The sequence below is a fragment of the Urocampus carinirostris genome, chromosome 1 (genome assembly GCF_059441175.1).
Source record: "Urocampus carinirostris isolate Australia breed hairy pipefish chromosome 1, RoL_Ucar_1.0, whole genome shotgun sequence".
NCBI classification, from domain to species: domain Eukaryota; kingdom Metazoa; phylum Chordata; class Actinopteri; order Syngnathiformes; family Syngnathidae; genus Urocampus; species Urocampus carinirostris.
The window spans coordinates 63,323-130,327 of record NC_142349.1 but is presented as its reverse complement, the minus strand read 5'-3'; the positions used below and the strand labels follow the sequence as shown (position 1 = coordinate 130,327).

Sequence of the window (67,005 nt, the reverse complement as noted above, 5' to 3'; positions counted from 1 at the left end):
CACCCAAATTAGTGTGCCAATAAGAGCATTGAGAGGGTTCCAAGAAGCATGGTACTCTTCAGCATGGGTAGCAATGTCTGAAGTAACGCTGAATATGTTTTCACGATATTGGTGGTATTTGACAGGACATGTGACAAAATTTGGTTGGGATGCGCTAATAACAACACAGGTAGGCGATTACTGGAGTCCCCCTCAAAGTGAGATAAGTAAGTATTATAGGCATAAAGTGACTTTGAGTAAAGAGGGGGAAGTGTTGAAACTAATGGTAGCAATGGGGAATACATCTATTGCATATCCACAGCAGGAGCTAACTATTGTAAATACGTCACGCTGGGGATTCTTGTTATGGGCGTACTCATCAGGAAAGGATCCATATATTCCCATCATAATTTGTGAAAACAGTACTATGAGTAAAGGAGATGCCCCACTGCCGAGTAAGTATACTGAAACAGTGGGAGTGACTGCAAAGACTATGGTGACTATAGACGACTGGTTTAGGATTCACACAGGTATTTCTATGGTAACTAATAATTGGCTCCTCATGGCTGAACAGGCAGCAAACAATACTAACGAAAATTGTCTGGTATGTTTAGGTGCGAGAACGGTATTGAGGATCATGGCAGCAACGGCCATATCCAAAATGTGCCTAATGGGTTTCCTGTATAATAAGGCTCTCCAAGGAGAGTGTAGCCAATTGGATGTGGCCTTTCCACTGACGGTAATGGAGAAAAACAAGCCTATTTTTGACACCCAAGTTGCAAAACAAAATTTCACCTGCTTAAAGTTGAATGTAACCGGCCCTGGGATCGGAAATATCCAGGAATCGTGGTGTACTGAAAATGTGTCTTTGTCAGCAGGAACCCCTCTCGCTCGTGCAGATGTTTGGCTGTGGTGTGGAGCAAAAGTATTGTACGACAGGCTTCCCACCAATGCCTCAGGAAAGTGCGCCCTGGTAACGCTGATCATGCCAGTTCGTGTGACAGCGTTAAATTTGGATAAAATGAATTGGGAAAGCGTTGGACAGTGGGGAAAAATCCCCTTCCACACAAGTAAGAAAAGAGATATGCAAGAATAGTTGAATGCAGAAGACCCCACATATATTGATGCAATTGGAGTTCCAAGAGGGTTCCCTGATGAATATAAATTGGTAATCAAGTGGCAGCAGGATGGGAGAGTATCTTCCTGTTTATTACAGTAAATAAGAATGTGGATCGAATCAATTATATCCATTACAATGTCCAAAGAATCTTTGGGCGAATTTTATCACTTCAATTGGCTGCTACAGCACTAATGGCGTTCCAAAACAGAATGGGCTTGGACATGGTTTTGGCTGAGAGAGGGGGAGTGTGTGGAATTTTTGGGGATTCACGATATTGGTGGTATTTGACAGGACATGTGACAAAATTTGGTTGGGATGCGCTAATAACAACACTTTGATTCCCAATAATACCTCCCCTGACGGACGCCTTACTAAGGCATTGGAAGGGCTGTAAACATTAAGCAACAAAATGAAGGAGCACTCTGGCGTAGACACCAGTTGGTATTCTGACTGGTTAAACGTCTTTGGTAAATATAAAAGTTTGATTGCATCTTGATTGAGTGGAAATTTTCACTGTTGTTAGCGTATAGTTATTGCTTTTAACAATAAAATAAAGAGTTGGGGTGATGACCTCAAGTTGTCTGAGGTCATGAGAGAGATAAAGGAAAATCAAAATACAAGCATTAAAGGGAATCAAAATACAAGCATAGAGTGTTTTGTTAGATGATGCTGCGTATTGTATGAAAGTGTGAGGATATCTGCATGAGCGCGTTATGGGGGGAACAGGATGTGTGGTGCGAAAAAGTGCAAGAAGGGAATGTTCTAGAACAGACGTTAACTACCACAAACAGGGTTATGACTCAGAGGCAGTTGATAAACAACTCCCAGGAAAACCACAACCAGGAGGGGCCAACACGTGATCCTGCAGGGGAGGAAAGACCAATCAGAGCAAGCTAAGGATAACTGCAATATACACATAGCCAATAGAATTATGCTAGGATGTTTTTTTGCTGTGCTATTTGCATGTTGTATAGTATAAATTAATGCTGGGCTACTCGGATGGTGTGCGCCTGCTGGTGGGAACAGAGACGCACAAGATTGTATTGAGAGGGACCCGAGACCCAGTTGCTTGTATTAGATTTGTGTGTTAGGAATAAATCCACCCATGTGTGAAATGCCGGCTTCCTGATACCTTTCTATTGCAAAACGAGCGCGCCTATTGTTGGATGAGTGGCGTTTGGGGAAGGTCAGAAATTGGAGTCAGATTACTAATGTAAATGTGTATTGATAAAGTAATAATTCCAACAAATCCCAGTTGAAATGTTTAAATCTAAGCTTAAAACACACATCTATTCTATAGCATATTAATAACCTATATTTTATGTTGTGATTAATTTATGTTATGATAATATGTGATTTTATTATGTTAATGTTATGATAATATGTTTATTATTTCCCCTCATGTAGGTTTTAGATGAGGGGATGGTGTCGTCATAGTCTGTAGTTTGCAATAGTCTTTGATCTCTGCAGCACTTTGAAACTCTCTGTGATTAAGGGCTATACAAATAAACATGACTTGACTTGACTCAGTGTCTCCAAGCACTACTTTGTTAATATTTTTTTACTTATCCATCCTGACAGTCTTTTCATCTTTTTTTCATTTTAAAGACTTAATTTCCCGTTTACCCAGGAGTTCCATGCTTAATCTGATTGCATGCAATGTTTTCTTTCTTTTTTTTTTTTTTTTTAACTTTTTATTTCTCACACCAATTTTGACAGAGGTTTGATTCCACCATCTTACATCAACACAAAATATATACACTTGACACACTCATAAATAACAGAAGGAACAACAAAGAAGAAAAAATACTATTAATAGAAAAGAAGAATAAATGTTCATACAATACATCCATACAAAAAGAAATAGATATGTATATAAAAATAATAAATAAAAATATACACCCAAAAAAAACAAACAAAAAAAAAACATAATAACTAGGGGGAGGTGTTTAGACATCAAGTAAAATTTGTATGATAGGCTTCCATCTTTTCTCGAATTGGTCAAGTTTCAGTTGAAGTCTTGCAGTGATTTTTTCCATAATGTACATTTGCTTTAATTTGTCTTAATTTGTTGTGGTTTCAGCCAGGACACTGTGATCATTTTCTTTGCTACCAGAAGCATTACCCTTAGTATATATTTCTGTTGACCAGATAGTAATTCTTCTGGCAAAATTCCTATTATGTAAGCCTTTGGGTCCAACCGCAACTCCCAGCCAGTAATTAATTTTATTTCTCTCTGGATACTTCTCCAAAAATTTAATATTACAGGGCAATTCCAGAAAATATGCGTAAAGTCTCCGACCCCCCCCCACAGTTACGCCAACATAGATTTGAGGTATTTTTATATTTTGAAGTGATAGAGGGTGTATAGAAGAATCACATTTTTACTTTCCATTCAAACTCCCTCCATGTCGGGCTGTTGGTTATTTTGTGTCCCTCTTTCAATGTTTTTTCCCATTCGTTGTCTTTTATCGCTACATTAGTTTCTTGTTCCCATTTTTCCTTAACTGCCATGTCCTCATTACTGAGATCCATTCTCAGGGCTTTATATAGTTTTGATATAACCCCCTTTATTGATTGTCCTTTTGTATATGATATTAATAATTCCTCTACCTTTGTTGGCTCCTCACATACTTTCCCCCATTCCTCGTGTTTCTGGAGGTAATGCCTTAGTTGCAAATATTTGTAAAAATCATTTCTGGGTAGGTCAAATTCTTGTTGGAGTTGTTCGAATGATTTCATTGCCTGTACTTCCAATACTTGGGTAATCAACAGCAGTCCTTTTTGGGCCCATTTTTGAAACCCTACCTCCATAACCGCAGGTTTAAAGTCTGTTTTTTTCGCTATTTTGGTAGCCCTATTCACAGATCTTGATATTTTTAATTTTTTTTGTATTGTTGACCAAGTTTTAATAGTTCCCTTAATCCATTCATTCTGGATTTTTAATTTCTTCCACCTCGTGACTGATATGTATGGTAACGATTCCACAGGCATATTTGGACAAGATCGCTGCTCATATTGTATCTTTGTCTGTAGTAATCCACAAGATGAGTGCTTTAATTTGAGCTGCCCAATAGTAATATTTAATATTGGGTAGGTCTAGGCCCCCTTTTTCTTTAGGAGCTAACAGGGTTTTGTATTTTATTCTAGGTTTCTTGTTTTGCCAAAGGAATTTTGTTATCAATTTATTTAACATTTTAAATGTGGATGCCGGGATCAGAATTGGAAGGGATTGAAACAGAAATAATAGTCTTGGTAATATGTTCATTCTAATTGTTTCTATCCTTCCGATAAGACTTAAGGGCAAAATTTCCCATTTTTCCAAATCTTTCCTTATTTCTTTTATCAACATTCCATAATTTGCATCAAACAGCTGTGTAGAATGTGGTGTAATGGTCACCCCCAAATATTTAAACCCTTTATTTGTCCATTTAAAATCAAATCTGTTGGACATTTTCCTGATATCATCATTGCTATTGATTTGCTCTCATTATTTGAATACCCAGCTACTTCTCCATATATTTTAAGGCTCTCCAACAGTGGTGGTATTGATAACGAAGGTTCCTTCAGCATTACCAACAGGTCGTCTGCAAACAATGATATTTTATGTTCTGTTCCTCCTTCATCAAATATCCCCCTTATTTGCTCATTTTGTCTAATTGATTCTGCGAGTAGTTCTATGCTTATTGCAAACAAGAGTGGGCTTAAACAATCTCCTTGCCGGACTCCTCTTTTGATATCAAAGAAATCTGAACAGTGACCATTTACTCTAAAACGAGATTTAGGATTTTTATAGATTATTTTCACCCATTCAACAAATATTTGAGGGAAGCCAAAAGCTATAAGTGATTGATGTAAGAACCTCCATTTCACCCCATCGAAAGCTTTTTGTGCATCCAAGCTCAGTAACATCGAGGGTTGGGTCTTAGATTTTGTGCTCGTAATTATGTTTAGTATCCTCCTAATATTGTTTGCACCCTGCCTTCCCGGAATAAACCCTGTTTGATCATTTCTAATTAATTTCGCTATAAATTTCTCCATTCTTTTTGCCAGTATGCTTGTAAGAATTTTTAGATCATTACAAAGTAAACTAACTGGTCTATAGCTTTCACACAATATTGGGTATTTTCCTTCTTTGTGCAAGACTGTTATGATGGCTTCCGACCATGATTTGGGGGGGATCTCCTTTTGTAAGAGCATAGTTAAATACTTTATGCAGTACTGGTGTTAATTCTTCCTTAAAGCTTTTGTAGAACACCCCCGGGAATCCATCCGTTCCTGGTGATTTATTTATTTTTAAGTTATTTATTGTATCTTGTATTTCCTGTTTTGTAATGGGGCGAATAATTTCTAATGTATCCCCCCCTGTTAGTGTTGGTAAATGTAGTTTTCCTAAAAAGTTTTGTGCCGTGTAGTTATCTAAGTCATTTTCTGAGTCCTTGTATAATTCTTTATAATAATCTGCAAATGCTTCTGCTATACCTTTGGGTTTTACTAAACATTGTTTAGAAATAGGATGTTTTATTTGTGATATAATTCTATCTGTTTGGGCCTTTTTAAGTTGGAAGGCTAGCAGTCGACTGGCTCTATTGCCCTTTTCATAGTATCTCTGGTTCACAAAGCGCAGAGCCCCTTCTGCTTTATTTGTCAAAAGTTCATCTAATTTGGTTCTGGTTGTTTTTAATACCTGTAATCTGGATTCATTTCGTGTTTTTTTATGTTCTTCTTCTAGTTCCTTAATCTTATCCTCCAATTCCTTCTGATTCTTTAAGCGTATTCGTTTCAGTCGGGACGATATTTCAATTAATTTCCCCCTTATTACAGCTTTCCCTCCTTCCCATAATATTGATGGAGAGACCTCATTGTGGTCATTGATTTGGAAATATTCTTTTATACACCGTTTTATTTCCTGTACTACGTTTTTATCTGAGAGGAGAGATACATTCATCCTCCAATACCTAAAATGGGGTTCATTGTCTAAACTTAGTTTCAAAGTAATTGGAGAATGGTCACTTATCGTAATATTCTCTATACCACACTCTACTACTGTATGCATATGTTGTCTTGAAATGTAAAAGTAATCAATTCTCGAATAGCTGCCATGCGGGTTTGAATAGAAAGTATAGTCTTTAGTTTGGGGATTCTTCTCTCTCCATGGATCTATCAATCCCAATTCTTTAGTTATGTTATTCAACATCCTCGACCTCTTTGTATTTGTTCCATGTACTGAAGGATACTTGTCCACTTTGCAATTCTGTACAGTGTTAAAGTCACCTCCTATAAGTAACATTCCCTTCGCACAGTTGGTTATTACTTTAGCTAATACTTGAAAAAATGTCCCCTTTTCCTCAATTGGTGCATAAACATTCATTATTGATATTTCCCAACCGGCCATTGACCCTATAATCATTATATATCGCCCCAGATTGTCCTTCACTTCTTTTTCGACTTTAAACGAAACCCCTTTTCCAAGTAAAATTGCTACTCCCCTCCTTTTACCATAGGATGCGTAGAACACCTGGTTCACCCATTCTCTTTTTAGCTTCTTATGTTCAATCTCTGTCAAATGTGTCTCTTGTAATAAGGCTATTGAGCTCTGCAATGTCTTGAGTTGATTCAATATCTTCTTTCTCTTGATGGGGTGGTTTAGCCCATGTACATTATATGAAACAATATTTAGATTGCTCATGATTTGTATTGAGTCTCACTGATTTTTGAAGCATACAAAAACACTACATTAATTACTAACACCTCCATTGACAAAACAAACCAAATTACTAACAAACATATTGACAAGCACACATAATTCCCCACCAAAAACAAAAAAAACACACCCAAAAAACAAAAACCCATGTCTTCCAAGAGTCCAATTGGAGAGTTTTGGCTACCCTCCTGGAAATATGCACTCAGTGCGTGAACAACTTTTGTACCGTCGTCCATAGTTATAACTAACTAAATATTTTAGCGTAGCTCTATGCCAATATATATATATATATATATATATATATATATATATATATATACACATACATATATTGTTTTAATTTAAAGATAACAATTTTACTTGGTATTTTACTTACTTCTAACTTATTGAATTTATAATAGAAAGGGCAGATATGGTCCTTACTCTTTCACCCCAAATCCGAATTTGGCTTTGTTTTGCTCCATGAGAGCTTGTAAGTCACCTTCTATGATGGGGGTGTTCCTTTGTCTTCCTCTCAATTCCGGTCACTGTGGTCCAAATGTTCTTTGACAACATCTTTTGCAGTGTCTCCGTGTTGTCCTCTTCCACTTCGATCCCCATTTCTTTTAGCAATGTTGCTGCCTCCATCAGTGTAGAGAATGTTCTTATTCCTGAGTCCAAAAACATCTTCAGCTGGGCGGGATATGGGGATTGTGCCTTTACGTTCTTTTCCTTTAACTTTTTGATAACGTCCCTTACTTGTTTCCTCTTTTTTTGGATTTCTGTGGTGTAATCTTGGTTGAAGTAAACGGTCTTGCCTTCGTACGTTGTCTTCCGCTTCCATGCTTCTTTCATTACGGATTCTTTCACTATGTAGTCGGTGAAACGTACGATAATTGCCCGTGGCAGTGCTTTACCTTGAGACTTGTTCACCAGTGAGCGGTGTGCCCTCTCAATGCGCAAATCCATATGTCCTGTTGTCGGAATGTTCGATTTAATAAAGTTTGTTATGAAGCCGATTGTGTCGTTCCTCTCGGCACCCTCCGGAATGCCATGTATTCTAATGTTGTTCCGTCGTGATCTCGACTCCAAGTCCTCACACTTTGTTGCTAGTTTGGCGGTTTGTTGGAGCAAGGAGACTGTTAATTGTTCTATGCAATGTTTTCTAACATTGATATCAAGGACAATAAAGACAGTTGAAATGAAAATTAGCACCCTATATTGGTCATGTGAGTATTTTATAATTATCATGTAAATGTTTAGTACCTTTATTAATTTAATCAAAGTCAAAGATATATCCTCCTATTTTATGTTTCCTATTGATCGCATCAATGCTACTATATCTGCCAAATATGTGAATTCCTCTTAAATGATGTGTTTATTATATTAAACAAGACGAACACATTTCCCCAAAAATTTCAATGGAGAGAAAATTATGAAGAACAAATTCAGAATACAAGGGTTCCTGTCAAAATATCTCCTTAAGGTAATTTAAAAACAATCTCTTTAACCAGTAGAAGATGCTTAACATATAAATATGATCCTCTTTTTATCTCTAATTTCCCAATACTTCACTCAAACGTGTGGAGTGACATAAGTGCATTTATAACAACTAAATGAGTCATGTGATTAGCCAAGTAATGCTGCGATCATAAAATAGTACATCATATAGCTGGAAGACTCTTGTTTTATGGTGACAACATACTCAGTGACCTATTTTCAAAATCTAACACTAGTTACCAATAAGATGCTGTTTTATAGCATCAATGAAAAAATATCTGCTCCAACCATTACCTGATCATTGTGCTATTTACATGATCACTAACAAAATGAAATACTGGGAAATGTACTCAAGTCTACTTAGAAACATTTTTTTTTATGTGAACCCATCAGATTAATTTTGAAGATTTATTAAGAGAAAGGATATTACAACACCAGTCAAACATAGAAAATCCTGAAATATAAAATCCTTCAATCTACTATCTAATTTAGTAAAAATCCCCAAAAAGGCCTATTGAGGGAAAGGAGTTTTTAATTATCAAACAACTAAACATGTGTGATATTGCATATTAGGGAAAAATCTCAATGATATCCTAACACAAAAAGCAACGAGAACATTTATTAGATTAAGAGCGAAATGGATAAAGGAGAAACATAATTCAGCCTACCTTTGTGGTCTTGAAAAGAAAAGACAGGAAAATAATTTGTGTCAAATAATTGTTATTAAGAACAATTTTGAGTGTGCAGATGAAAAGCAAATCTCCTTGGAATTCTTAATGTTTTTTGCAATTAATGTACTTCAAAATTGGTCATTTGGCCAAATCCCTATCTTGTCAGAGATAAGGGCAAAAACAAGAAACATCGTGGCCTGTTTCCGAACCTCAGCAACAGCACAAGAACGCCTTGGCCCCATGAGTCGATGGGTAGACCAAAACACAAGTTGCCGATGGAGGTAGAAACACGCGGGAAACCATGGGGGCTGCCCTTGCGTCTTTGTCGGTCGACCTTCCTTAACTTACTTCTAGTGACTTTAAAACTATTGAAGAAATCATTAAAGTGCTTGGCCCATTCCAACAGGCAGCTGTTGAATTTTCAGAGAAAAAACGGGTCTCTGGGTTTTAAAGTAATACCTCTAATGAAAATGCTTATACCATCAGTTGATTGTGAAGCATCAAATTTGACAACAGAAACTCCAAAAATGTTGGCTGACCTTTTAAAGGGAAGGCTGAAAGATCAATTTTGTTTTTTCTCATTTTATTACTGATATATGTGTGCAGTGTGTGTATGTAAATAAATGTATGTGTGCTGTGCATATATATGTAGATGTATATGTATATGTATCCATGCGTGTGTTTGTGTGTGTGTGTGTGTGTGTGTGTGTGTGTGTGTATGTGTGTGTGTGTGTGTGTATGTGTGTGGGTGTGTTCATGTTTATCTATATGTGTGTCGATGTGTATTTATGTATAAATGCATACATATCAGATTCAGATTCAGATTTAGATCTACTTTATTGTCATTCTAGTACACGTGTATACAGAACGAAATGTCGATACATCTGACCCACACAGTTTCCTTGAATGTACAGATATAAGTAAAAGTTGTATTGTATTATGGCTACGTATAGTATTTTACCATAGTGCCGATAGTGCAAGAGGAGTAGCTAACCAGATGTGCAAAATGGGCAGACAGGTTAACAAGTCAGGTAAACAGTAACATTAACACTGTAACAATAACGCTGTAAGTACAATAGTGCAGAGAGCAAATGTGCAAGGAGCGGCAAGCTATAAAGAACTGCCAGTAGTGCAAAAAGTCAGATTAGCAGCCGTTTAGATTTAGGTTAACTGTATGTTAGATTGACCATTTAACAGTCTAATGGCCAGGGGGACTAGACTACTGCGGAACCTGGTGGTCCTGCACCGCACACTGCAGTACCTCTTCCCAGAGGCTAGCAGAGTGAACAGTCCATGATGGGGGTGAGAGGGGTCCCCGATAATGTTCTTAGCATGGGATAGGCAGCGCTTCTGGCCAATGTCCTGAGTGGAGGGAAGTGTAGTCCCGATTATTTTCTCTGCTGTCCTTGTTACCCTCCTTACACTACCCCAGTCGGTAGCGCTGCAGCCTCCACACCACACAGAGATACAGCTGGACAGGATACGCTCTATGGTGCCCCTGTAGAATGCGATGAGGGAAGGTCGGGGCAGGTGGGCTCTCCTCATCCTCCGCAGGAAGTACAGGCGCTGCTGTGCCCTCTTAACCAGTGATGCAGTGTTCACGGACCAGGTGAGTTTGTTTGTAATGTGCACCCCTAGGAACTTGATACTGCTGACAACCTCCACAGCCTTGTTGTTGATGCAAAGTGGGGCATGGTTGGGCTGGTTTTTCCTGAAGTCGACAATGATCTCTTTAGTTTTGTCAACATTCAGGACCAGGCTGTTGTCCCTGCTCCAGCCCACAAACTGCTCCACCTCCTCTCTGTAGGCCAGGTCATTGTCGTCCCTGATGAGGCCCACCACTGTTGTGTCGTCAGCATACTTCACGATGTGGTTTGTGGCGGACCTAGGGACGCAGTCGTGTGTCATCAAGGTGAACAGCAAGGGGCTCAGGACACAGCCTTGGGGGGAGCCCGTGCTGAAGTAGATGACATCTGAGATGTTCTGACCTATCCGCACTGATTGGGGTCTGTCACTGAGGAAGTCCAGCAGCCAGTTCCGCAGGGGGGTGTTGAAACCCAGGAGTCTCATTTTGTCTACCAGATGTTGTGGGATGATGGTGTTGAATGCTGAACTGAAGTCCAGGAACAGCATCCGCACATGGGTGTTCTTCTCCTCTAGGTGTGTCAGGCTCAGGTGAAGCGCAGAGGAGATGGCATCCCTGGTGGAGCGGTTTGTCCGGTAGGCAAACTGAAAGGGGTCGAATGAGGAGGGGAGACTGGAGGTGATGTGCTCTTTAACCAGTCTCTCAAAGCACTTCATTATGATAGGAGTCAGTGCAACGGGCCGGTAATCGTTGAATGATAAGATCTGGGGTTTCTTTGGCACTGGGATGATGTTGGCAATTTTGAAGCATGATGGTACTTTGGCTTGGTCTAGCGAGGTGTTGAAAATGTCTGTTAGTACACAAGCCAGCTGATCGGCGCACTCCCTAAGTATCCGCCCCGGAATGTTGTCCGGGCCTGGAGCCTTCCTTGTGTTGACCCCTCTCAGGGTCTTTCTCACGTCAGTTGAGTCCAGGTGGAGTGCTCTTTCGTCCTGATTTGGAGCCGCTTTCGCTGCAGGGGTGCCGTTTTGTGCCTCGAACCTTCCAAAGAATTTGTTGAGGTCATTCAGAAAGTCCATGCTAGTGTCCTGCACTGGGGCGGTGGTTGGCTTGTATTTGGTGATGGCTGAATGCCTTTCCACATATCCCTGGTGTTGGTTGTACTGAGGAAACGTTCCTGGATTTTTTGACTGTGCGTTCGCTTTGCTAGTCTGATAGCACGGTTCAGGTTAGCCCTCGCTGATCTCAGTGCCTCCTTGTCACCAGATTTAAAGGCAAGGTTCCGTACTTTTAGTTGTTTGCGTATCTCAGCAGTCATCCAGGGCTTCTGATTGGCACGGGTGCATATAGTTTTGGTATTGCTGACGTCTTCTGCGCATTTACTGATGTAGGCTGACACAGAAATGGCGTACTCATCTATATTTATTTTGTTGTTGTAAGTAGCAGCCGATTTAAACATGTCCCAATCAGTGCAATCAAAGCAGTGTATTTATTTATGTGTGTGTCTGTGTATATATTTATGCATACACTATCCATATTGTGATAGTTATTATTATTATTTCTACTTAAGTCCTCCCCTCTTGTAATTAATATTAGTATGATTATTATTATTTTATTTATTCTCCCATGGATGGTATAAATGTGTGACTGAGTGTGTTGTTTAGGTGGGAAATGTCATACTTACAAAAACATTTTAAACAGAGACCCCTATGTTTATGGTCCACCTCAATTTTCTGTACCACCATTAAATAGAAAATGTAAATAACATTATTTGAAAGATCATTTGTCTAATTGGAAACGGCCAGTGTAATGACACTGGCAACACAGCTAGATCCATGTTTCAAGTACTGGGATTCCACAGTATACCAAGGGCAAAGCAATTGGCCCAAAATACTCGATACATTCACGGGGCTTCATCCTGCCAACACTACCTATTCCTCTACCTGGCACTGCCACCCCAAAACCTGTTATCCCCGTTTCTAGGTCCTTTGCCCCATCTGTAAACACCTGCACCCAATCGCGATAGTCCTGACCCATGAAGTACCCGAAGGACCCTAGCTGATTGGCTGTACCCTTCCCCATTCCTTTTAATATCATAGAGAGACAAGCAAATATGCTGAAAAACAAGAGTGGTTAAATAGTAAGCAGGAGAGGTAATTAGGGTGGAATCAGGGCAGGTGACACCAGGTACTGTATGAGTCTAAATCAGAGCCAAGAGGAAGTCCCCGCTCCCCCCAAAAAAGGAAAGGTGGAGAGAGAGAAAACCAAATATGACAGTAGACTGTGACACTAAGAAACTCCGACTACAAACTCTTAACTTCTATTTCTGTCTCTCATCTCTGTTCCGGTCAATCCGATATTATTGACCAATCGCAATCAGGATTCTTAAAAGGAAGATTAATTCATAATAACGTAATAATGGACATTATAGTTTAAGGGCACTTATTGAAAATGATGGCTATCTTCTATGTCTGGACTTGATTCAATGGAGCATGGTTTTTAGCCCATCTACGTTTGAATCATTTCGTTTTGGTTTAAAGTTTAATAAAATGATCGAAGGTTTTTGTCAAAATATTAATAGCTGTGTTTTTTTTACTTCGAGGTACAATTCCAAGCTTTAAGATAAATGTTGATGTTCCACAGGGATGCCCAATATCTTCTTACTTATTTAATTCAGTTGCAGAGACGCTAGTCATCTACATTATACATTGCCAGCCCATTTAAAAACTTAATGGTCTAGAAACCGGAATGATTATGTGCCAACTGGCTGATGACACGGCTCTTTTCTTGAAAGATTGCCATCAAGTTCAGATTGCTGTAGGAAAAAATATCTGACAAACGAAATTATACTAATTTAGGGCAGCACGGCGGCGCAGTGGTTAGCGCGTGTGCAGGCACAGTTCTATGGTCTTGGGAACCTACTGTGTGGGTTCAAATCCAGCTACCGGACTCCCTGTGCGGAGTTTGTATGTTCTCCCCGTGCTTGCGTGGGTTTCCTCCGGGCACTCCGGTTTCCTCCTACATTCCAAAGACGTGCATTTCAGGTGGACTGGCCCGGTCCAAATTGTGAGCAAGTGGTCTGTCCCTGTGTGCCCTGTGATTGGCTGGCAAACAGTTCAGGGTGTCCCCTGCCCACTGCCCGATGATTGCTGGGATGGGCTCCAGCACCTCCGCGACCCTACTTGAGGATAAGCGGTGCAGCTAATGAGATGAGATGAGATACTAATTTAAAATACATTGATAACATACCTATAAATTCTACTGGGAAATATTTTTTGGGTTTATCTAACAAAATATACCAAACAAAATCAAACTCCGAATTCAGAAAATTAAATAAAACAATGTAAATCTCAACTGGATTTACGTCTCCAATGGGACATATCTTTTATCCATTATCCGAATCCATTTGACTGAAATGGAAAGTTTATCTAGATTTATCTAACCAGCATACTCTCAAGCAATTCCAAACAATATAAACAAAACTACCAACCAAATGCACTTTAACTTTATTTGGACTAATAAACTATATTACATGAAAACGGTCACATGGTCAAAGAAGCTAACACTTCAATTGTCTGATTTTCACAAATTTTGATCTGCATCCATTGCTGCCTAGTCATCCTGGAAGAGGCATTACCTAATGTGCGATCCCTTCTCAAGGTTTCTTCATTTTACTCATGCTGAGGTTTTGAGTTTCTCCTTGCCCTCATGTACCGTAGGTTTTAGACCAGGGGTTGGTGTAATGTTAGTCTGTAGTCATTAATAGTTTGTGGTTTGTACAGCCCTTTGAGACTTCTTATGACTAAGAGCTATACAAATAAACATGACCTGATTTTTGTACTGGAAATTATTTTATGTGCACAACTATTCACCACACTCCATCCATCTGGAATAATGGCTATGTATCACACAGAACAAATCATTATTTCTTTAACATTGGTCTAAGAAGAACATGTGGTTATTATTACATCTGATGGATGACAACAGTGGAATAATAAGTAAAGAAAATTGTAAAAGTCAATTGGACTTCTATCCCTCCAAGTCCGAATTAAACAAATTGTTCAAAGCTATTCCTATCTATAATTTTGAAATGTTGCTAAATGAAAATTAATTTTCTTCAATTTCTTAATCTGAATGAATCATTGGATAGATTCATATTATTCGTTATTTTAAAGTGAGTTTCTTTAACTTCAGGGGGCTATAGGTATTTTTAAATTTCTAATAAATTCCAATTTGGTTTTATTTTCCTGGAAGTTATGTTTGTTAAGTATTGTCTTATGGGGTTATTTTTACATTTACTGTCCAGAATTGACACTGTACAGGAGGTGGAGCTACATGGGGGTTTATTTGTTGATATTTCAGAATTTCAGCTGTTATCAAGACAAATTGCTTTGGAATGGCAATCACCAATTTGTTAAAATCAAATTTGGGTGGATTGAAGTCCCGTTTGGTTTTAAAATTTTCACAAGTCAATATTCCACTATTATCTTCCATCAGAATTTCAAATGATCTTATGTTCTTCACATTGGACTATGTTAGCATACGTTTTGCAGTCGTTTCAGACTTTCATGTCGAAAAACTGTTCCAAAAATCAGTATACTGTTGTCGGAAGATGCTTCATAAAATATCCCAAAATAATACTGTAATGGGGAAAAAAATAAAGCTCTTTTGTGACCCGGAAGTTATATTCTTGAAGCTCCGACCATTTTCTCCGATCTTCCGAGTAACTCTTTGGTTGTATTCGGTAAAGCGGCTTTCCGATCCATCCGTGCGGAAAAAGCTCCGTTTATTTCGTTGGAAGTCAAACAATTACATCAAACCGTCTAAAATGTACACCCGAGGGAAAGGACACTTCAAAGACCAGCTTCGAGAAGAAACCGAGCGAGAACATCGATGGCTAAACCAAGTTAGCATTAGCAAGCATCAACAAGGAGCAGGTTGGTCACTCTATTTTCCATAACACCTTTGGCATCTTGTTTTACCATTCCGTAGTCCATTTACTATACATGTTGTTACTTTTTTCATATTGTTGGTGCGGCCTGCTAGGTTGTGGTGTCCATTTGGTTGGCCACGAGACGAAATCTAACATACGCTCGTGCAGCCAAAATAATATTCATCCTTGCAGTCTAATCAAACTAAACGGCAAATTAAGACTTGAGTTTGTTTTTTTTAAATAAATTGAGGCAAGGCACTTTACTCTAATTGAAAAAAATCCAGTGAAACACCACGAGCTAAAATGTGGGGGGTGGGGGGAAGCTTCTTTTAACAATGTTAGTGCTTTTTAAAATTAAAGAATAAGGGTTTTTTTTAGTAACTGGAGAACCTTCCTTTAACAATGGTAGTGCTTTTTAAAATTAAAGAATAAGGTTTTTTTAAATAACGTCTTCAATATGAACAAAAACAAACACAAAAAAATAATGTATTTTATTCTCCATATTTATACTCTCTCAGTGTGAAATCTGGGCCTGTTTGGAGACAGTACCGTTGCATCCCTCATAAAAGTAAATCTAAATGAAAGAAAGCAGACATTCTTCTCTTAGATTTCCATGCATAGTTGGGCCTTCATCTGTGTACAGATTTTGTCCAGAGTCCAGTTCACAGTCAGCATTTTCCTTCTCAAAAACGTATCAATCACGTTCTGTGTCGTCCTGGTATCCACCTGTCGCTGCTTGGTTCACACTGCATTCACACGACTTGAATCTGATCTGTTAAAGTCTGTCTTAAAGCCTCATACAGACGCTCCCCTACCTTTGACTATTTGACTTACGTAAAACGGTACGAACATTTTTGGGGGGATTTTGAAAAATATTCGGACATTGCTGTAAGTTAGATTTTGTATTGTGTGCACCTTTTGCCGAGTAACGGACATTACTGTAGTGCTTCTCCCCGCCCCTACCAGCGTGTGGCGCTGTGAGAGGTCACCCAGTATCCACTCGGAAGTAAAAAAATCTGCTTCCTCTTCTAGTTAGTGTGTAAACATCTCTCCTTCACCCCCTCGCACTACCGCTGCTACCACCAATGTAGCGTGTCGTTTTGTGTGGGTAATGGATTGCTCCTCGTTCATGAAAAAATACTCAAACTCTTGCGGTGTTTTTGGAGAGCGAGAACCGCCAGCACCCGTTTATTGTAAACACACCAAACTCTTTCCAAAACAAAACTCTCGCGCTCCCCTAAACTCTCGCACGAACTCTCACGACATTCGATGCCCTACTGACATCATTCATGCGCACCCCACATTCTACGCCTAAACTTTTTCCAGCGCGCTAAGAACTTTGGCATGTTTATTGTTTAATATCTCGTGCATCCATTCAATTTGGTTGGTGTAAAGTGTCGAGGATAGGCGAGCCATTTCTTTTGAAATGTAAGTTCAATAAGAAAGCTTGATGCGGTTGAAAAAATTGTCGGAACACTTTTGTCGGCCACTTTTTACCATGGAGGAGGACGTCTTAAGCGCATCTTCCAAAAGTAAGTTATACTCCACTTCATTTATCTATATAGAGCATATTTTATGAAATGTTTATATTTTAGTGCAAAACAATAAAGGGTTCCTTATACAAGCCTTTAAAATAGTTATATAAACCTTAAATATACAGAATATAGCACTGAAGCAACTTACGAACAAATTCAACTTGCCAGAATCTCATTTGTTAGTAGGGCAGTGTTTGTGTGCGACTTTTTCACACCAGATCCAGGCCACTTTCATATTTGGTCCTCAGTCCGACCTGCACGTCACTATTTTGCGTACAACCAGGCGGGAGAAATTGAAAAAAAAAAAATCAACAACAATGACGAAAACATAGAGAGCATTCAATGGAGGGAAAGCAATGTTTTTGATTTAATTACTATCGGGGCACAGCTCTGTTTAGCTTCCAGGAGCACAAATACTTTCAAATAGCTAGATATGCGTCACCGTTAGCATCCATGAGTACCTCCGTAAACAGAGAGCGCTTTGCGTGTGACGTCACGGGTCCTCTTCTGCGCATGTGGGACCGATGTCGCATTCGCACATCAAATCACATAAAGGTTGTAGGTTAATTCATACAAGGGCATTATGTGGGATATTTGAATGATCTGTGATTCACTTGTCTTTAAGCACAAGGCAATTAGCTACCTGGTGCTGCTGCTGACATTGCCGCTTTGCTGATGGTATGAAAGTACTACAAGATTACTCTGTCACCGCTGGACTGCACAGGCACACAATATGCCGCGACACACCGGGTGAAAAATATGTAATGAAAATGAGTGTTTTAGTCTGCATTAGTTATCTCCCTGCTTTCCCTATTTGCACAGTTTGTTTGTTTTTTTGCGGAAAGAAACTTAAATGGTGGCTGTGGTGGAAGCATTAGCTATCAGTGGTGGTGAACTGAACTATCATTGAGCAGTGAGTCTTTTCATCCCACTGGGATGAAGCATCATTAGGCTTAATTTGTCCTATTTATTCCTTACGTGGAAAAAAAATGTCCTGACAGTAGGTCTGGGCGATAACACTCTTAACGATTATTATCGTGATATAACTTTTGCCACGAATAATAATTAATTCGTGGACCGGAGAGGCCTCCATCTTTAGTTGTTTGGAGGTATTTTAGCTAGTTTGATAGAAAAAAAGAGGCGATGTGCACTGTAAAATCCTGACAACATCTGCGTACCATGACGGGACAACATGAAAAAATTAGTCCACCATTTAAAAAGGTACTGCCCGCTAGAATACGCTGATGAAAAACAATTCAATCCCAAAAGAGTGCTAGCGGATGTTCAACAAGCACCTGGCCAGTGAGCAACAGACTGCTAGCTAGCAAGGCTCTACCTGCTTATACCTGCTCCCCTCCAAGAAGTGGGGTTTGACCGGGTGCTTGAAATCCTTGTAAATGCTTGAATTTGGGTCTTGTGTTTTCAAAGTCTTTAAGATTGAATAATTGAATGCACTTTGCTTTGAAGCAATCAAGATCATTAAAATGAGTCCAAATATGGCTCCTTTTTTATACATACAGTAGTACATAGTCAAGTCATGTTTATTTTTACAGCCCTTAATAACAAGAAGTTTTAAAGGGCCGTAGAACATTTACACAGATATCATTAACATAGAATATAGGTAATGAAAAAATGTCTTATTGACAGCTTTCTGAGGTCATCATCATTAATAAGCTATTGAATATCAGTGTGTATTAAACTTTGGAACATTTTTTTGAGAACCACCAAAATTTTGCCATTCTGTCTCAGGGAGTTAGTAAAACTGGGTTGCCCTTGTCCTTTGTTAGAGGAGGCTTTGTGAGGGTTCAGATCAAATAATAAAAGGGATGAAGAGCACAATCACGCCTCTGTTAATTGTCGTTGAAGTCAAAAACTTCATTCATTAAAAAAATAACAATTACTTTCAAAAAAAGCAAAAATACACAAACAATCATATAGATGTGTTTTTTTTTTTTTTTTTAATCATCGTAGGTTGAGAAAATAGCGTTTATTTTACCTCAATGGAGCTGACATAACTGTCTGCCATCGTGCTGCTACATGTACCCATAATCCTTAAAACAGCTGGGCAAAGCAATTGAGAAGTAAAATAGTGCGTTTTGGTCACTTTGTGTCTCCGAAGTTTGTATTTTCCCTTGTGCTTCTTAGCACTCATTCCGGTTGCACTACACCATATAGCAACACATAGTGGTCAAATAATACACACTGTCCATTTAAAAAAATTATTTTAGACAATACTACCCACATTTTTCTTATATTTCTTTTAAAGTGTTTTTATGTTTTTCTTGCACCGCATTTCATCAGGCCTTACATTTCTTGTCTATTTTTGTCCTCCTTTGCTAAAAAGGTTATCAAAATATGTATTTTAAAGAACATAATTGGACTTCCTGTTCTTTATTGAAGTACATTTCAGAATGCTATTTTTACTATTATATAAGAACCCATTTAAAATCAAGGCTTTTTCCTCCCTACCAAAATAACAGAGTTCCTAAAATTGCAGTAAAGCCTGCAAGAATCTTTCTTCTAATGCGAGCGTGTTGTTAGTCTGAAACCAAAAGTCTTATTATGGTGCTTGTACATGTCAGGTTAAAAACGGTGTCTGGATGAAATGAGAAACTTGTAAGTTAAAATCAAACTCGTTTATTAAAGAAAAGCAAGCGCATTGAAACAAGGCAAAGTTGTGTTCTTGAATCGAAATGGAATAGTTCCGCAGAAGTGTGCGTCTCCTTTTTAAACGGTCTTGTGGAATCTGATCGGAGGGCACACTGAACCACGTGTATCTAAAAGGTTTCTGATTGGTTCAGACAGGAAATGCAGTGTATAATATTGGTTGCTAGATAGCGTGCTAGTATAATAAATAAGCAATAAGGATAGTGAACTTTGTAAAAACAATGTGTTTCTGTGAGGAGAAAAGCAAGTTTTCGGTTTGGAATTTGGGAGTCAAACTTTCCCAGAACCGAAACCTGATGAGATGAATGGCATTTGGGAGGAAAAGCAATCTTTTGACCTTGGGGGTGCTTGTCTCTGAACACCAAATAAAATCGTAAAACCACAGAAACACAAACGCACAACTATATAAAAGCATAAAGTATATCCCGCATCTCATTAGCTACACCGCTTATCCTCAGTAGGGTCGCGGGGGTGCTGGAGCCCATCCCAGTAATCATCGGGCAGTGGGCAGGGGACACCCTGAATTGGTTGCCAGCCAATCGCAGGGCACACTGGGACAGACAACGCACTCGCTCATTCACACCTAGGGACAATTTGGACCGGCGAATTCACCTGAAATGCATGTTTTTGGAATGTGGGAGGAAACCGGAGTGCCCGCAAGCACGGGGAGAACATACAAACTCCGCACAGGAAGTCTGGAGCTGGATTTGAACCCACGCAGAAGGTTCCCAAGACATGAACTGTGCCGCACATGCGCTAACCACTGTGCCGCCGTGCTGCCCGCATAAAGTATATACTGGGTGTAAAATATAGAATATAGCAGGGGTGGCGAACACGCGGCTCTTGGCCAATAAGAATACGGCTCTTTGCCTCATCATATTTTCTATATACTGTGGCTCTTTGCCTTGTTTCGTGTTTAGTTTTTTTGTGTGTGTATTGAGGGTGGACACTTTCCTTGAAATCAACACAAGAACAATACTTGATGTATTGTAAGGAGAGGAGTGTGTTATGGAAAATGTGTTTTTAATTGTGTGTGTTTGTGTGTCTGTCTGTCATGGCAGGTCAGTGCGTGGACTGCACAGACACACAATATACACCTGGTGGTGTGGCTCTTTGACTCTCACAGTTAAAAATTTGGGCTCTTTGTGTCAAACTTGTTCGCAACCCCTGGGATATAGTATAAAAGGCACACTTTATAGTTTCCCCCACAGTATTACCAATCCCTTTCATAAAACAACTTTGGAGGATGCTGCTTGGGAGGGTGGGATGGAATCCCACTTGAGAAGACAGAGCTATGCCCTTGCACAATAGTATTGCCGTTTACACATTGGTTAACTGCTGTTCAAACCTCATATTGTTAGAATATGATATAATGAAATTGTGAATGTATTTAATTGCTGTTAAAAGTGTCGATAAAAACTCAAATTGTTGGGATATGATATAATGAAAGATAGTAGATCGTAAGCCAGATAGCGACTATTCATTAAAGCCAACAAAAAAAGTTATTTTGACCGGCGCTATATTTCTTCCTTTGAAGGTATGGGAGAAATTGAAAAATTGGCCCTAAAAGTGCTTGAATTTGGCATTGAAAAGGGTGTATGAACCTTGGACAGGTATTCACTTGTTTAATCTTCTCATATTTGTGAAATGCTGTGTAATAGTTTGTCACCATGCGTCCTTGTTCTGACATTCAAGACTGACTAAAGCAGTATCTGATTTTGACGATGTTCACTCAGGTCGGACATAAGGGTGTCCATATGTGCGTAGTTCGATGATCGACTTTGTCATCGCTTCGTGGGACCTGCGGCCGCATGTTCTGGACACTCGGGTGAATAGAGGGGCGGAGCTGTCAACTGATCACCACATGGTGGTGAGTTGGCTTCGATGATGGGGAAGATGTCGGACCGACCCGGCAGACCCAAGCGTATTGTGAGGGTCTGTTTCGAACGGCTGGCAGAATCTCCTGTCAGAAGAAGTTTCAATTCACACCTCTGGCAGAACTTTGCCCTTGTCCCAAGGGAGGCGGGGGACATTGAGGCCGAGTGGACCATGTTCCGCGCCTCCATTGTCGAAGCGGCTGATCGGAGCTGTGGCCGTAAGGTAGTCGTTGCCTGCCGTGGCGGAAACCCTCAGACCCATTGGTGAAAAAGGAGTCCTTCGTGGCCTGTGGGACTCTGGAAACAGCTGGCAGGTATCGGCTGGCCAAGCGGAATGCGGCTTCGGCGGTTGCCGAGGCAAAAACTCATGCATGGGAGTTTGGCGAGGCCATGAAAGCCGACTTCCGAACGGCTTCGAGGAAATTCTGGTCCACCATCCGGCGTCTTAGTGGGGGAAGCGGTGTGCCATCGACACTGTGTATAGTGCCGATGGGGCGCTGCTGACCTCAACCCGGGACGTTGTGAATCGGTGGCGGAGGACTTCGAAGACCTCAATCCCACTGACACGTCTTCCTCTGGTGAAGCAGAGCCTGAGGACTCTGGGTTGGGCTCTCGTATCACTGGGATTGAAGTCACCGAGGTGGTCAATAAACTCCGGTGGCAGGGCCCCGGGGGTCGTTGAGATCCGCCCAGAGTTTATTAGGGCTCTGGATGTTGAGGGCATGGTTGCCAGAGTTGCCGGCAGTAAGTCGGATTCGTTCCCGGTGAGGGTTTGGCTGCGCCAGGGCTGCCCTTTGTCACCGATTCTGTTCATAACTTTTATGGACAGAATTTCTAGGCGCAGCCTTGGCGGGGATGGAGTCCGGTTTCGGGGCCTCAGCATTGCGTCACTGCTTTTTGCAGATTACGTGGTGCTGTTGGTTTCCTCAGGCCATGATCTTCTGCTCTCGCTGGAGCGATTCGCAGCCGAGTGTGAAGCGGCCGGGATGAGGATCAGCACCTCCAAGTCCGAGGCCATGGTACTCAGTCGGTAAAGGGTGGTATGCTCCCTCCGGGTCGGGGAGGAGGTCTTGCCCTAAGTGGAGTAGTTCAAGTATCTTGGGGTCTTGTTCACGAGTGAGGGTAGGATGGAACGGGAGATCGACAGACGGCTCGGTGCAGCGTTTGCCGTGGTTGCCCATGGAAATGACGGTGAAGAGGGGGGTTGAGCCAAAAGGCAAAGCTCTCAATCTACCGGTCGATTTACATTCCTACCCTCACCTATGGTCATGAACTTTAGGTCATGACCGAAAGAACACGATCCCAGATACAAGTGGCCAAAATGAGTTTCCTCCGCAGGGTGGCTGGGTTTTTCCTTAGAGATAAGGTAAGAGGCTCAGTCATCCGCGTTGAGAGGAGCCAGTTGAGGTGGCTCGGGCATCTATTAAGGATGCCTCCTGGACGCCTCCCTCGGGAGGTGTTCCGGGCATGTCCCACCGGCAGAAGACCCCGGGGGCGACCCAGGACACGTTGGAGAGACTATGTCTCTCGGCTGGCTTGGGAATGCCTCGGGGTCCCGTCGGATGAGCTAGAGGAGGGGGCTAGGGATAGGGACGTCTGGACTTCCCTTTTCACACTACTGCCCCGGAGACCCGACCCCGGACTAGCTGAAGACAATGGATGGATGGAATACTGTGATGAGTGTTTGGGCAGAATACTCGATGGCCCGGTGCTTGGCTTGCTGGCACTCATTTAGGGTTAGTGTTTTTAACTCTGTATATTCTAGCGTGTGATATTGGTTTCAATGATGTTCGGCTGAAACTAACGATTCTTCTCATAATCGATGAATCGGTGGATTCATTTCTCAATTAATACATAAATTGGATTTCTTAGACATTTTTAATTTTATCCTCTGTATTCAAATGCCAAAGTTTTGGACGGATAGAAAAATTACAGTAGATTCAGATTCAGCTTCAGATCTACTTTATTGTCATTCTAGTAGTACACGTGTATACAGAACAAAATGCCGATACATCTGACCCGCACAGTTTCCTCGAATGTACAGATATAAGTAAAAGTTGTATTGTATTATGGCTACGTTTAGTATTTTACCATAGTGCCGATAGTGCAAGAGGAGTAGCTAACCAGATGTGCAAAATGGGCAGTCAGGTTAACAAGTCAGGTAAACAGTACAAAGTAGCACAAAACAATGAATGTTCTATCATAAGAAAATAAACAAAAACCCAAGTGTTCAAATACCGTATTTACCGCACTATAGGGCGCACCGGGTTATAGGGCGCACCCCCAAAAAATAGTTTTTGGTCCTATATCTTCCATAGATAAGGCGCACCGGATTATAAGGCGCTACAATGGGAACGTCGACAAAACAGTCAGATGATTCAGTCAAACTGATTACCCCCTTAACATTCCCAAAGCTTGCAAAGAAACAAATACAGTAGGCACGTGCGGATGCAGTGTCCGTACGATGTCACTTAAATGCGTCATTTCAAATATCATTCCGAAGGTTGAAGTCTTGGGATTCAAGAAATGCCAAACATTTCTTAGTTTCTATTTTCTTTTTCGCTCACAACTTTACTGTGCATATGACAACAAACACTTGGAATTGAGTTTAATTCACTCAACTCATCACAGCAACATCAAGATCGTTCTAAAACAAGATACCGGGAAAATATAAAGCCGCATAACTCACCTAAGTCCTCACATTCAATAATGATACGCAATCATGGTCTTCTTACAACCGTGAGTGAAGTAAATCCAGGAGAGTAGAATATTTACAAATACAGACTAATGAAACATGTTTCTTTATGGCATACTTTAGCAAGCTGGCTACGCCATTGCTAAACTCTGCCGATTGCAGGGTTTGTTTTGGCCATCTAGCCAATCCGAGGCTCTGAATAACTTCAGCCAATAGCGATCGATTTAACGGATGATTGACACATTGGTTAGCCAATGAAACGCCGGTAAATAAATCCCAGCATACACCGCGGACTTGCTACGCCATTGCTAAACTCGGCCGATTGCCGGGTTTGTTTTGGCCATCTAGCCAATCCGAGGCTCCGAATAACTTCAGCCAATAGTGATCGATTCAAATGATGATTGACACATTGGTTAGCCAATGAAACGCCGGTATATAAATCCCAGCATACACCGCGGACTACTCCACGTTCGGGGTAAAATCGAGTCGGCGGCTGTTGAGTAAGTTGCGAGACCTTGCGAATTTAATGTTGAGCCATATACTGGACTGTCTCAGAAAATTAGAATATTGTAATAAAGTTCTTTATTTTCTGTAATGCAATTAAAAAAACAAAAATGTCATACATTCTGGATCCATTACACATCAACTGAACTATTTCAAGCCTTTTATTATTTTAATATTGCTGAATTTGGCTTACAGCTTAAGAAAACTCAAAAATCCTATCTCAAAATATTAGAATATCATGAAAAAGTATACAAGTAGGCTATTCAACTAATCACCTGAATCATCTAATTAACTCGAAACACCTTGCGAGGGTTTCCTGAGCCTTAAAATCACTCAGCTTGGTTCAGTAAACTAAATCACTGCTGATCTGACTGCTGTCCAGAGGACCATCATTGATACCCTCCATCAGGAGGGTAAGACACAAAAAGAAATTTCTCAAAGAGCAGGCTGTTCACAGAGTGCAGTTTCAAAGCATATCCACAAAAAGTCTGTCGGAAGGGAAAAATGTGGCCGGAAACGCTGCACAACCAAGAGAGATGACCGCAGCCTTAACAAAATAGTGAAGAAGAGCCGCTTCCAGAATTTGAGGGAGCTTCAAAGACAGTGGGCTGAAGCTGGAGTCCATGTGTCAAAAGCCACAGTTCACAGACGTGTCCGGGAAATGGGCTACAATAGCCGTATTCCCATGGTCAAGCCACTTCTGAACTCAAGACAACGGAAGAAGCGTCTGACTTGGGCTATGGAGAAGAAGCACTGGACAGTTGCAGAGTGGTCCAAAGTCCTCTTTTCAGACGAAAGCAAGTTTTGCATTTCATTTGGAAGTCAAGGCGCCAGAGTCTGGAGAAAGGCTGTTGAAGAGCAAAATCCAAGTTGCTTGAAATCCAGTGTGAAGTTCCCACAGTCAGCAATGGTTTGGGGAGCGATGTCAGCTGCTGGTGTTGGTCCACTGTGTTTCATCAAGTCCAGAGTAAATGCAACTGTGTACCAAGAGATTTTAGAGCACTACATGCTTCCATCTGCTGAAAAGCTCTATGGAGATGAGTATTTCATTTTCCAGCATGATCTGGCACCTGCCCACTGTGCCAAAACCACCAGTAACTGGTGCACTGACCATGGCATCACTGTCCTTGATTGGCCTGCTAATTCCCCTGACCTGAACCCCATCGAGAATTTGTGGGGTATAGTTAAGAAGAAGATGAAAGACACCAGACCTACAAATGCAAATGAGCTGAAGGCCGCTATAGAAGCATCCTGGGCATCAATAACACCTCAGCAATGCCACAGGCTGATTGCCTCCATGCCACGCCGGATTGATGCAGTAATCCGTGCAAAAGGATTCCCAACCAAGTACTGAGTGCATCAATGGACATTTTCAAATGTTTGATTTAGTTTTGCTGTTATAAAATTATTTTTTTTACTTGGTCTGAGGAAGTATTCTAATATTTTGAGATAGGATTTTTGAGTTTTTTTCAGCTGTAAGCCAAAATCAGCAATATTCAAATAATAAAAGGCTTGAAATAGTTCCGTTGATGTGTAATGAATCCAAAATGTATGACATTTTTGTTTTTTTAATTGCATTACAGAAAATAAAGAACTTTATCACAATATTCTAATTTTCTGAGACAGTCCAGTATAAGGCGCACTGTGTTATAAGGCGCATGGTCAGCTTTTGAAAAAAATTAAGACTTTTAGGTGCGCCTTATAGTGCGGAAAATACGGTAACTCAATATTCAACAAAAATTTGTACAAATATATCCCATATACCTGCAAATATGTAAGATACTTTATATCCTACCACCTTATCCAAAGATCATTTTACATTTGGACTTGATGATACACGAAAAAAGAAAAAGGAATACATTTCAATTTATGCATAGCAATATTTTTCATCCACAAAATTATAAAATATGTAAAGCAACTTTTCAAAATGTTGCCAATAAATTTGTTTTTGTTCTTGTTGTTTAATCTTTGAAGATGACACATTCCAAATATGAAAATGTTATATGCTTAAAAATCTGCCCTTTTTCTTGTGACAGTGATTATTATTTTACTTGTTACTTTATTTTATTTACAAGACACTCCTGTACTTACAAACATCACACAGTTGAAACTTTGATGCCAATTTGGTTTGTAATGATGCAATGTTAGCACGGTTCTTCACTTGTTGGCGTCACAACGAGAGCAAATTCTCTAATTTGAACTGATTTAACATACTTGATGGCTCATAAAGCACATTATACGACAGATCGATGATCTTATAAGTTGCCAAGGGCTTTTAGTAATAGATTTTTATTATTATTTGATCGAGGCGGCACGGCAGCTGAGTTTCGCATGCCCGCGGCCCAGTTCTGAGGTCTTGGGTTGAACTCCAGCTACCATCCCTCCCGTGCGGAGTTTGTATGTTCTCCCTGTGCTTTGCCTAGGTTTCCTCCAAGCACTCCGGTTTCCTCCAAGCACTCCGGTTTCCTCTTACATTCCAAAAAAACATGCATGTCAAGTTAATTGACAGTTCCGAATTGCCCCAAGGTGTAATTGGGCGAGTAAGTTGTCTGTCTCTAAGTGCCATGCATTTGCTGGCAACCAGTTCAGGGTGTCCCCTGCCCACTGCTGGAAGATAGCTGGGATGGGTGCAGATAATTGATGGTTTTATCGTGTAGTTGTTGCATCCCTAAAATGATGTAACAAATTTGTCGCTCGTTTTTTTCTTTTTATGGGACTTAACGTTTCCAAAGTACCTCCAAACAACTGAAGTGCCCCTCCTGGCCGTGTTTTATTTTGACAGTTTAATTTAATTTCACTTTCTTCGTCTCCTGAATGTTGGTCTGTAAGAGTTTTCATTGCATTAGGGCCCCCATTTTATCCGGTGTTTGAGGGTGTAATTACAGTTCAAATATATCAACTTCTGTTGAACGTGTTCATGATTTATCGTGACAAAAATTATACCATAATAATTATCGTACTATCGCCCAGGGCCGACTTGGAAGCGTTAGCTGCTCTGTGTCCTGCGACGCGCATGCCTTCCGTTGCCTCTCCAGCTCTGACCCCATGTTTTTGAAGTCTCCTAAATCCCTATGCTGCAGTAGAGATATTTCATTTTTTGTTTGAAACAATTAACTGAGCTGATCATTCTCATGATATTTTTGTCTTTTCTCTGCATCTATACGTTAAGATCATTTCGCATGTTAGTCAGATCTGTTAACAATGCTAAGTTGAGCAGCCACCGATTGTCGTTTATTTTGTTGTAGATAGATAGATAGATAGATAGATAGATATATACTTTATTCATCCCCGTAGGGAAATTCACACTTCCAGCAGTCTACCCCGTTGTTTATTAACAGATTAACATGATGCCCGAGGGTGCTTGTAGCGGAGTGGATGACGTCACGCCAGTCCAAAAGTTCGACATTCCTGCGGCAGATGGAAATCTTTTCTTTGTGAGAATCCAGGGATACACCACCTCGTGTTAGCAAGTCCGCCTCCTCTCCGATTCCCCCCGGCTTTTATGTCTCTGTTTAGCGACGTTGAAGCCGGATTTCTCCAGGTGGCTCCGGGTGGCTACACGTTAGCGTCCGGAATGCTAAACGTGAGCCACGTTTCCGCAAAACACAGCAACTGCGCTCCCTGTGCGCTTCGATGTTTTCAAAAAGCACTCGATGATCATATTTGGTCGTGAGTTCGCATTTACCATGATTACGGATGGTACCGAAGACTTATAACGCCGCTAGCCGCTTCGCTAGCTCCGGCTCTTCTTCCAGGATAGGCCCCTTCATCACGCCGGCACGAGAATTCCTCAGGGCAAGGAGTTGAAATACACGCATTTCTTGTGCGTTGAAACCCATGTCCATAGGATAGAAGTAATCCATAGTGTAGTTGTCAAAACGGGAAGAAAAAACACCGAAGATAGGAGCAGACAATAAAACAACAGGGCAGCTGCTGGAAAAGGCAGCCGCTCTTGGCAGCGCCGCTTTGTAATCTGCATTTTTAGATCCGCGGAAATACTTATTGCCGTAGTTTCATGACCTTAAGGCGCACATAAGTCTTTATTATTTTCAAATTATGTGGCGCCCTATTGTGTGGTGCGCCCTGTCTGTAAAGTAAAGCGGCGGAAATAAACCAGCTAGGTGTACAAAGGTTTGGGCGCTCGCTGCAAGACTGGGAGGTCACGGCCGTTATAGACTTAAAACAATTTGGGTGAAATATGATGTTTTTGTGAGATCTTTCAGATTTCCAAATAAATGCGACAGGCATGTTATCTCCTGTGACCTCTATACATCTCCTGTGTCCTGCTTGTGCAGAAGAAGACATGTGACGTCACACACAATTTGCAGAATTACACATGCATGCCTAAGGGCCCGGTCACACAGACATTTGCGGCTGAATGACGGCCAGAAATTTCTGCCCTAGAGGCGGACGCAATTGGACGTATTGAGCTCGCCGTTGAATCGTTATGGAGCTGTGCTTGACTCGAGTTCGGGAATTCGCGCGCGGGTAGCAACGTGATTAGATTTTGCCCTGGATAATTCTTCAGAGCGCGGGTACAATTCCTTAATCGAGCGTAGAGAGGCTCGAACACGCCCAGTAATGTCCAGTCGTGAAGCAGATGCCGCTAGGGCGTTGTTTGACGTTTTGAGCCCGCAATATACACGAGATAGAGCTGTGCTTTACTCGCGGTCGCAAATTTTCACGTGGTTGGGCGCGTTCAAAACTTTTGAGCAGCTCAAAAGTTTGAGCACGTGTTTAAAACGCGTGCCGCACACGTGGTCAACACGAGTTAATGACGCAGAAATGACGTGCTATGGTCGCGGCCAGGGCGCAGTTACACTTGGGTAGGACGGGGAATTTCAGCGGGTAATCGTGGGTGGAGCATGGTAATAGCATGTTCTGTGCCTGTAATGCGGTGTTATTACGTGAAATTAGCGTGTTACGCGTGTGACAGTCAAACGCCGTTCTCTGCGTATAAACAGCGCAAATGCCGAGCATGCTCGTGACGTCAAAGGGGTGAACATCCCCGTCAGCGTAGTTTCTCTTCATTTCGAATAAATTATTTGGTGCATCTGTTGTGGTCGCAGTCAGGCTGTGAAGCTAGGACCTTAACTTTGCCTTTTGGCTGAGATTAAGAATCCCAGCTATTATGCCTTAATACTCATTTTGAATCTGATCGATATTGAATAATGAGTAAATCCTCACTAAATCCTTCAGCCCCACCCTCTCTCCATCATCATTACAACTTGGTCTTAATCCATTTTAATATCTTGACATATCTTGACTCGGTAGTAAAATAAGAATGGTGCTATAGCTTGAAAACTTTTTCCTCACGAGACTGTGATTTGTACCATCATGTTCTTCTACAGCCCGGATCCAAAGTTAGCGTTCCCCCGCTACTTCAACCATGTTTACATCATCCTATCTCTCAATGAAGTAAGGAATGCAATGACGAATATACAATCAAAACCTCCTCATTATTCATTTGTTGGAAATGTAGTACAGATTAAACCGTTCCGTCATTGTTATTATTGTGAACGTAAATTGACGATAGATCCCCACCCCCCTCGCGTGAACGCGCATTCTCCTGCGCTCCCAACGAATGCGAACGTATTCTATATAAAACACTTATTAAAACTATAAAGCGAGCTAATTATAATAATTGGGAGATCCTAGTCTATATAACGCGTTTATTTAAACCAAAAATTGCGATCTTATTTTACAAAATGCGTTTGTTAACATGGAAGGAAAAGTCACGTGAGGGTGTAGGGCGGTTTGGTTGGTTGTTGTTGGTCTAAACACGGAAATGACCCGCAAATGACGCGATGAGAGGAAGGGGAACAGTCGCCGGCGTCTTTTTTCCGGCCACACCACAGGTCAAAAGCGGGTTGGCCATTTTTGCGCATTTTCCATTGCGGGTAAACACGGGCGAAAAAAAATCCCCAAATTTTAGCCGTCATTCAGCCGCAAATGTCTGTGTGACCGGGCCCTAACGCTGTAGCGTATCTAGCAGTTTGAAAGTTCTTGTTATTGTATTGGCGCTTTCATTTAATGAAAGGGTTATGTTTTTACGTCCGGACCGGTACTACGGTGGCGCAGAAATTTCCAGGGGATTTTAATGAAAATAATGGATTGTTGACGCTTTGGCTAACATGTCAGACGGGACTGTTGTTCTCAAAAGCTGGCCTCATTTCCGAGGAGCTGAACGACATGGAACGTGACTAAGAAGCTGTTTTGGTCAGAAACAGAGGACAATTCTTTCGTTTGATACAACGAATATCGGCGCCCAAGTTTTGTGAACCAGCTCTTTCCTCAAATTTTGTTTTATCCGTATGTTTTACTTTGTAATCAATACTTGAATAAACCACAACAAAACCCGCTTACTTGCTTACGATGTATTTTTAAATACGCGCACTTGTATGCTTGTCTGTGTTGTAGAACGTGGACGCAGCACAGTGTTCCAGCAACCTGTTGTGAGGTGCGACCTGTGAAGTTTTGAATAAATAAATAGAACAATCTACAGAGACTGCGCTTTGCTACACTGTGCGCCCTAGGGTCCAGTAATATCTGGATAGAGCTCTCAGAATTATAGTAGGAATTTCCCTTTACTCAGCCAACTTCACGTCGTTGTGTAGCAACAGCTCCGAGTGTTCGGATTCAGCCCTTTCCTGGTGTATGGGAGATGTTGATCCATACATGTTTGCGCATAAGACTTGCTGGTGAAGAATACTAAGCTCGGTAACACAGTTTTGGCAGGGTTGTTTGTGCATACGTGGTGACCGGTGTTGGCACTGATGCAGTAATAAACAACGCTGTTGCATAATAATGGTATTTTTTCAGTAACAGGGTAATCTATTATTTCCTGCAATTACATTGCCATTAGATAGATAGATAGATAGATAGATAGATAGATACTTTATTCATCCCCGCAGGGAAATTCACATTTCCAGCAGCATCCCTGTGCTGAGAAACAATACAATAATAAAGAAAAAAGGATACAATATACAAATACCCAATGTGACGTGCTTATATCCACTGTAGCGTGTTCTATAGAGTATCTAGATAGTGCTACACAAAATACATATTGCAATAAAATTCGGTAATATGCGATGTAGGGGGTTTGGTTTAATGTGGGCCTTTACTCTGCTGGGTGGAGTCAAAGAGCCTCATGGCATGAGGAAGAAAAGATCTCTTCAGTCTGTCCGTGGTACAAGACAGTGTCAGCAGTCTGTCGCTGAAGCTGCTCTTCTGTCTGGATATAATGCTTTGTAGTGGATGTGATGAATTGTCCATGATTGACCGCAGCTTTTCCAGTGCCCGTCTCTCAGCTGCTGTTGTCAGGCTGTCCAGCTCTGTGCCCACAACAGAGTTCGCTTTCCTCTGCAGTTTATTGAGACGAGAGGCATCCTTCATGACGCTGCCTCCCCAACACGCTGCCGCATAGAAGAGGGCGCTTGCCACAACAGTCTCATAGAATATTTTCAGGAGCTTTTTGCAGCTGTTGAAGGACGCCAGCCTTCTGAGGAAGTAAAGTCGGCTTTGACCTTTCCTACATAGAGCTTCTGTGTTGGCAGTCCAGTCCAGTTTGTTGTCCAGCTGCACACCCAGGTATTTGTAGGTCTGGACAAATTCTACACCTTCTCCTTTGATGGTTACAGGAACCGGGTGAGTTTTAGTTCTCCTGAAGTCCACCACCATCTCCCTGGTCTTGGTGGTGTTCAGGTGCAGGTGGTTTGCGTCGCTCCATTGGACAAAGTCCTGAATTAATTTCCTGTACTCCTCCTCCTGCCCACTTCTGATACATCCCACAATCGCAGTGTCATCAGCAAACTTTTGCACGTGGCAGGACTCAGTGAAAGTCCGATGTATACAGAGTGAATAGGAACGGAGAGAGCAGGGTCCCCTGCGGAGATCCTGTGCTGCTAACCACAGTGCCCGATGTGCAGCCCCCCTGTTTCACATACTGGGGTCTGCCTGTCAGGTAGTCCGTAATCCATTCTACAAGGTGTGAGCTAACTCCCATCTCTGTCAGTTTCCTACTCAGTAGCAGAGGCTGTATGGTATTGAAGGCACTGGAGAAGTCCAAAAATGTAATCGTCACAGCCCCCTTAGCCCTATCCAGGTGAGAGAGGGATCGGTGTAGCATGTAGACTATAGCATTCTCCACTCCCACCTTCTCCTGGTAAGCAAATTGCAGAGGGTCGATGGCGTGACGGACCTGTAGCCTCAGGTGGTGCAGCAGCAACCGCTCCATGGTTTTCATCACATGTGATGTCAGTTCGACCGGCCTGAAGTCGTTGAGTTCCTCAGGTCTTGATTTCTTTGGGACTGGGATGATGCAGGATGTTTTCCACAGCTGAGGGACCCTCCCCTGTTCAAGGCTCAGGTTGAAGATGCGCTGTAGAGGGTCTCCCAGCTCCATCGCACAGGCCTTCAGCAGTCGGGGGGGATACTCCATATGGACCAGCTGCCTTGCTGGTTTGCATCCTCCTCAGCTCTCCACACACCTGGGCTGCAGTTATCTTGAATGGGGGTATGTCCTCCGTGCTAGTGTCCAGAGGGGGTGGGACAGCTGCAGTACTCTGGGGTGAGGATGAGTTGGGGTGGTCAAACCTGTTGAAAAAAAATTGACTGTCAAAAGCAATGCATTACTTTGGCTGCAGAATGCCACCGGTGGTGTGTCCCCGCACAACTGACACTGTTGTTAGCGGAGCTGTTTTCCGCTTTCCTCTGAGTTCTTTACGTCACATCTTTAGGGATCATGTCACCATCCAAAATATGGAGTACTATATAGTTAGACAGTGATTACGAATATAGTATTTAATAATGTGCCAAAGAAAAGGCGAATGAATGATGTTTTGCGAAAAGTTTGAGCACCCAGATTGGTGTCATTCGCAATCGAAACATCTCAATGAGCCGGCTAGTCATTAATCAACAGACGGTTCCCTCTGAGACCCCGTTTTTCTCTTGTGATTGGTCACTGCGCATCTTTTGGAGATTCCGTGTTGTAGACTTTAAATTTGTTGAGCATAAAAAGTTGAAATTGTTTTGTATTTTATCTTTGATGTAGATTTATAAATATTGTAATTATATTTTTTTGTGTTTTTCAGTGTTAATGTGTTTATACAAAACATTTAAAAACATCTCTTTTTCCTTTTGTTATTGTATTTTTTTTTTTCATTTACCCCCCCCCCCTTTTTTTTTAAGTCATTCCGTGCATATGTATTGTTAGATTTTGATTATTAAAAATGTATTGTTCACCAAATTGTTCAAATTAGTTATCTGACTCCATTAACCAAACAAAACAAAATAAGCGAAAAAGACAACGGCCAGGAGGGGCACTTCAGTTGTTTGGAGGTACTTTGGAAATGTTGAGTCCCATAAAAAGAAAAAAAACGAGCGACAGTCGCAATTGCAAACTTTGGCAAAGCGACAAATTTTGTTACATCATTTTAGGGCAGAAGATTTCAAACTCTTTGACATACAAAAACTTATTTTTAAAGTTCAGAAATTGTTACTTTTCTTGGTAACTACAGTAATTCAGTTACTAAGTCAGTTACTCTTTCAGAGAAGTAGTGAGTAACTATAATTACTTTTTTCAAGTAACGTGCCCAACACTGGTGGTGACCCATGTGTCAGAAATGGTCAGATGTCAGACTGGCTGCCCTGTATTTTGATTAAGAGACATTTTTTATAGTGAAAAGGTGCCTCAAAATTGGTGATCGGATCTCATCAGTGACAGTGTGCATCTTTGACGACACGCAAGGGCATTACAGACGCTGCCCGACTTACGAACAAGTTAGTTCCCGGATGATGGTTCATAAGTTGAATTTGTCTGTAAGTTGCTTCATTGCTATATTTTGTATGTTTAAGGTTTATATATGTTTATGGCTTGTATAAGTACCCTGTATTGTTTACTAAAAATAAATATTTCATAAGATAATATGCTCTATAAAGATAAATAAAGTGAGGTTTAACTTACTTTTGGGGGATGCGCTTCATGAGGTTATCCTCTGTGGTAAAAAATGGCCGAAAAAAAGCGTTCCAACCATTTTCCCAATCGCGTCAAGCTTTCTCATTCCACATTTGTCTCAAAAGAAACGGCCCGCCTCTTTTTTACACTTTACACCAACCATTGATGCACTATATATTAAACAATAAAAATGTCAAAGTTCTTTGCGCGCTGGAGATAGTGTAGGCGTAGACTATGAGGTACGCATGAATGATGTCAGTAGAGCGACGAATGTCACGAGAGTTGGTGCAAGAGTGTAGGCGAGCGCGAGCGTTTAGTTTTGGAGAGAGTTTGGTGTGTTTACAAAGAGACTAAGTGTTTCTGAGTATTTTCATGAACGAGGAGCACTACATTAGTGGCAGCAGTGGGATTATGAGCAGGTGAAGGAGAGATGTTTACATACAAATTAGGAAGAGGAAGCAGATTTTTTCACTTCAGGGTTGATGCTGGGTGACCTCAAACGACGCCACTCGCCAGTAGCGGCGGAAAGAAGCACGACAGTGCTGTCCTGTATTTGGAAAAAGGTGCACACAATACAAAATCTAATTTACAGCAATGTCCGGATATTTTTCGACATCCCAAAAAACGTTCGTATCTACTGTTTTACGTAAGTCGAATGGTCATAAGTAGGGGAGCGTCTCTACAATATCAGCGCCATGATTCACACTCAGGCATGGTGAAACATGTCTAAGATGGCAGAGCTGTTTGGAGTCAGAAAAATATTTTGTTAAATAATCGGCCAGTTAAATGAATAAAAATGCAGATAGCGATATCCATGTCGACACGGAGCGAAGGCCTGCCGCCCAGTAGTAACCCATGAAAATGAGCAAAACAAGTCCGCCATCCATTTTAGATTTACATAGATGATCTTTTTTAATCCTACGTGATTTGTAATTCCAGATGAATGATTGGTTAGTAGCATTTTTTTTTTAAAGAATCTTTTACTGATGAATATTGGTATGTTCTGTAGGAGATATAAGAATTGAGGAAAGAAGATCATCTTAACTGCATTAATTCTACCTATCAACGAAATTGGCAACCTTTTCCAAAATTCTACACGGTTTTTAAGTTTCTCAATTAAGGGAGTAAAGTTTGCGTCAAACATAGCTTCATATTTTTGGGTGATCACAATCCCTAAATATGAAATATTTTCCACAGTTATCTTTAAGGGGAATCATCTCAAAAAACCTTAATCAGTAACTTATTGGCATGATCTCACTCATAGTCAAATTAATTGTATAAGCTAATGTTACAAACAAATCAATTACCGTAAATTCCGGACTATAGAGTGCACCTGATTATAAGCCGCACCCACCACATTTTAGCGAGAAAACAGATTTTGTACTTACACAAGCCGCACCTTTATATAAGCCGCATACGCCCATATTAAAAAAATGTCAAAAAATCACAGCCGGCAAAATTAACGGAAAATGATAACGGTACTTAAGGTTTGATGCAGACCGGCAGAGTCCAGGTCCCATTGAAAGTAATCTAAAGAAAAAAAAGTGTATATTTCCAAAGGTAAGGGTGGGAAAAATATATATCCACTATTGTCCGCCGTGTCCACAAACACTCACCTTTACCGGTCCCCACTTCCCGTCAGCCCGCGTTTGTTACGCCCCTTCTTTTTAACTCGCCCGTCCAAAACATATCATAATAAGTGTCCAAAATAAATACAAATAAATACATTACATAAATATACAGTTGCAAATACATATTATACATGGCTACACTTATTTACAAAGAAAGACGGTACACCGAGAGAGTTTTCAAAGCTTTAATAATAATAATATAACTTTCATCCGGGCAGTTAATGGTAGCAACGTGCTAGAAACACGCTCGCAACACAGTAAACGGGTCTGTTAAAAAAAACATACCGTACTTGTAAAAAATCACTGTAAACCGTCCTCATCTTCCTCCTTAGAACTGAAGCCATCAAAGTCGTCTTCCTCAGTGTCGGAAAGAAACTTTGTCATATAGACGTCGTCCCACGCTCCCGCAGCCGGTGTTATGCCGAGAAATGCATCCCTGCCGAGAATTGCATCCCCTGTCGCGGGAGCGCACACACGTCACTCCCGCTACTACAACCACTTTTACGTACCTTGTTTTATCTCACTTTTATATCTGTTGATGATTTCAGCATAATAAGCTTTATGGTAACGGGCATAACAGTTTAAATACGAGCGATTTGAGTCGAAAAAGGCAAAATAAACACGTTACATGCTCAAAAGTGGTTTATGTACGGTGTGCATTACCGTTCGATTACATTCACAACAAATACAAGACAGAATGGTTTAAGTTGTATTACATTCCCAACAAATGCAAGATAAAGTGGTCTTGGATATATGTTCGCCATTACATTCCCAAAAAGTGATATAAAAGTGAGATAAAACGAGGTAAAAGTGGTTGTAGTAGCGGGAGTGACGTGTGCGCGCTCCAGCGACAGGGGATGCAATTCTCGGCAGGGATGCATTTCTTGGCATAACACCGGCTTTTCGGAACCCGTTGGTGACGGTGGATTTTTTGATGCTGCCCCACGCTGTCATCCACTGGCAGACTTGTGAAAAAGTTGCCTTTCGCATGCGGCCAGTTTTAGTGAAGTTGGAGTCTTCCTCGGCGCATATATTCCACCGGTCTAAATCTTACCTTTTGTACTCGAGCGCCGCTGGCGGCCATTAGAAAAATTACATGAATTGGCCGAATCACTGAATAAGCCGCAGGGTTGAAAGTTTGGGGAAAAAGTAGCGGCTTATAGTCCGGAATTTACGGTAGTTCCAAAATATGTGGAATTGTAGTTTCAGGTCGGGTTACATACAGAAGAATGTCACCTGCGTACAAGGAAAACTTTTTGCAAGTATGATCTGTGTTATAGCCATGTATGGCAGGGTCTTCTCTAATTGTTTGTTCGAGGGGCTCCAGAGCTAAAGCAAACAACAAAGGGCTCAATACACATCCCTGTTTGCAAACCCTACCTTGTAAAAACCATAAAAAACCTAGTAACCATAAATTTGCGGGCTTAAACGATGTGTAACGGGAGCTACCCCAAACCTGCCTCTTCTCAGCTCACTTGTCCAACCGGAAACCCAAACGGACAGTATAATAAAATAATCTGCAGAAAACAATATAAAGTGAGTTTAATAAACTAAATTTAACTCTCACAGTCTGAGACAACTGGTCAAGTGGACAGCCTGCTGTTCACCACAAAAATCAATTGTAAGACAATATAGATTTCACAATCCGTGGTCAGACAACTGCTCAAGTAGACATATGTACTTCAAGTATTATCACGCAACCGAAGGAAACAGATCAAAAATAAAGTGTGTTTAACACTTCAGCGTAAAATCAATCAATCTTTCACAACATGAGACGACTAGACAAGTAAAAATAAGTAACTGCACCTCAACTATTTTGTGCACAACAAAAGTCAACAGTACGACAATATAAAGTGACTATCCAATCCCTCTTTTTACCTCTCTCACTCCCTCCCCTCCCAATCAATTTCTATCCCCTCCCCTCTCCATCTCTCTCCCTCTGTCTATGATACCTGACAAAAATCTTTCTCAGTGAGGAAAGAGCAGCACTTTTGGAAAAAAAATAGGGTTTAAAGATGCAGGAACTACTGAAAAAGAACTACAGTGGGACCTTGCTACTTCGAGCTTTGACGTTCGCGGATTCAGAGCTTTGTGGGCCTAAAAAATAATAATAATAAAATAAAATAATTATTTATTTATTCATATACTTTTCAAAGCATTTTTAAGGGGCGTCGCTACTTCGTGGTTCCACGTTCGTGGGTTTAGAGCTTCACAGGTCTAAAAAATAATAATATAGAATAAAATAATTTTATAAAAAAATATATATATATATTTTTTTTTTAAGGTGCGCCGTTACTTCGCGGATTTTCACTTATTGCGGGTGGTTTTGGTCCCTATTAACCGCGATAACCGAGGTCCCACTGTATACACTGGTTCCCCCAAATTAGATGTTAAGTATTCAGTGTTCTCGTTTGCCCACGTCCTCGACGCATCATTTTTGCTGGGGACGCATAGTGTTGAATCCGGGACGCAATTTTTTTGACACAAAATTGACATTATTACCCGATGACTTTTTTTTTTAACAAAGATTTATCGCACTCCAAACTTTTCGTCAGGCAGATCCGCCATTGTTGTTTTGGTCTCGCGGTTCGAGATTTCGTCTGCACGCCGATCTCGGCAAACGAGATTTCGTTGCTTCCAGATTACGTCATTGTTCTGGTGCTTGTCGTCGAGTGAAGGTTAAGTATGCCTCCGAAAAAACAGTATTAGGTAAAAATCAACACAAAATTGGTCATTCATCAGTGTCAGTAATTAGTTGAAACATAATGCAGAGAGTGATAACAACGGCAATAATTCCGGCAAGGAAAGCACGTGTGTTGAAGCGAACGATTCGACGAAAGAAAATAAACAAAAGAATACTCCTAGCAAGAAAAGGACTTTTCTGCCAAAACGGACTCAATTATATTCCTGGTTACGCTTTGAGGAGGATGATAATAGAGGCTACATGTTCTGTGATGCGTGTACCCAGCGTGACAAAAAAACTGGATTGCATAAATCATTTCGCAATACTAACTTTCAGAAGAGCACATTTGATTGGCACCACGACAATGAAAACCACAAATTAGCTATGGAAATTCCGTTGCTGCAATTGGACCTTAAGAAGGCGTTACAACTGTGGCGGGACAGCAAACCACGAAGAATAAATGAACTGAAAACCTGAAGTCATAACTGCCTTGTATTACCAATTAACTGTGATGATTAAAACTGCATGAATATATACAGTAGACTAATATTTCAGCAATATTATTTTGTATAATGTACAATATCTTTGTGAACTGAGAACTCTTGAAGTGATAACTGATTTGTATTACAAATTAACTGTGATGATTAAATTTGAATGAAAATATAGATTCATATTTCAGCAAGATTATTTTGTATAATGTACAATATTGTGAACTGAAAAATCTGAAGTGATAACTGCTTCGTATTACCAATTAACTGTGATGATTAAAACTGAATGAAAATATAGATTAATATAATTATTTCAGCAATATTATCTTGTATAATGTACAATATTGTTGTGAACTGAAAACTCTTGAAGTGATAACTGATTTGTATTATCAATAAACGGTGATGATTAAAACTCAGATTCAGATTCAGATCTACTTTATTGTCATTCTAGTACACGTGTATACAGAACGAAATGTCGATACATCTGACCCGCACAGTTTCCTCGAATGTACAGATATAAGTAAAAGTTGTATTGTATTATGGCTACGTATAGTATTTTGCCATACCATAGTGCCGATAGTGCAAGAGGAGTAGCTAACCAGATGTGCAAAATGGGCATTCAGGTTAACAAGTCAGGTAAACAGTAACATTAACACTGTAACATAACGCTGTAAGTACAATAGTGCAGAGAGCAAATGCTGAATGAATATATAGATTTACATTATATATTTGTCGCCGATTTACAATTTCAATATAACACTAAATTTTGGGGACCATAGATATCTGTTGGGACCCAGAGATTTTTGAACATGCGAGTCCCCGGGACCCATCACTTTTCAGAGGTAAAATGAACACTGTGTATTGCTAATTTAATAGCGCTCTTACTCGTGATATTACGGTAGGATGTTCTCCATTGTGTACACAACAGAACACATTGCTTTGTTTAATTTTTAGATGAAATGAAATGAAATGTTTATTGAAGGTATTGTTGGATACATTAATCAAAACATGACACAAAAAGAAAAACTAATGCTGAGAGTGAGCATGGCCAAATATGGTCACCTTACGCCCCCTCCCCTAAGGAAATTTGACAGATCTGTTTCTGCCAACCTTTGCTTAAAGGTTTGCACCGTATTTGCACTAATATAAGGCAAAAAATTCCAAATTTTTGGTATCCTGAAAGAAACAAAGTTTCCGTGCAAGTTGCTGGTAGGTCTAGGCACCCGTAACTTATATCTGTGACCACGTAAACCATCAACACGACAGAACTCAAAAAATTGATCAAAAGGCACATCGATCATTCCATGCAGTACTTTGAACACAAAAATTAAATCAAATCGAATTCTACGGAGCTCCAAAAAGTCCAAGTTCAGTCTTTGTAGTCTTTCCGGATATGACAAGCTGTGCATCCCAGGTATCCGCTTCGTATACCGTTGTTGAACTCCTTCCAGTAGGTTAATGTCCTTGAGTAAGTAAGGGTTCCACACAACACTGTTATATTCTAACCCGGGTCTAACATAAACGCAAAACATTCGAACTAAGAATGCTGAGTTCTTGTTGTAAAAGTTTCTGTAAATGTTTGATGCTATGTTATTGGCTTTGTTGGTAATTTTGGCGATATGCGTGATAAACTTTAAGTTTGAAGTAAGAGTGACACCCAGATCCTTATGTTCAGTAACAACATGCAAATCATGATCATTAATGTTAAACAGCGGAACAGAACCATGTAAAAACGACTGTGCTAAGCATTTATGAGATGACAATTGCAGTTGCCACTTTTCGGACCAAAGAAAAACTGATTTAATGTCATTTTGGAGAGAATCAATTGTTCCTGTCACCTGGGTTTTTGGTAAGAAAGCCGACAGTTTAGCATCATCGGCAAAAATTAAGATGTCACTACTTTGAATGGCCTCAGGTAGGTCGTTCACAAAAAACAGAAATAATAATGGTCCTAGTACTGAGCCCTGCGGTACCCCACTACAAACTTCCGACCACGCTGAAAGAACATCATCAATTTTTACGCATTGTTTACGATTTCACAAATATGCTGTTATCCATTCAAGCAGTTTTCCCCTAATACCATAGCATTTCAGTTTTTGTAAAAGCTTGTTATGAGACACTTTATCAAAAGCCTTGCAAAAGTCTAAGTAAACAACATGACCAGCCATATTGTGAACAAAAAACATACTGGTAATATTATTCAAATGAGCTATTAAGTTAGTCATGGTAGAATGTCCGGACCTAAACCCATGTTGTTTAAACGTAAAGAGATTGTGCTCCTGTATAAATTTCCATATGGCATCTGAGATAATTTTCTCAAACACTTTACAGACGCAGCTAGTCAAGCTAACTGGTCTATAGTTGGCTGCACTTGTTGTGCTCCCCCCTTTAAAAATCGGTATGACATTAGCACTAAGCCAGTCCTCAGGCAGCTGTGAATCCTCAAAAGATCTAGAGAACAGGTAAAATAATGGTTCACATAAAAAGTCAGCTAGCTTTTTAAGCAAGAAATTTGGAATTTTGTCAGGGCCGGCTGAAAATTTGCTGGGAAGTTTTATCAAGTATCTATGAATTAACTCCTTTGAAAGTTCCACAGAATTTAGAACAGCTGAAGTTCTGCTGGGAAAGTCAGGTGAAACCCCATTGTCACGACCAAAAACACTGGCATACTGATCATTTAATATACGGACATTGTCAGCATTATCTGTAGCAACGGTACCGTCAGAAGGTCTAATACGTTCGACCCCTGGTTGGTTTATCGACATGCTGAAAGAAACCTGCATTTGAAACCAAGTTTTTGAACATTGAAGTTAGATTAGTATCAGAATTTTGAAGAAAACTGTGGTGAAGGTCAGGAAAGTTAAAATCACCCATAAGTAGAATTTGCAATTTAGTATCAAAAATAGAATTCAGATGTTCGAACATAGCGACGTTGGCCTGAAAAGAGCTCAGACCAGAGCGATATACAAGCACTATTCTCAGCTTCACCCCAGAAATAAGAATATCACAACTCAATACCTCAATTCTATCAAATTGATAGTTAGAGACAGAAAGCACAGATATATAATGAGAAATCATGAGCAAAACTCCTCCATGTTGAGCATTCTTTTGGTCAGTTCTAATGGTTTGATATTTTGCTATAGTTGGCCCTGTGTCACCAGCGGAGTACCAAGTTTCTGTAATTGCCAAAATATCAGGGGTGTAGAAATTGATGTACGAGACCAAGTCATCTGCCTTAGAAGTCAAACATTGGGCATTAATGAGATGAATCAAGGGGCTGTTCAATAAAGGCGAAGGCGACCTTAGGCATTTCCCGGCTTGACAATAATTTTCCCGTCCCGTATAATAATGTTTACTTCACCTTCGTCCTGACGGCGCTTAAGTTTGTCCTGTAGTTCCCTGTCGCGTTCCCTTTCTTTTGGTGTCATATCTGGATGAACAAATCCAGAAGACAACGTCGGGAAGGTACTTTTCACCCGATTGAATCCACGGAGAAACGCCAGCCTTGATCTTGTATTCCGGAATCGGATCTTCACAATCCTGGGTTTACCATCATTCCTCAGCCTTCCATCACAAAAAACTTCCAGAATGTCCTGTTTCTCTACTCCCGGGACTGCTTCGGCGACTTCCTGAAAGAGCTGGGTATCCTGGACAGCTTCTCCATTTTCTCGATGTGTCTTTGCTCCAACCACCACGAGATTATGCTTCCTAGCCTCCTTTGCTAGCATTTCGTCCATTAGGCTAGTCGACATTCTGGCAACTTCTGGCATCATCTGTGTCATGATCTCTCGGACCAAAGTTGGTACCATGGCCTTCACGGTTTCACGGACAGTGGAGACCAAATCAGCAGAGTTCAGGGCACCGCACGGCCCAGACGACCCGGATAGAGGCACCGGAGTGCTATCCACGTAGGTGAACACCGTTCCAGAGCTACTCAGAGAGGCGTAAGAATCCTTATCATCAGCGGATAAGCCGGGGACGCAGGACTTGCAGATGTAAGTAGCTTGCTTATCCTGTATCGCGAGGTTTAGGTCCTGAACTGACAGTCCAGAGCACTCATAGTGAATATAGTGTTTGCAGTGACTGCACTGGATCATTGCTCCATGGTCCACGGCACCGCAAAAACATGGTTTAGAAACAGCCTTTCTAGGCGCCATATCAAATAAATCAAAAACTCAGTTCAATTATTGAGTAAAACAAAACAAAAACTTCGACTCGACTTCAAAATACGGCATTTCGGACCCGCCGCATTTTCGCCCTACAGCACCTGGTATTCCCAGGCGGTCTCCCATCCAAGTACTAACCAGGCCCGACCCTGCTTAGCTTCCGAGATCGGACGAGATCGGGCGTATTCAGGGTAGTATGGCCGTAAGATGACTGTCGTGTAAGGTAAAAATGATAGCCGTGTTCACGTTAGCATATTGTGGGTGAATAAATATGTTGAAAGGCCGACCAAGAATGCCCTGCTTTTCTTTCTTACGCATAAGAAGAATGCACACGCTGACATAGCTTTAACACGAAACAACCAGCTGATTTGTACTTGACAAAGTAACGCACTGCTTTTGACCATCAGTAAAGATGACGTTGTGGAAGAGGCTGTAGAGAAATTGGTCTAAATCATATTTATTTAATTCAGGATCTAGTTTGGTGGTTACCAATTTCGTCAGCAGGTAAATTCTTACTGTTTCCAACACAAATAGTCTCATATTATGCCTTGCATTTATCATGAAGTACGAAATACTCAAAACATATTTTAATTTTCGCTTTAAATGGTCGTTTTTCAATTAATTGATATAGGTAATGATTGATCAGTCCAGAAGGAAAATAGTAGACACAAATAAATAATGCAAGTGGTTTGATACTAACTAACTATGTTTATGTATATGACAAGGAAAGTTGTATCAAACGAAAGAATAAAGGACATTGTTGACAAGAGAAAGTCGCATTTGTCATTAACAAAGGAGAAACTGTAGGGGGTAATAGGAGTCTTCAGTCAGAGAATATCTTTACATCTTTGAACGCTGTTTCGTAACAGCGTTATTTATAACGGCGTCATTCCTAACACTGGCAATGATAAAGCACATCAAACATGGTAATTGAGACAGAAGTTTAATGTATAATACACTTCAGTTAGCCATCTAATTAAACTAAAAAATAACTAGCATTGTTCCAATGCAGATTCTGTACTATTTTAAGGTATCGTATCGGCGAGTAAAAAGATCAAATGAAAGATATGAGTTTTAAATTTAGTTTAGTGTAACACTCATATCGTAATGTGGTGATTTACAGTATTTCATATCAATACCACTGCTTTTGTGATTGCTGGGTATTTTTTGACCCCTAGATGTAGCTGTATTAGGTAGTACAACCAAAAACAAGTGCTTCAAAGCACAAGGAAGAACAGAAACTAGACAGACTCAAAGTGACTAAGCTACACATTTTTTCTTATCTTATTTTGCCCAGACATTAACAAGTTTTTGGTTTTGTTAGTATTACCCTTTAGCCATAAGATGACGGACAATCATAGATTCCTCTAGGTGAGCCTCATGTTGTTTAATATATATACAAATTACTTGATCAAGCGGGCATAGGCCTAGTTAACTGGCATAACCGCTGACACACTCATTGTGTCAAATTGCAAAGATTAAGTGGCCAAATAAAGATTGTATAGAATAGAATTTACCTTTATTGTCATTGTTACAAAATGGGTTAACATATTGTGACAACGAAATTGGACATGACACTCCAGTTTCACACTCTCACAGTGAGGTAAAAAAAAAACAAGAAGATAATCGGACGAGACGCAGGATATTAAAAAAATCACTGGACTTTCTTGTAAACAAATTAAATTACTTTTATAAAAAAAATATATGATACTTGATCTGTTGATGAAGGTGAAAGAGCTGAGGATGCGTGCTGTGGAAAGAGACGGAAAAATAACCGAGCTCGACCTGGAGCAGTATTTAAGAATGAATTATTTCATTGTGACTGGGCTGAAGATCAAACCCCGTTCGTATGCAAAAGGCAGCAGCTACCAGCCTCTGCAACGAGGTGAACCACAGCGAGTTGGAGGCAAACTACGGAAGAACTGGTGGTGACGTTCCTAACAGCTAAAAACATCTAACTGAACATTGACACGATTTAAGATTGTCACCCTCTTCCATTGAGACTGAACAATATCAGAGCTAGATTCTTAAAGAAACAAAATAAAATACAGAACATGTCAAATCAAGTCAGTCAAGTCACATTTATTTGTATAGCCCTTAATCACAAAAATGTCTCAAAGGACTGCACAGGGTTATAATTTCACCGTCGCCTGATTTTAAACCAACATGTGGGCAAGGAAAAACTCAAAACCTCAGCGTGAGGAAAAAAGAAACCTTGAAAAGGGTGGTAATCCCCCTTTCAGGATGACCAGGTTGTAATAGATTTAGCACTGGGTAACAGTATACAAACATAGTAAACATCAATAAAACAGAACAATAGATAACATGTCGAAATTTGTCCAAAAAGTCCATAACAGCGACGACGCAGCTTCCTATCTCTGCCGGCTGGTCAATGCAGGTGTTGACATGCTTTAGGTAAGACGGTGGTTCGCTGACTCATCTCAAATCGTCCTTCTCCCGAGTGTCACCACCGGCCAAACAGTCGGAAAAAGACAGGACAATACAAAATATGAGGTGGGCATCAAACATACGCTTTTGAATAGAAATGTGTCTTAAGTCTAGATTTAAAAACTTCCACTGAGGTTGCAGATCTTATCTCTGGAGGCACAGAGCATTCCACAGCACTGGGACCCGGATTGGAGATCGCTCTCGAGCCTGCACACTTCTTTTTGGCTCTCGGGAGTCACAAGTAGACCGGCATTTTCAGAGCGGAGGCTCTGTGCAGTAACTTAGGGGGAAACCAAATCTGAGAGATAAGAGGGCACAAGTCCATGCAAATATTTGTATGTTAGTAAAAGAACCTTAAAGTAGATAGATAGATAGATAGATACTTTATTCATCCCCTAAGGGAAATTCACATTTCCAGCAGCATCCCTGAGCTGAGAACAGTACAATAATAAAGCCAAAAGAATACAATATACAAATACCCAGTGTGACGTGCAAATGCCCACTGTAGCGTGTTATATTGAGTAACTAAATAGTGCTACACAGAATACATATTGCAGTAAGATTCGGTAATATCCAATGTAGGTGGTGTGGTTTAATGTGGGCCTTCACTCTGCCGGGTGGAGTTAAAGAGCCTCATGGCATGAGGAAGAAAAGATCTCTTCAGTCTGTCCGTAGTACAAGACAGTGACAGCAGTCTGTCGCTGAAACTGCTCTTCTGTCTGGAGATAATGCTGTGTAGTGGATGCGATGGATTGTCCATGATTGACCTCAGCTTTTTCAGTGCTCGTCTCTCAGCTACTGTTGTTAGGCTGTCCAGCTCTTTGCCCACAACTGAGCTCGCTTTCCTAGCCAGTTTATTGAGACGAGAGGCATCCTTCTTCTTGACGCTGCCTCCCCAACACGCTGCCGCATAGAAGAGGGCGCTTGCCACTACTGTCTCATAGAATATTTTCAGGAGCTTTTTGCAGATGTTGAAGGAGGCCAGCCTTCTGAGGAAGTAAAGTAGGCTTTGCCCTTTCCTACATAGAGCTTCTGTGTTGGCAGTCCAGTCCAGTTTGTTGTCCAGCTGCACACCCAGGTATTTGTAGGTCTGGACAAATTCTACACATTCTCCCTTGATGGTTACAGGAACCGGGTGAGTTCTGGTTCTCCTGAAGTCCACCACCATCTCTCTGGTCTTGGTGGTGTTTAGGTGCAGGTGGTTTGCGTCGCTCCATCGGACAAAGTCCTGAATCAATTTCCTGTACTCCTCCTCCTGCCCGTTTCTGATACATCCCACGATCGCAGTGTCGTCGGCAAACTTTTGCACATGGCAGGACTCAGAGTTGTACTTAAAGTCCGATGTATATAGAGTGAATAGGAACGGAGAGAGAACAGTCCCCTGCGGAGATCCTGTGCTGCTAACCACAGTGTCCGATGTACAGCCCCCCTGTTTCACATACTGGGGTCTGCCTGTCAGGTAGTCAGTAATCCATTCTACAAGTTGTGAGCTAACTCCCATCTCTGTCAGTTTCCTACTCAGTAGCAGAGGCTGTATGGTATTGAAGGCACTGGAGAAGTCCAAAAATGTAATCCTCACAGCCCCCTTCGCCCTATCCAGGTGAGAGAGGGATCGGTGTAACATGTATACTATAGCATCCTCCACTCCCACCTTCTCCTGGTAAGCAAATTGCAGTGGGTCGATGGCGTGACGGACCTGTAGCCTCAGGTGGCGCAGCAGCAGCCGCTCCATGGTCTTCATCACATGTGATGTCAGGGCGACCGGCCTGAAGTCGTTGAGTTCCTCAGGTCTTGATTTCTTTAGGACTGGGATGATGCAGGATGTTTTCCACAGCTGAGGGACCCTCCCCTGTTCAAGGCTCAGGTTGAAGATGCGCTGTAGAGGGTCTCCCAGCTCAGACGCACAGGCTTTCAGCAGTCGGGGGGATACTCCATCCGGACCAGCTGCCTTGCTGGCTCGTAGCCTTCTCAGCTCTCCACACACCTGGGCTGAAGTTATTTTTAGTGGGGGGATGTCTTCCATGCTAGTGTCCAGAGGGGGAGGGGGAAGGACAGCTGCATTACTCAGGGGTGAGGATGAGGCTGAGTGGTCAAACCTGTTGAAAAAGTTGTTCAACTGGTTGACTCGCCCCACATCTATATCCACAGCCACACCCTGCTTGGTGCTGCAGCCAGTAATTGTTTTCATCCCTTCCCACACCTCCTTCATGTTGTTGTTCTGCAGCTTTTTCTCCAACTTCCTCCTGTACTGCTCTTTCCCTTTCCGGAGCTGGACTTTGAGCTCCTTCTGTACTCGTTTTAGCTCCTGATGATCACCATTTTGAAAGGCCCTCTTCTTTTGGTTCAGAAGGCACTTGATGTCGCTCGTGATCCAGGGCTTGTTGTTGGCATAGCAGCGTACAGTCTTTATAGGAACAACATTGTCCATGCAGAACTTAATGTAGTTAGTAGTGCAGTTTGCCATCTCCTCAATGTCCCCACTGCTGGACCCTAGCAGGACATCCCAGTCCGTACATCCAAAGCAGTCTCTCAGAGCCTGCTCTGCCTCGGTGGACCATTTTCTAAAAGAGCGTGTGGTTGTTGGTAGCCTCCTCACTTTTGGTTTGTACTGTGGTTTAAGCAGAATGAGGTTGTGGTCTCCTTTTCCAAGGGCAGGCAGTGGTTTAGCGCTGTAAGCATTTTTGATATTCGCATACAGAAGGTCAATAGTCCTATTTCCCCTGGTCTTGCAGTTCACATACTGGACGAAAGAGGGCAGTGTCTTATCAAGAGTCACGTGGTTGAAGTCCCCAGAGATTAACATTGCAGCCTCCGGGTATTTTGTTTGAAGTTTTGCCACCGCGGAGTGGATGACGTCACACGCTACTTCCGCATCAGCGCGCGGTGGGATGTAAACAATGACAGCAATGGCGTGTCCGAACTCTCTGGGCATGTAGTAGGGACGAAGACTTACAGCCAAAAGTTCGACATCACGGCAGCAGATAGAAAGCTTTGTTTTTACATGCCCGGGGTTACACCACCTCGTGTTCACGTAGATAGCCAGTCCCCCTTCTTTGCGCTTCCCACTGACTTTTGTCCCTCTGTCAGCCTGAACAGCGCAGAAGCCGTTTAGCGCGATGTTAGCGTCCGTGATGCTAGGCGTAAGCCACGTTTCCGTAAAGCAAAGCAAGCTGCACTCCCTGTATGCTTTGATGTCTTTCACAAGCACAGCCAGTTCGTCGATCTTATTCGGTAGGGAGTTGACATTCCCCATGATTATGGACGGTACCGTGGGCTTATATCGCCACTTCACCGCTAGCCGCTTAGCCTTTACCTTAGCACCAGCTCTGCAACCCCGGTAGGGTCGCCTCACCTCGTTAGGTATAAGGGGGACCGAGCCGGCTCGAGAGTTCTTCAGGTCGAGGAGTAGGTTTCTTGAATATACGTATTTTTGCAAGTTGAAACCCATATCCATAGGATAGAAAGTAATCCAAGTGTTGCAAGGCACTGATAAAGTAAGCAAAAAAATAGATAAATAAATAAATAAATAAATAAATAAATCACAAAAGTAGCGAAAATAACACGGGAGCTGCTGGAGTGGCTGCCATTCGTGATGGCGCCGGAAGTAAAGCAAAAAGTCACATCTTAGGTGGACTGGGAGCCAGTGCAAGTTGGCCATTACAGGAGTAATATGGTCAAACTTTTTTGTCTTAGGCACGGGTCTCGCTGCCGCATTCTGAACCAGCAGCAAACATTAGATGCTAGACATCGGGAGACCAGAAAGCAATACATGATAGTAAATCAAGCCGAGAAGTAATAAACGCATGAATTAGAACCTCTGCATCTAATTGGGACAGCATCGAACAAATCATGCAATATTACGGAGGTGGAAGGTCATATTTTTCATGTGTAACTGAAACAATAGATTGGGATAAAATATAACATGTAGATTTTTGACCGAATCACTATGGGTGATATTACATTTGTCTAGGTTCAGTGTTTGAAAACCACTCACGACAATGAGCTGGACCAACAATCAACATTTCAGTTTTTTTTTCTGGGTTTATCTATCTACCTATCCTGGTCATATCCCTCTAGAGGGGAGACCGACAGCAAGACAAACACATACAAAAACAAAGAAAATAAAAAGGGAAAACGGAGCAAAAACACACACAACATTTTTTGGACCATGGCCAACCCAAATGCCCAAACACCTGGGTTAAGGCGCAAAAAATTAAGTGACATCCATCTTTGAATCTCAGTAAGCCAGGCCTCCAGATTTCTACAATTTAACCGTCCAGAAATCTCCAGTGGCAGATACAGTTGAATGTCATTTGCATAGCAATGGAAACTATTATACTTGCAGATAATATCACCTAGCGGAAGCATATAAATACTAAAAAGAAGGGGGCTAAATACAGAGCCCCATGGAACGGCACAGGGGACATCAGAATGGCTAGAGGTCAGATTGCCGTAGTTAACGCATTGCGTCCTGTCTGACAGGTAGGACCTAAACCACGAGAGTACAGTCCCCAAGATACCGATGCATTCCAGACGAACAAATACCATGTTTTGGGCCACAGTATCAAAAGCAGCGCTGAGATCCAGCAGCAGTAACATTGACGAGGCACCAGAATCATTTGCAAAGAGGAGATCATTGGTTACTTTAGCCTGGGCTATCTCAGGAGAGTGATTTTCTCTAAATGCTGACTGGACAGTCTCAAAGATTATTTTCCGGTCATTAAGCTGCTGTGCAACGACCTTTTCAAGTAATTTTGCAAAAAATGGCTGATATGACACTCGCCTATAATTGCCTACACTTTCCAGGTCAAGGTTAGGTCGCTTAAGCGTAGGTTTAATGACAGCAGACTCAAAGGCTACCGGAACAATACCCGAGGATAGCGATATATTAATCATATTTAAAACTGAAGGTCATGAGATCCCAAACAGATCTTTCACCAGTATAGCCAGAAACGGATCAAGAAAGCAAGTAGTTCGTTTGACCCTACTGACCAACTTTGTTAGACCAGTGTTTGAAATAACGTCTGTCCGGATGCCCGGGGCGTGCATCTTTTACGTCGGGCGTACAACTTACAAAACGTCTCCGCCCCAAGGGAAAAAAAGGTTGTTTTTTTTTAAAAAATCAAACTTTTGCTTTATTCCGATTTCAAAATCTTTGTTTGGTTTGGAAATTTCGGTTCGTTTGGCGATTTGCATACTCGGCAACCAATCAGAAGCCTGCATCAAATAACTTCGTGCTTCCGGACTCTCCCGAGCGTTATAAGGTCGTGCATTTGCATTTCATTTTCCAAAATACACGCAACAGAGAACACAAGAAAAATGGATAAGTGGTTAGGAATCAAGCCAAAACCTCAGTCCCAGAAGAAAGATTCAAAAGAAGCTAAAATTTATGACGCTGCAAAACGTAAACGTACATTAAAAGCATCGTGGAAAGAGTTCACGTGGCTTGTAGCAGACGCAACACAAACATTGCATGAATGATGACGAGTAATTACAGCAGTGGCACGCGAGGGGTTACCCAGTGGTACGCGAGCGTACGGCAAAATAATAATGATTTTTTGTTTTTCGCGCATTTACCTGAAATTTAGACATTTTCAGTTGTGCGGCGTGTTTTTTAGAGGCTTTACGGTCGCGCCCCTCCTCCTCTGCTCCGTTTGTGACCGTGTGTCTGTGCGGTGCCGAGGAGAGGGGGAAAGATCCGTGTTGTAACCCAGTCAACGAAACACAGGCGCCCGATAACCGAATGAATCATGACTGCTTTTCCAGCAAAAAATGTTGTTCTTTTCAGCCAGCGTGGGCAAATGACTGGGGCCTTGTGCAAAAAATGACCATGCTCTTTGTGCATTATGCCTTGAGAGTGTTGTACCTCACACATCAAGTATTAAACGTCAATACGTAACGAATCATGAACATGAATTCAAGGACGAGTCTGACAAGGCGGAGACATTAAAACGCGCTGTGTCCAGGTTACGGCAAACAAACACAGATCCTGAAAACCACTGTCATTTCTAAAAACGCCATTGCTCACTACATAGCAAGCATGGAAAATCTTTTACTTAATACGAAGCGTTGTTTTTGAGCTCGGAAGTTTTGTTCGGTGGCTTGCCTAACAAATAGACAATCAAAATCAAGAGTAAAACACATCCCCATGTCAGCCAGAAGTGTTTAACGTCAAGAGGAGGGACTGGCAGAAATCTTGTGTGGATTTGATATTTTCTGCAATTTCATTGGTGAATGGTTTGGTAGCTGTCCATATCACTTGTTTTGTGATTGTAGTTCATTGTTGATGAAGAATGGTTGATTGGGCGACATTGGCTCAGGAGGTGGAGCGCTCGTCTTGGGATCAAGAGGTCGCAGGTTCGATTCCCGGCTCCTCCGTATTATATGTCGAAGTGTCTTTGGGCAAGACACTGAATGCGTAATGCCCCTGATAGCGGGTAGTTGCCTTTCATGGCTGACGCTGCTATCTGTTAGTATGTAAAAAGGAAAAGTGTGAAGCACATTGTAAAGCGCTTTGGGAGGTCTTCATTGACTTGAAAAGCGCTATATAAATGCAGACCATTTACATTGACTGACCCTGGTCTAGAGTATTCCCATCTTTATGAGTCGGCACATGAACTATTTGATTAAAACCAAATGTATCAGTCAGTGACTTAAAAGCAACCACAAGTGGATTAGATGGGGAGTTTATGTGAACATTAAATCACCAATAACTACAACATTATCTGTTAATAGTTCTAAAAATTCATCAAAAAAAATTGGAAATGTTCCAGGTGGGCGATACACTACATAAATTGGTGGTGATTTTAACGACCTCTTAACAAGTACTTCAAACGTTTTAAAAACAGTAGAGGTACCGAGAGTACATTTCAGCATACTTTCTGATATAAGAGCAACACCGCCACTTTTTTGCATGATCCTGCCAACTCGCAAAGTTAGAGGGAAAAGCCTCATTTAGCACCACAAACTCGTTTGGTTTTAATCAGGTCTCACAAAGGCCAATTAAGTTAAGATTGTGAGCACTAATAGGGTCATTGACAAGTAAAGCTTTTGAAGCTAGTGATCTAATATTCAGAAGACAAAGCTTCAGCACTGTGGACCGGGCTGAACCCTTTACCGAGTTTTGAACCTTAGTGGTAACCTCCACAAGATTATGCTGCCAGTCCCGGGTCTCGTGTCTTGCATGGCGGCAAGTGCGGCCCGAATTCCATACTATAGGAATATTGTTGACAGGTGGAGTAATAGGATGAATAGCAGTAGAAAATAATGTTTCTCCTCCCTCCTCACCTAACAAGGTAGAATCAGACGTAAGAAGCACAGAAGAAGATTCTTTCGTAGAGTACAGATCAGGGTGTATGGTGCAGGCAATGGAACGCTCTAAACTACAAAAACTATGTGAATTGTGTGAATCTAACATAGCGCTAGTTAGCTCTAGCAATACAGACTCCACTCCTGTGGTCACAGGCTCATTGATCACCTGTGACCTAGCCTGCACTAGTGTACCCTGTCATGGAAGACTTAAACAGTTCTCTATATTTTTAGAAAGAGTGAGAGCACCTTCCCAGTTAGGGTGATGGCCGTCTCTCCTCAGCAGGTCAGGTCGGCCCCAGAAAGGGGGCCAGTTATCCACATACCCAAATCCCCTGCTGACTACAGAAACTTGCCAGCCACCGGGTGACCAAGACTAGTCTGCTAAACCTCTCATCATTGCCTCTCGCAGGCAAGGGGCCAGAGAAAAATTACTTGATGCCGACTCATCTTTGTGGCGAGATTACAGGTCCTAGCAATATTTTTCTTTGTAATCCCAGATTGCCTCATCCTAGTATCATTAGAGCCGACGTGAATGACTATATCGGTGTAGCTTGCCCTGTCCTGGTATCTAGGTTTGCATGTCATCTCCCTCAAATTAGCCTCAATGTCTGGTGCTCTGGCCCCAGAAATACACATAACCGTGGCTGGGGTGCTAAGCTTTATGTTACGGATGATGGAGTCACCTATAACTTGGTTGCGGGAGCCAGTAGACCGGGGTGGAGTGGGACTACAGTGGCTTGCGAAACAATTTGACCCCCTTGAACTTTGTGACCTTTTGCCACATTTCAGACTTCAAACATGAAGATATAAAATTGTAATTTCTTGTGAAACACCAACAATAAGTGGGACACAATCATGAAGTGGAACACACTTTATTGGATATTTTAAACTTTTTTAACAAATTATAAACGAAAAAGTGGGTTATTCAACCCTATTGAGTTAATACTTACCTTTTGCTGCGATTACAGCTGCAAGTGGCTTTGGGTATGTCCCTATCTGTTTTGCACATCGAGAAACTGATATTTTTCCCCATTCCTCCTTGCAAAACAGCTCGAGCTCAGTGAGGTTGGATGAAAAGCGTTTGAACAGCAGTTTTTAGTTGTTTCCTTGACTCCATCGGGTTTTCTTCCAGAATAGTCCTGTATTTGGCTTCATCCATTTTCCCATCAATTTTAACCATCTTCCCTGTCCCTGCTGAAGTAAAGCAGACCCAAACCATAATGCTGCCACCACCATGTTTGACTCTGGGGATGGTGTGTTGAGGGTGATGAGCTGTGCTGCTTTTACGCCAAACATATAGTCTTGCAATGTCTCATCTGACCAGAGCTTCTTCTTCCACGTGTTTGATGTGTCTCCCAGGTGGCTTGTGGCAAACTTTAAACAACACTTTTTATGGCTCCCTTCTTGCCACTCTTGCGTAAAGGCCAGATTTGTGCAGTATATGACTGATTGTTGTCCTATGTACAGATTCTCCCACCTCAGCTGTAGACGTCTGCAGTTCATCCAGAGTGATCATGGGCGTGTTGGCTGCATCTCTGATCAGTTTTCTCCTTGTATGAGTTGAAAGTTTAGGGGGACGGCCCTATTTTGGTAGATTTGCAGTGGTCTGATCCTCCTTCCATTTCAATATTATTGCTTGCACAGTGCTCCTTGGGATGTATAAAGCTTGAGAAATCTTTTTGTATCCAAATCCAGCTTTAAACTTGTCCACAACGGTATCTGGGACCTGCCTGGTGTGTTGCTCGTTCTTCATGATGCTTTCTGTGCTTTAAACAGACCCCTGAGACTATCACAGTACAGGTGCATTTATGCAGAGACTTGATTACACACAGGTGGATTCCATTTATTATCGTTAGTCATTTAGATCAACATTGAATCATTCAGAGATCCTCACTGAACTTCTATAGTTTCCTGCACTGACAATAAAGAGGCTGAATAATTTTGCACACCCACTTTTTCGTTTTTTACTTGTTAAAGTTTAAAATATCCAATAAAGTGCGTTCCACTTGAACTTGAACCGCGAGACCAAAACAACAATGGCGGATCTACCTGACGATAAGTTTGGAGTGCGGTAAATCTTTGTTAAAAAAAAAGTAATTGGGTAAGACAATTTTGTGTCAAAAAGGTTGCGTCCCGGGGACGCACGTTGATTTGAGACTATGCTTCCCCAGGAAAAATGATGCGTCGAGGACGCAGGGACGCGTGCAAACGAGAACACTGCCCCCTGTTATAATAGAGGGTTGAAGTTGACTTGACTTGGATACAGATCACTGGGCTCAAGTCTAGAAAATTTAACAAATTGGGCTAAAAAACATATTTAGCTATAAGCAACAAAACACTCTTCATCAATCGAGATTTAAACATTGACCTGATGAATCCAAACAACCATAAAATCACTGATGCCTATATTAATAGAATGTACAGAATGAGTTTATACCCAACTATTGTAGGACCTAGTAGAATTACTTCACTCAGTGCAACACTTATTGACAATATCTTTACAAATAATATTAAATTTGCAAACATTAGTGGATTATTGATTTTTGATATTTTCGACCACCTGCAGTCCTTACAGTGTTAAGGTTACGCTTCAAAAATCAACTATAAAATCAATTTACAAAAAAATTAATAGACAATAAGTCCTTACCACCTGAGGACTTAAACAGAACAGCAATACTATATATGATACTGAAGACCTGGATAGTTTCTTTGGTATATTTTTTGAAATATTCAGTACAGAATATAATAGGAGTTGTCCAATTAAGCAAATTAATACAAGCAATAAATCAGTAAAGCATCCGGGGATAATTAAGGGTTTATGGAATTCTTGCAAGAAAAAAAACACCTTGTATAGCAATATCGATAAACTAAGAACCAAGAAAGCCGAATCCCAAACTAAAACGTCTAAAAGCAAATTGACACGTAATAAACTAAGAGCTAGTAAGAAATTATACAGTACTATTGTATTACATAAGAACAAATACAATATTAAATGTATTTGTGGAATTATAAATACCATAATTCAAGGTAATAAAATGATTAATGCATATCCCAACTATTTCATTGACAAGAACAGTGACGATTATAATTTAAATCAAATCCGGGAGAATTCAAATAGTTTTTTTTTGTAAATGTTGGACCAGAACGAGCTTCAAATTTACCTGAGTGCAGTCGCAAACAATTTGAGTCACTGATAAAAAAAAAACATTCAAAAATCACGTTTTTGTATGGAGTAATGGAACAAGTGTGGAGTAATGGAACAAGAGATAATAGACACGTTAAACCACTGTAGAAATAAAACGTCTACTGATTGTTTTGACATAGAAATGGTATTAGTTAAGCAAATTATTAATAGCATTGTGAAACCATTAACCTACCTCAACAAGTTAGCATTAGCAAGCATATACGAGTTGTGTCGAACTGAACAGGAGGCTAAAGACTCCGAAGATGGCAGGAGCGACATTTCTCTTGGAGGGTTTTGAAGGAGAAAGCACGGAGTCGGCGTAAACGCGGCGAGCCTCTTCCAAAAACCAATACAGGAAGGACGCCGATTCATCCTGCTTTCCAAGTTCAGCCATTGTTGGCGCTACATGGGGAGAGACGTGTCTTCTATGTTCGCTGTTCTCATCGCCCCCTCGGCTAAGAAGGTTTTGCTTTCGAGAAGCAGCGGAAAAACTGGAGCGTACGACGAGGAAAAACACACGGCAAAGGAGGCGACTGGCTAGTTTGGCCCCTGAAACTGAATTTGCATCATGGTAAGGAGGCAAACATGGCGGCGCTGCTTTGCAAAGCGACCAAAGACCCGGGATACTAGGTCCGGCAAAATAACAACCGGTGAGTAGGAGGACGCTAGGGTGAGGCGATCAGCGGACGGTGCCACAAAAGTAGTGTGGAATTTTCAAGATGCCGAGCAGGGACAAGGAACTTGAGGAAATCAAAAAGTCACTTGGCTTTATGATTCACTACAGGCCCTTTTTATCCTCCAAAAACTTGCAATTGGAACCATACACAGGGTAGGGTATCGGGATCAAACTAATATTTTTTTCCTGCAGTCCATAATTATTAAAATTGGATAATTTAGTTCCTGAGAGACCAATCCATTTTTCCAACCGTTCTAGTAGGAAATTGTGGTGCACTGTGTCAAAAGCAGCACTAAGATCCAGCAGCAGCAAAAGTGATGAAGCGCCAGAATCCATTGCCAGTAGATCATTTGTTACCTTGATCAGAGCTGTCTCAGTAGAGTGGTTAGCCCTGAATCCTGATTGCATAGATTCAAAAAGGTTATTCTCGGATATGAAATCATTCAGCTGCTGTGCCACTACTTTTTCAAGTACTTTAGAAAGGAAAGGTAGGTTTGACACAGGTCTATAATTACTTAAGATTTCTGGATCAAGGTTGGGTCGTTTCAGTGTGGGTTTAATAACGGCGGACTTAAAAGCTGCTGGAACTACACCTGAGGAGAGTGATATGTTTATAATATTTAGAACTGAAGGTCCAAGGACGCCAAAAAGACTTTTAATAAGTGAACCTGGGAGCGGGTCGAACTGGCAAGTTGTCGGTTTGGCCGCATTCACCACCTGTTTGAGATCATCAAGTGACAGTTCACTAAAACTGGACAATTTCCCTGGACAGACACCCTGTCGTGCCTCTGTAGATTTCAGCCCTTTAATATGTGTGGTATTAATAATATCTTTAGCAATTTCTTCCTGTATGCATTGAATCTTCTTAGTAAAGAAGACCATTAAGTCATGAGCAGAGTGCGTCGAACTATCTGCGATAGTCTGTTGCCTTGTAAGCAATGCTACAGTGCCAAAAAGGACTTTGGGATTGTTCTTTTGAGACGCAATCACCTTCGAAAGGTAGGCCGATTTTGCAGAGGCAAGGGCCGCTTTATACTTTAACAAGCTGTCACACCAGGTTTGATGGAAAACCTCAAGCTTGGTAGCGCGCCATTTTCTTTCCAATTTCCTGCATTCTTGTTTAAGGGTTCTAGTTTCATCAGTAAATCAAGGTGTGCGTTTTTTAGGACGTGATTTTAGCTTTATGGGCGCTATTGAATCTAGGACACTAGTCAAGTCAAGTCATTTTTATTTGTATAGCCCTTAATCACAATAAGTCTCTAAGGGATAGTATTGAACTCATTCATGAGTGAGTCAATTGAGCCATTGTATGAAGGAAAGGACGCAACTGCTCCAGGAAGGAGTTCAAAGAGCTCAGAGACTGTGCCAGTGCTTATATTGCGTCCGCTAAATCCTTCAGCTTTTTTAACACTACATTTAGCTAGCACCTCAAATGTAACTAAATAATGATCCGAGATAACGGTAGTACACGGTAACACCATAATGTTTGAGGTTGAAACTCCTCGAGTCAGAACCAAGTCTAGCGTGTTTCCATCTTTATGGGTTGGCAATTCAACCATTTGATTAAAACCAAATGCATCATTTAGAGACCTAAATGCAATAGTAAGTGAACTCAGTGGGGAGTTCATATGAATGTTAAAGCCCCCCATAATTATAATTTTGTCTGCATGGGTTACTAGTTCAGACACAAGTTTCAGCAAATTCATCCAAGAAAGTTGTGTATGGCCCAGGTGCGCGATAGATAGTTATTACATAAATTGACAAAAGAGCATACATGCATACAGTAAAAGCTGTCTTTTTCTTTCTATGCCCACATTTATGTCTAAATTGTTTATCTTATCTGTTGTGTTCCAGAGTGGCCGTCCCATAAGCATGGACAGGTTGGACAGGAATGTTCCCATCCTGTGCTTATGGTTCGATGTGGAGTCAGAACTCATTCAGGAGTTAAGGTTGAGCAAGAAGGCCATGTGGGCCCTGCAGGAGCTGCTGAAGATGGAACAGGACCATGGCTGGAGGTCCTGATCTACGTGTACTGGCTGGCCCACGGTCTGTCATACCGTGTGGTGTCACGGGTCTTCAGTGTTCCCAGGTCCACCGTACACAGAATTGTCCACAGTTAATATGGAATGAATTGCCCAAAAGCCATGTTTCAGGCTCTGGAAGTCAGACCCACATTTGCATCCTGTGCTTTTCTGCATTACTATTCAATAAACGTCTTTATTTTGAGTAACACCTTGGTGGTTCATTTCATAATGATGTGACATACAGTGTGTGAACTATGTGACTGTTGGACAGAAAACAACTACAAATCACCCTGGGTTAAATAATACTTTACTTTCAGAAAAACAAACACACATTGGGCCGAAATACATAATAGTAAATAAATAATGTGTCACAAAATGTAACAAAAATATACCAATACTTCCATAAAACTGGAAAACACAAACTGGAACTTCATTGAGTTCTTAAAATATTTTCCTTTTATAAAACAAAGGGAAACTTGCAGGGATGTCACTGTTCTGGAAATTTGTCCACGAGCTTCCCAAAAAGGATCAGGAACCGCTCAGTTTTGGCCTGTTTCCTCATGCCTTTTCTTCACTCTGGCAGACTCCTCTTTCAAAAAGTCAAGGAGTGTATCGTGCTTCCTTTTTTTCTGGGTGATTTGGGGTTTGGCGCCGGAGTGGAAGATGCCGACGACATGCCCGGTGGTGTGGATGGTGTAGTAGCTGTGATGGTGGCCAGCTCTTCCGTTCTACATTGGCCTTTAGGTTAGGTGGAAAAAAACAAGAATTACTTAATGCTGGTGTATTGTACAAAACAACTGTGTATAGGATGCTGAACAAGTTGATGTGAGACAGGAAATTATAGGATGTGTTCTGGGTAATTATTTGATAGTGAATAGATACACAAACCTGACATGTTATTCTTATGGCTGGAATAGCCTTCTATTGGCCAGCATCACATATGCTTTAGAATTGTCTCTACATTTGGACAACATTTTAAGATGGTAATTAGTTTATTTAATATGTGTTTACAGAGAAGGCAGTGGACTATGTGATAGTTATTCGTTTCAACTGTATTTACACGTGAAATTCTGAGACATTACTCTTGATGCATGATGAAAAATAATGCAGAAAAAACAGATTTTGGTTCTCGTTGCATTCGATATGTGTATTTTTTGACTGACCAATCTAATTGCACAGATATGGGGAAACTTAGTGTATGATGCACACCCAAACTTTAAGGTCTTTTTTCGGGAAAGAAAAAAGGGCGTTAAATTGATTTTTTTTTTTTACCTATACATATTTTTTAATCATTATTAATCATTATTATACTTGGATGTGCTAAATAACACACTCTCCATTTAATGTACAACAAAATTATATTATTATCAGGTCTTCAGTAGAAAATTACACAAATTATTACATTAAAACTTCAGGTTTTTATCTGACATAAGCAGGGATGCACGATAATGTTTTTTTTATGCCGATAACCACTAAAATCCTGCTTCTAGAAACAGACACAGATAACGACTTCTTTTTTCTCATGGGATGCAATTTCAAAAATATCAAACAAAATCTGTTTTTATGAGTGTCTTTATTTTGTTGAAAATTACATTATGGTTTAACAGTTCTGGTTAACATGATTCCAAAAAGCAGTATAAAGATTAGCGCTTGACTTAATCAATCAATCCATACTTACTTTGCAAATGTCTTATATATAATTACTACCAAAAACTACAGCTCCTTTGTAGTTTCTATATGGTAAGTTCATAGCAAATTACACGATATGTGTTCTTTATGAAAAACTATGAACATCATCAAGAAAAATGTTGAGCAATGCTCCTTTTTTAATTGACAATGTTGCTTGTTCTTTGGTTATTTATGGTGAAGTAGTGCTCTCTGCTTTACGCTTGCAGTAACAGCTGGTTTAATAGGGGGTATCTTTTCAAGTGACATTTTCTGAAAACCGCTTTCATGGTAAACATTGAACTTTTAGATGCTACTACGACAAAATTTCGAAAAGCTGAAAATTCCCGTTATCCGTTCTGTTCTATTCCACTGAGAATAACCACGTGTTTATTGTCTCTTTGTTTCTTGCAGCAAATAGTGAGGAAGTTGGCCCTCACGTTAAAGAGGAAGTGGAGCAGCTGTCGTCTCCTCTAATCAAAACCGAAGAGCCTGAATACCCTTGCACTAAAGAGGAGGTAGAACACACACCATTCATCAAGGACGAAGAGGAAGAGCGATATATATCCACATTTTCATTGACAAGTGTATTTTCGGAGGGCGACAATCGAGGAAATGGCTCCTTAGATTCAATGTTCGATATACCCAGGATGTCACACTACATGCTTATCAACGATGTGTCCAATAGTGATGCAACATTGATTACAAAAAGCTCAAAATGTTCTTCTCTGGGGACTGAATTTGAAGAACACCCCAAAATACATATTGATAAGAAACCTTATACTTGCTTAGATTGTGGCCAAAGATTCTCTTTTCGAATGCACTTAGAATCTCACACAAGAAGCCACCGTTGCGATAAACGTTTTGCTTGCTCATTTTGTGGACAGAAGTTCTCACGAGAGGATCAGTTGAAAATACACACAAGTATCCACACTGGTGGGAAACCTTTTGCCTGCTCAGTTTGTGGCAAAGGATTCTCTTATAAAGTGCGCCTCGAATTACACACACAAAGCCACACTGGTGAGAAACCTTTTGTCTGCGCATTTTGTGGTAAAAGCTTCGGCCGCAAATTTGCATTAAAAATACACACAAGACTACACACTGGTGAGAAACCTTTTGCCTGTTCAGTTTGTGGTAGAACCTTTACTCAAAAGGCTGGACTGAACTCACACTCAAAAACTCATACTAGATAGCAAACACTGCCTCTCACATTGCCAATGCATGTCTATGTACAGTGTTTTTGTTGGTAGTTGTTTATGAAATCGATTGATTGGTGAGATTGACTTGTGGTGTGGCTAAGAGTAAAATCCCAATTTCATCAATCAGTATTGTCTATTAAAGTTAAAAAAACTATCTACATACTATTATTTAACCCCTTGCCATTCCTGTAAAATTAGCCTAAAATCCCAAGGAAAATTTAATGCTGTTCTTGAACCATTGAACCACCATCTCGAACCACCACAGGGGTGGCGAACACGCGGCTCTAGAGCCGCATGCGGCTCTTGGCCAATCAAAATGTGTCTTTGCCTCATTATATTTTCTATATACTGTGGCTCTTTGCCTCGTTTCATGTTTAGTTTTTCCCCCCTCTTAAAACACACTTGAATCCATCAGACTTAACAACAAATAGTAAACAATATTTTGAAATTAATTGAGCAGATCTGTTGCTTTTATGTTGCTCACGACACATAACTGACTGCCAATCATCTGTGTAGGTTACGTTTAATGTGGGGAAATTAAGTAAACATTTCATGAATGTCCAGACTGTTACCCTCATGGTCAAAATGGCAAAATGCAAAGCAAAACGGATATGTTATGTGTGTTATGGGATACAATATGTTTTTAATTGTGTGTGTTTGTGTGGTCAGTTCGTGGTGTGGCTCTTTGACTCTCACAGTTAAAAATTTCGGCTCTTTGTGTCAAACGTGTTCGCCGCCCCTGGTTTAGAATATGGACGGTTTTGGTCTCTTTTGAAAGGTAACACTACGATGTTTTTTTTCTCAAAATGATATCACTGCAAGTGCTACTAACATTGCGTAATCTGAGTTGTAACACACAGAAATAAAGTTTTGACTCCCAGCTGAATTTTTTATTTTTTTTTGCAATAAAATGTTTGCAGATGAGCGTAGCATGTCAAATTTGATCAAAATCTGAGAAACTGAACATTGTACTTTACACATTTTTCTTATGGATAGTTCTCGGCGTTTCCAAAAGTGGCCATTTGCAGATGACCAGTTCACAGCCCAAAAAACAGTATGTATTTTACCTTTGCCAATTTTTAGACCTTGTAGAGAGTTTTGAATATTTGGCTTCTGTTTCTAGAAGTCAATCCATGATTGTGCACACTTGCGTGTAATACTTGCAAATAAAAATGGATCCCGGGTTGCATTTGTGCATGTTTATTTTTGGCTCTGATTTCAATACTGCTCTGAAAATTGTGTAAAATTTAATTAGGAATTGCATTAGCTAACCAATGTGTCGATCCACATTGGAATCAATTACTATTAGTTAAAGATTGGTCATGACATTTTTTCTTTCAGTAGAGGCCCACATAGGTTGTTACAGGATAAGGACGGTGAAGAAAACCTGGCAATTGGCCAAGAATGGTGTCAATTAAAAAGGTCAGATGATAACTGCTCTACCGGAAGTCATCTGACGAGCTCTCTTTATTTTCAAAGGGGAGTTTTGAAGGCAAACCGATGGATTACAACAATGATTGTCAAACAAATCAAGATTCTTTTTTTTTCTTTTCTTTTTTTAATCTGTCAGCATTGTCGTGTGTTTTGGAGAAAATATTTTACATGGTTGGATTCACTCTCCTGAATATAACCAGACCATGTTTGCGGGGGATCGTTTCTGGGGCAATAATTACAAAAGTTCACTACAGCCCCTTTTTATCGTCCAAAAATGTGCAATTAGAACCACACACAGGGTAGGATATCGAGATCATACTAATATTTTATTCCTGTTGTCCAAATTGTTAAAATTGGATGATTTAGTAATCTTTTTCACTGCACAACTGCTATTTAAGGTCAACAAAAACAGTGCCAGAAAACATCCAAAAATTATTCACTCGGAAAGAGGGAAATTGTGACTTAAGGGGCTGTAGTAAATTCATAATCCCAAAGGTGAGAACAACCAGGAAAAGTATATGTGTGTCTGTGTGTGTGTGGAGTCAAACTTTGTAACAATTTACAAGACGAGATCAAACAATGTCCAACTATTCACTTGTTCAATTTAAATACAAAAAACATTACTGGCAGAATTCAGAGATGAAGAAAATGGGGTATGAGTGATACGAGAGATTGGGAATAGTGCGTCTACAACTATGGTTAACTTTGTTGTTATTGTTGCTATTGTTATATCATAACTGTTATTATTAATATTATTACTATTGTTGTCATTATCATTGGTGTACTTAATAGGGAAGATTAAGGAGTAGGGAAAATAAGCATCTGCTTCTTACTACCCCTTTTCGAACATGTTATGTAACATTATTTTGTTGAGTTATTGTTATTGTTCTATTTTTTTGTTCTATTTTTATTTTAATGTTAAAAAAAAGGTTTTCTTCATTCATGAGTGGAATTACAAGACTTTTGGATGCGTTTAACCGACTTTATAGTTTTTGGGTATCTTTTCAGTCTGATTCTGAGATTTCTGTGATTAGTTTAGGCTTTCCAATTTTATAACAAAGTATTTCAGTGACTAGTGACATCGTGAAGACAAGACTTTTGATAAAGTCTGACGGCAGACCGGCGGAACATTGAAGGGTTTTTATAAATTTTTGTTGAATTTAAAAAAAAAAAAAAACATCCTATGCAAAATGTCCAGACAAGAATATCTTATTTTAAATCAGATTTTATGCAGAGTAGTAAAGACTTGCAGTTTTTGCCTAAAATTTGCTGTTCATAGTGCTGTGTTTTTACTAACTTGTATGAATGCCACAATTCAGTATTTAGTAACTATTGTTTGATTGGTTAAATTCCTTCCCTTAATTTCAAGACCTACCGTAGTTCATTATTAATTCCTTGATTTTTAAAATGACGTATTCTTTTTAATGTCCATTTGAAGCTGACATCCAAGAAAACAAGAGTGTACAAATTAATTCAAACAATAAGTCTTTGTCAATAATAAAGTATTAATATATGCTTTTGTGTATTGTAAAATTCTTTGTCCAATTTGTTTTTTTGTAAAGGTTTTTTTTTTTTTGTTAAATTCATTTTAATACAAACTTGATTTTCCCCACAACCTTACTGATGATTTTACAAGCCAAAAGGCTTTTGAGCCTCTGTGATGTACTTTTTGTGTCGTTCTCTCAACAGACTTCTAAAGTGGTGAAATAAATTCCCTTCAAAGTAAAGTGTACTGTCTGTTTTGTAGTGACGTGGCGGTCACAAAGTAATGTGTTATACGAGCCAACTCTTTGAACTGAAAGACGAGAGCCGGCTCCCCATCAATAAGTAGCCCGCTCCATTTGAAATTATCTTTTTTATTCTATCTCGCGGGGTTTAAGGGTTATTGTTCTATCTTCGTTATTCATTATCCATTATCCGTTATCGGTCAGGTCATAATACGCTACAAAGCCAAGGAGCCGGGACTCTTACTCTCAGCCAAAAGGCCAAGCTAAGGTCCTAGCCCTAAAGCCTTGCTGCGACCATTGCTAATCTCAAAGTTCACAGTTCAAAATCCAGAACCATAGTTCACTGATCCAGAACCACAGTTAGCCTTAAAGCCAATTCAGAACCACAGTTGACATCTCAAATAGAAAATGATACCCGTAATTGAGGTATGATGCAGACTTGTAAAGTCGGGGTCCCGTAGAAAGTAATCCAAGGAAACAAAATGTATATTTCCAAAGTTAAGGGTGGGAAACATATATATCCACTATTTTCCGCTGCAACAACAGACAGATCTACCGGTAACTCAGCTTTACCTTATTTCCCATCAGCTCGCATTTGCTCCGCCCCTTATTTTTGATTCGTCCGTAGAACACATAACAGAATAAATCTCTAAAATAAATACATTACAAAAATAACCAGTTGCAAATACATATTATACATGGTTACACATATTTACGAAGAAACACGGTACACCGAGAGAGTTTTCAAAGCTTTAATAATAACTAGACAATTCCCGCGGCAATTTTAAGAGTTGTGATTGATCTGGCAGATGTTGGTAGAGAACCGGTGGCGTTGAGTTGTTAGCATTATGAGTTAGCATAACGTTTTTAACTCAGAGAGATGTATTTGTAATTTTTAACTTGGTTCTTTAACTCCACCTGGCGGAGTAAAGGCCCACACTAAACCAAACACCCCTACATTGCATATTACCGTACTTTTATTACAGTGTGTATTTTATGTAGCACTATTTAAATACTCTATACAACACGCTACAGTGGGTATTAGCATGTCACATTGGGTATTTGTATATTGTATTCCGTTTGCTTTATTATTGTATTGTTCTCAGCATAGGGATACTGCTGGAAATGTGAATTTCCCTGCGGGGATAAATAAAGTATCTATCTATCCATCTATCATCTATCTACTAGCGTGTTGGTACCTTTAAAAGGCACGGTTTGGGATGAAAATTATATTATTATTATTAAAGCTTTGAAAACTCTTGTGTACTGTCTTTCTTCGTAAATATGCGTAACCATGTATAATATGTATTTGCAACTGTATATTTTTGTAATGTATTTATTTTTGACATTTATTCTGTTATGTGCTCTCTCGGCAAATCAAAAAGAAGGGGCGGAGCAAACGCGGGCTGATGGGAATTGGGGTAAAGCTGAGTTACCGGTAGATCTGTCTGTTGTCGCAGCGGACAATAGTGGATATATATTTTTCCCACCCTTAACTTTGGAAATATACATTTTGGTTCCTTGGATTACTTTCAACGGGACCCGGACTTTACAAGTCTGCATCATACGTGAATTACGGCTATCACTTTCCATTTATGGTGCCAACTATTGTTCTAGAATTGTGTACTATCTATGAAGTTACAATCGAGTCCTCGTGGCTGCGCG

At 40.7% G+C, this 67,005-nt stretch overlaps 1 long non-coding RNA gene and 1 other non-coding gene across 2 annotated transcripts; one reads left to right on the top strand and one right to left on the bottom strand.

The window, feature by feature from the left end:
• The first annotated feature begins 15,235 nt into the window (after positions 1 to 15,235).
• LOC148373177 (uncharacterized) lies at positions 15,236 to 63,368 on the top strand. Its single transcript, XR_015849661.1, has 2 exons — positions 15,236 to 15,475; positions 61,395 to 63,368. It is a non-coding gene; the product is annotated as an uncharacterized LOC148373177 (long non-coding RNA).
• Positions 43,762 to 43,880, bottom strand: LOC148373178 (5S ribosomal RNA). The gene has a single exon (XR_015847428.1). It is a non-coding gene; the product is annotated as a 5S ribosomal RNA (ribosomal RNA).
• Positions 63,369 to 67,005: the final 3,637 nt, after the last annotated feature.